The sequence below is a fragment of the Dreissena polymorpha genome, chromosome 6 (genome assembly GCF_020536995.1).
Source record: "Dreissena polymorpha isolate Duluth1 chromosome 6, UMN_Dpol_1.0, whole genome shotgun sequence".
Taxonomy (NCBI): domain Eukaryota; kingdom Metazoa; phylum Mollusca; class Bivalvia; order Myida; family Dreissenidae; genus Dreissena; species Dreissena polymorpha.
Window position 1 is genome coordinate 78,862,127 of NC_068360.1, and position 60,948 is coordinate 78,923,074.

Sequence of the window (60,948 nt, forward strand, 5' to 3'; positions counted from 1 at the left end):
TAGAGATAACTTTTGATCGTTCATAAACATCGACCACAATCAACGCCGTATATCTTTTTTAAAGATATTTCTTGTTACAATTATTAGTTTATATTGATTAAAATATCACGACTGGTATTTTACATTACTTGAAAAAGTTCATATTTTAGTTTATTCGGTAAAATAATTTGCGTAGTTAAATCGAAATTCCATCGCAAAAATGGGTGACATAACGACATACACTATAAATAAGCAAGAAGATTGATCATTTTATATATAAAATATTTACAATTCGCTACGCATGCACAATTTTACGGCGGCATAAAGGTGACATAGGAAATAATTTGGTAAACTATTTCTATGACGTGCGCACGTCATAGTTTTGACGTGCGCACGTCAAGGCTATGACGTGCGCACGTCGTAACTATGACGTGCGCACGTCGTAGCTATGACGTGCGCACGTTGTAGCTATGACGTGCGCCGCACGCGATATATATGACGTGCCCACGTCTTAGCTTTGACGTGCGCACGTCATAGTTATGACGTGCGCACGCCATAGTTATGACGTGCGCACGTCATAACTATAACGTGCGCACGTCATAGAAATTGTTATAAAAAATATTTCCGATGTTATATTATTTAACTATTTCTATGACGTGCGCACGTCATAGTTATGACGTGCGCACGTCAAGGCTATGACGTGCGCACGTCATAACTATGGCGTGCGCACGTCATAGCTATCGCGTGCGCACGTCATAGCCTTGACGTGCGCACGCCATAAACTATGACGTGCGCACGTCATATCTATCGCATGCGCACGTCATAGCTATGACGTGGGCACGTCATAGCTACGACGTGCGCACGTCATAGAGACTGTCAAATAAAATATTGCCTATGCTCTCTGTATGCAACTCTATGACGTGCGCACGTCATAGCTATGACGTGCGCACGTCATAGAGACTGTTAAATAAAATATTGCCTATGTCCCCTTTATGCCACCGTACAATTTGCATTCCTGGGTTTAGCAAGTGAAGATGATGATAAATGTACTTGCGTTATTTATAGTTAACTGGTTCACATACCCAGTAAAATTTTATTACTGAATATTACCAGTCGTGATATTTTAATCAATATTAACTAATAATTGTAAAAAAAAATACGGTACTTCACAACTTTTCATTTTTTTCGTAAATCTGGTTGACGGCCCCTTTAAATCTTAAGATATCCGCACAAACTGCAAGAAAAACTGGTCTCTTATGCGCTTAAGATTTTTGCAAATGTATTTCAATAACTTGAGGTATTTGCAAAAATAAAGTTCTTAACGGTTTGTTTACATTCTGTCCAGCCCGTGTGTTAACCCCTGTCAACCACGTTGATCATGCACTTGTGTAAAGAGAATCTGCAAATAAACTTCCGCGTTTTGCGTATGCGTTACCGCATTGGTTTCAGTCTGATTATTTTGAATAATGCCTTTGTACACTTTTCATGAACATTTTAAACCGCACCGAGTTACAAATATCACTAAATCAGTAGCGGTTTAAACACTTAATAGCAGAGTCCTAGAGTTGATTTTGTAGACAGCTTGCAAATTTACCGCTTTTGGATTTCTGGTGATTAGGTAAGATACTGCATTTTATTTTGTTATCATTTAATTAATAATGACAATTTAAAAGACACCCCACGGTGTAATTCTCATAACGTGCATATTGTATTCGATATTGTTTTACTGCCAATATACATTCACTCGTGTTTCTGATTTCGAAAAAAAGACGTATTGTTTCATTAAGTTGCCCATTGTCGTTTACATGTCAAATTATATGTTTTTCTTTTAAAGTAGTTATACGCATTTCGTAGTTTCTTTTCTTTTGTTTGTTGTTGCTGTTTATTTTTTACTGTCGAACGATAGTGCTTTGCAACTTCTTAACAATCGAAATACTGTTATTGGCCATTCTTCCTTAAAGGGATCTTTTCACGCTTTGGTAAATTGACAAAATTGAAAAAAGTTGTTTCAGATTCGCAAATTTTCGTTTTAGTTTTGATATTTGTGAGGAAACAGTAATACTGAACATTTACCATGGTCTAATATAGCCATTATATGCATCTTTTGACGATTTTAAAACCTAAAAATTATAAAGCGTTGCAACGCGAAACGATTGAATAATTTGGAGAGTTCTGTTTTTGTCGTTAAATTTTGTGAAACTACGAAGATTGCTTATATAAGGTATAAAATACTGATAGTATATGTACTCGGCGGAATAGCTCAGTAGGCTAGAGCGTTTTTACTTCAGGACTCTGGCAGGACTCCAGGGGTCACTGGTCCGAAACCTGGTCCGGGCAATGTTCTTTTCCTTTTTTTAATTTTATTCTTGATTTTTTACTGGAGCTTTTACGATCCAATGTTTACATTTATCGATATAAAGCATTTAATGAATAAGTTAAAAAATGCCAAAATCTGTGAAAAGGCCCCTTTAAAAGATGTTTCAAGTAAGGCAATTGTCAATAACTGGCATCAGTATGTACAACAGTCAAAGAACTGATTAATTTACTGCTGTGATAAGCCATGCTTTCTCAGGAAGAGAATGAGGTTATTAACTGATTTCCTTTATATAACTAAAAAAACGTAAAGCACAAAATAAACATAACCAAGGAAACAGGATTTTATAATTGAGTCGTGTTCTAAGAAAACAGGGCATAATGCGTGTGCGTAAAGCGTCGTCCCAGATTAGCCTGTGCAATCCGCACAGGCTAATCAGGGACGACACTTTCCGCTTTTATGACATTTTTTGTTTAAATGAATTCTCTCTTTAGAAAAAAATCAAATTTAGGCGGAAAGAGTCGTCCCTGATTAGCCTGTGTGGACTGCACAGGCTAATCTGGGACGACACTTTACGCACATGCATTATGCCCAGTTTTCTCAGCACGCGACTCAATTAATATGTAAACAATTCCCTTTTCTGTATGCTTTGCATGCTTTTTTTAATGCATGTTGGCTAGCGAATTGATATTATAAGGCAATAACTTTATTGTGAAATAACTTGCCGTTTTTCTTTCAGACACCTGTTCCCCTTGTTAGATACGGTCGAATACTGCTGCATTTTTCAACAATGGATAAAACGCAATGGACTATCGTGTAGGTATATCTGACAGAAATGATAAAACGTATCGAGACGGTGTATCATGCGAATTAAATGTCCAATAATCAAGGTCAATTTTACAGCCCGAGCTTAAAGGTCAAATAAAAACTTATTTTTAATGTGTTATTAAATTTATAATGAATGCGGTTTCAAAACCTTGTGAGACGGTCTGCCTTACGCAATAACAATGACTCAGCTCACAGCTTTGGTAGGCCTCGCGCAAATACCAGGTCAAAGGTCACAGTGCAATTACCAGGTCAAAGGTCACAGCGCAACTACCATGTCAAAAGTCACAGATCAAGGTTTGGTTCAAAGTAAGGAAATGGGCAGTTAAATAGTATAACTTCTGTTCATTATAAATAGATTTCAAATATCTTGGTAAAACATGTTTGCAATCAGGGACGAAATGATGTGTGCAATATTCACTTCACTAGGTCACAACTGATCAAAGACCGAATGATAAAAAAATGAGCACTTTAACTGCAGCTTATTTTGTAATGCATGTGCAAAAATAAACTCCCTAAGCTAAAGATCGAAATAAGCAAGGTTAATATTTAAAAATTCCATGCTTGAGACATCGCGTATTATGGTTGCCTGGCATAATGGATTGCTATAAAACTTGACCAAAGTGGTAAGCATAGTATAAATAATAATTATAATAATAGTAATAAAAATAGTAATAGTTTTATAATAATAATTTAATAAATCACAAAAAGAAACTAATAATAATAATAATAATTGATATTATTACATGTATAACATTTTTTATTATTGTCATACATGTATTATACTATATTATAAAATATTGTATTATATTACATTACATGTGCATTATTTTTACTTTACTATTTTCCGATCATTTGCAGCATTCTCTTTCTCGCTGGTGTGAAGATAATCTTCTGGATAATCGTCTGCTATTGGCGCGCGAAGCGGCGAATAGCGTTCATATTGGCTCAGTCAAACGCCAGTCACCATCGCAATGTAATCGTGGTCCCGGAAACGACCCGGGTATGTCTGGCATTGAAACTAATAAAATTACACTTATACATATACCGGGTAATACATCTCTTTATTTGTTGGACACATTTCGTTTCGCTATTGAGAATACGTAAAAGACTGAATACTACCTAATAACGCGTGACGCTCCTTTTGTTCTAAACAGTGACCCTCAACTGTGTGCCTAAAGCGCGAATTAATATCATTGGTTATATATTACGTTACCTTATTTCAGGATACGGCTCGTATTCTACATCACGAGTATCGTGATGATGAGGACAATATGGGAATGACATGGAACCAAAATCCGCTTGAGTTTACTCCTCCAAGTTACGCAGAGGCGTGCACGACAAAGTCGCCTGGATATCCAACGGACCGGCAACGCGCGTCGGGAAACCTAACAGGTCAATCGCGCACGTCCGGCTATCCCACAGGTCAACCAAACACGACCGGATACCCATCGTTCGACGCCAAGAAGGAGCCTCTTCTCGAATAATAACGTAAAGATAACGCAATTTGTAAGGCGGACATGAATGTTTACATGCGAGACTTCAGTGGATTGTGTCTTAACAATTGTGATGCAAACATAATTAACATACATTTTCAAATAGAAACTCACTTAAGCTACAAGTACTGACGTGCATTTCTGTTTTAATATTTTTTATTGTTTGTATGTTTTATGTTTCAGATGCTGTATTTTTTTTTCATAAAGCAGACGATAACCTACATGCATTTTGTAATATGCTCTAGTCTACTAACTGCACAATTAACTCAATTAACGCGTATATTGTAAATCCGTTTTATTCGTTGGCTTTCGTGCTTTTTCAACAACAACAACTTTTTCGTCTACAAGTAAATTCGTGGATTTCTGCTTCTGACAAATTTGTATCGGTCGTTTTCCGATGAGTTGGTGTTGAATTCGTTGATCGGTCAACCCGCAAAATCAACACAAATTACCGGTAAGGCCTCACGAAAATAGAGAATACTGTGTTAGAGGTACTGTGTACTTGAATTTATCCGACGACTGGAATAAAGGTTTACATGGCGAGGCTTCTGAGACGAGTCGGATGAATTCAAGTTCACAATCTGTAATAGCCGCGGCGGCGAGGGGCGACGGGGCTGTTGTCGTTATAATCATCATCATAGTCGTTTGTTGTTGTAGATCCAGATGTAAAAGGTAAATAAAGTCGACTTTAGGTTTGATCTAAGTTTTGAAAATGATTAACCCGAACCGCTGCAATAAAAACAGCAATAACTACTACCACAACACCATTAGCTTCTACTTTTAATAACATAATAATACCTCACACATTTAATAACGTAAATGAATAAATTTTATAAAATTAAAATTAATTAAACAAAGAGCGAAATACGGTCAAATATGAAATGGAAATCTTAATAAGCAGGGTAACTATGTAGTCAATTCAGTCAATGTTCCTCTTTGCAGGATACTGTAGCAGTAACATTATTGACTGTTATTGTACTCTTCTGTGACAATCGTGTAAATGCGGAGGGTTTATTGTCAGAAAAATGGACTAACTGATCATCATCAACATCATCATTACATCATCATCATCATCATCATCGTCGTCGTCGTCATCATCAGAAGCAGCAGTAGCAGCAGCGGCAGCAGAAGTAGTAGTAGTAGCAGTAATAGAAGTAGTAGTGTTTGAAAGGGTTGTGATTTCGTATTTTGTTAAGGAACTTGATCAGTTTCCGGATACGTGCTGTATAATACAGCATGTTAAGCATGTGTGTGAGTTACGGCGGTGCGTAGTCCATCTAATAATATTTAGTCGTAGTGCGCCACTCGTATCTCGCGTTAGTAGATATCCGATTAAACGTTTGCATGCTGGGAAATTTGTCGTCTGCTAAAATGTCGTATGCTCAATTTCTAAAATTAGCATTTTCTTCGATTTTTTTCAAAGAATATTATCAGAATAGCAAACAGTTTGGATCCTGACGAGACGCCACGTTCTGTGGCGTCTCATCTGGATCCAAACTGTTTGCAAAGACCTTCAAAATTCGGTTCCCGCACTGAACGAGTTAAACGTTTGCTCGGGTCCGGCTGCCGGACGGATCAACAATTCGCTTTTGACTACCAGACTTGACATCAACGCTCGGCTAAATTTAAATCAACTCAGCAACCACCGAACTGGAAGACAGAATCTCGCGCGATCAACCGGAAGAACCTCCTGTTATATGACATATCCCTTTAATGAATGAGGATTGAAATATATTTCATAAGATTTGTTTGAAACTGTTGATAACAATCTTCACAGGTCATACGGTTTATGACTGATATCGTCTTACAGACTGCATAAGTTGTTCGAAACCAGTCCGTCATTTTGTAATAAGACACTTTTATTCAAAAGCACAATAGCCTTAACAATTCAAAGCCGATTTTACAAATCAATAGAAAAGCCGTACACAGGTACACATATTAAAAAGATTTAAAGCGCTTTCTTAAGTAGCATATCTAAATTTTGTAACGTTGTTGGTGAGTTTGGTTTAATTTTATTTCTCGGATGTGATAGCATATGTCTAAGGTATTTTAATGTTTATACATCTACACCAATATCGATAATAATTAAATACAACTAGTTTAACATTTTACATTAACTCTGTTTATCCATAATGTACATCGATACATGCTAACATGGGACGACACATTCCGCACATGCATTAAGGTCCGTTTTCCAAGAACGAGGATCCAATTATATTCTTCGTTTGTTTTAATTGCAGACATGGGTTTCGACACCGATCGTTTTCTGACTGCCGTCAATGACGACCTGACGTGCTGTATTTGTCGTGACGTTCTCGAGGATCCCGTGCAGTCACCATGTGAGCACGCCTTCTGTCGCTCCTGCATCATGGCGTGGCTTGTCCACGAAACCATCTGTCCGGAAGATAGACTGCCACTCTCACGTGCATCGCTGCGGTCGCTTTCGCGCTACATGCAGAACGACTTAAATCGTCTGCAGATTCGGTGCTGTAATCAGCCGTATGGGTGCGACCACGTGACCGATCTGGAGTTCATAAGTAGTCACGAGCGTTCGTGTGAGTTCCAGTGCCTTAAATGTCCCAATGAACAGTGCGCTTATTTTGCGTCAAGAGCCGACGTTGAGCGGCATAAGCGTTCATGCGAAAAGGGCAAAAAGCAATGCGAACAAGGTTGTGGATTTCTAATAAATACGTCTTATGACCCAGAGCACAACTGCGTACAAGAACTGCGAATAGCGTTAGAAATTCTTCGTTCAGAAATCACATTTAAGTATGAAGAGCAGAAGAAAGATTTTGACCTTCGATTGGATTTGCAAAGGAATCACATGATCCAGAAACTTGACGCACTACAAATTCAGGTCGACGATTTAACCGCGGAAAACTCTCGTATGTCATCGAGAATTATGGACATGGAGTTGCAACACCGCCAAAACATTGAACGCTTAGAACACGAACACCGGAAAGTAACAGCGCATACGACTGGTTCAGCGAGATATCGATCGATGTTTTCTTTCAAAGATAAATGGAAAGAATCAACCGTCTGAATAATTTTGTTGAAGCAGCCTGTGATTAAAACGAAAACGTATTATCCTGACATATAAGATGCCAGTCACCCAAACCAATTTCTTGTAAATGTAATCTGACAGTAGTTATGGCACCATGCAAAATGCGTTATCTAAGACGTTTAACCGATTCCATCAAGGCAATAATTCAAAATAAAGCAAAATAAAAACAATCATGGGCACCCTACTGCGCAAAGTTAAGAAACAAATAGTGTTTACGAAAATAACTGCGATTGATTATACAAACTTATACCAAAAAAATCATGTTTTCACTAAGTGCCGTGATACAGAAATGTGAAAAGTAAATGTAAGTGGAAGGCATTCAAACATAAGTTTGAAATGTGCGTTGTTTTCTTTTTGTTGATATCGATTTATGTTTTTTGTTGATGATGATAGTTTTGTTACAGAAACATTTGCTATTTCGGAAATTTTCATGTTTAATTATTAGATCATGCTATTGTGGTAAATCAGAAGCTATACATTTTAGACGTCCGCATTTTTTAATTCAATGTTAAGTCTCGTTGATTATTGAACGAAAATTTAAAGTAGAAGTGTGTAGAGATTCATGCTAGAAAATTAAGTAAGGGAATAAAAGCAATTTTGAAACTTTGACACTCGTTTTAAAAACTATTTACAAGAGATTGTATGAGATATTTTAATTGAATTTATTTAAGCTTTTAATAAAAAGTGTAATTAAATATCTATAAAAATTGTTGATGTTAGTTGTTTTTGTTGTTAACATTTGTTACTGTGATGCTTTTGAAAGTGAAGCATGATAATCGAAACATGTGTAAATATCTAAAATCTGGTACGGAATGAATGCAAACTTAAAATTAGTTGTCAAAAAAGATTGTGAACTGTCACCGACTAGACTTATTAAAAATAAAATTTATTACGTAATTAAAAATACGTTTATATAATTTAACAAGGATTTTGTCAACAAGAAACTTGTTAACACATTTATGTCTAGCGTCTAGAAAAAAAGGCCATGGCAAACAGCGTAGACCCAGATGAGACGCAGCATGATGCGGCGTCTCATCAGGGTCTGCGCTGTTTGTTCAAAGGAATTTCTGTAAGAAATATTCTAAATATAGAAATAAATATACTAGACATCCCTAATTTTGGAAATAAATGTATCAAATGTAGAAGGACGGAAGAGTCCACTAGGCATAAATGGGTTAAAACACTATTTTTTTATTGACGACATGTACACAGCCATTTTGGAAATGGGCAAACGCACACAGCTTATTTATCTATACATTATGTTAAAAGAAAGTCTCTGGTAATGGGATGACAATTTATTCATATACATTAAGCCCTGTTTTCCAAAAATGAAGTTTAAATCATATTTTTTATTAATGATCTAAAAAACACACTCGTTATAAATTTGAATGGGTTGTGTTCATTTAAAACTGGCAATATAAAAAGCTATAACATATTTATTTATTTTTTGAGCGTTAGCTCACAAATAATGTAGAGGCAATTTTGCAAATCAGTATGGGCTTTACTACGCTAAGAACCGTAACCCGTGACTGCCTGTGCGGATAACTGCAATTAAATTAAGCAGACGACGAATGCTAGGCTATGAACGTCTGCTCTAACCAGCGCATCTGCCTGTTTATAGTTCCCACTGGTACGCTACATAGTGTGTATGTATTCAAAAGTATTTAACAGCTTGTAAGACAACGTTGGCAAGTCTAGTGTTTATCATTGAAATCTGTACATATTGACTGCTTTAATGGAAACGGGGCTTAATGCATGTCAAATCAGAATAGCCTGTGCACACTGATTAGCTGTATCAATGATTTGGAAAAAAACACATCTCGACGTGTGCTTTAATACACACTCTTTATAAATTTTCATTGGCTGTGGTCATTTCAAATTTGCGATATAAAAAGCTATCACATAATTTTGAAAACTGAGTTGCGTCTAAGATTATACAACAGCGAATAAATTCAGTGCCTTCAGCGCTTTGATATATACATTTTACGCGTGCGAATTAAATTATATTCATGCACTAGTTTTTGTGTACAGCAAAACTTCAATAGCTGAATGTGGTTGCGATTGAGTGTGGATTATTATCTTATATGCCTTATATCGCTCAGCACGACTGTAATCAGCTGATGAATGATCTGCCTGCACAGTCTATTAGTGAATCTAGTCAATCTAAACATCAGTCGGCGGGAAATTCTCCTCCACGTGACAAACAAGCGTGTGAAGAAAGGGCGCCGGGCAAGTGTTCGAGCCAACAGAATGCGACAGGCTATTCTACGAGTCAACAGAGCGCGACCGGCTTTCCATCAAGTCAAAAGAACGCGTCTGATTTTCTTTCCATCTCCATCTAGTCATTTTAAAAAGAAATTCAGTAAATATGTTAATGGTGAAATGTATAAAAGAAACTTGACATGTTAAAGGGATCTTTTCACGGTTTGGTAAATTGACAAAATTGAAAAAAGTTGTTTCAGATTCGCAAATTTTCGTTTTAGTTATGATATTTGTGAGGAAACAGTATTACTGAACATTTACCATAGTCCAAAATAGCCATTATATGTATCTTTTGACGATTTGAAAACCTAAAAATTATAAAGCGTTGCAACGCGAAACGATTGAATCATTTGGAGAGTTCTGTTGTTGTCGTTTAAATTTACGAAACTTCGAAGATTGCTTATATAAGGTATAAAATACTTAAACTGTGTATACCCGGCGGAATAGCCGAAAGGGCTTATGCGTTTTTACTTCAGACTAACTCCAGGACTCCGGGGGTCACTGGTTCGAGCCCTGTTACCGGCTGCTTTTTTTCCTTTTTTCAAATTTTATTCTTGATTTTTTACTGGAGCTTTTAAGATCCAATGTTTACATTTATCAATATAAAGCATTTAATGACAAACTTCAAAATATGCCAAAATCTGTGAAAAGGCCCCTTTAACATCGTCAGAATGAATTTTGTTGTGTAATGTAGAGAGGCAGTTTTGCAAGTCAGTCTGCTGTTAGGTCACATAACTCCAAACCGGAACTCCTGTTTGCAATGTTACATGCAGTTCTAAGGTGAATATTTTGAGTTACAACGTATAGAATTTAATGACATCCATTTGTTAAAAAGATTATGCATTTATCGTTCCAATGATGTATGATGATATAGTGGCTCATTGCGTGATCATGGTAAAAATTGATATCGAACTTGAACTATTTTAAATGTAATATAGAAGGAAATTAATTGCGCATGCGTAACCTTTAAGCACATCCGACCAAGTTAGTCGTCTGCCAGAATTTTGACAATTGACCATCAAAAACTCTCTGTATTGCAAAACGTAACTGCCAGATGTCATTTTGACCCAAATAAGGGCTGTTTGCAATTGGGCTGTTGCACTTGGGTTCATAACGGGGGTAAATGCTGGAAAATCACAACGAAACCTGTTCCGGAGACATATTCTAAAACTACTAAAACACTCGGTATTGTTTTTCAGTGACATTTTGACATTAATTTGCATCAATCTCAATAATGAACCTAATGCATGTCATTATTTCATCTGTATTTATTATTATTGTTTACTTTTTTAGCCTTCTACTGTTAAAAATGCCCGCCAATTTTGGACCCACACTGCTATATGCCTTCGCCTTCAACCCCGTCAGGCAGATCTACTCAGAAGAACACTACTTTGCCTTATTTTTCCTGTTTGGATATCTTGCTGAGTTCAAGTACAATTAAGTATTCAGCTGAAAACAAAAAAATGATAATAATAGTATGCTTTTTTTCTGGAAGAATGTTGTTGTGATAGACCCTGCGTGAAAAACACCAGGGAATCTGTATTTAAGTGACCAGAATATTATGCGTAGTGTGCATTTGTAGGCGGTGTCGTAATGGGTCTATAGCTCTGCCTGAACTGTCGTCCAATTGGTTTACAAGTCCGGCTGAAGTGACAGGCCATCAAAAACTGTACAGCATGTCTGATTCGGCCCTCAACACTCGCCCAGTCGTTTCGAGAGGATCGGTGTCTTTGCAGGTTAGTACGCCGTTATTTTCAATTAAATCTATTGTAAAATGATTTCTTTGATATCCTGGCACACTTTTGTCACCAAAATTAGGAAAATTGGATGTTTTACATTTACTGCACCTCTGAGACCACATTTTGTGGCTATAACTTTGCCAGTGTGCCCGACAATTTGATGCCGGCGTGGTGAATTAACCATTTGCAGCAAATAAAGCAACAAAGACTATTGAAAGCTTACTCTTATTGTATCTAACTTACATGAGTTGGCACCGTTATGGGTAAATGTGCACACAAAACCTTTTTGGTTTCTCAGATTACACGGAATTGAGCACCCGGGCCAGACTGACACTTTCCGGATCCTGTCCGAGACGGAACTCGAGCCGAGGAATCATAGGTCCAGGTGTGACAAAATACTTTAAGCTCATGTCTGACGATGACTTTTTTTAGTCAAGAAGTCAAGTGTGTTGTTTTTCCATGTAAGCAAGCCCTTTTGTTGGGTCAAATGACATCAGAAATGCTGCTTCTACATGGATTTTACCTAAAATGTGCCAAAAAAAATCACAAAAGTTTGTTCGATTCCGGTTCAAAACCTGCTTTGATGCACAAATATTGGCATTGGTGATTTTTTCACTTATTAAGTCATATGTTGTATCAGCTTTGCCTATTAGAATCGAAAGTGATACCTTGTATGGAGTCTAAGTGCTGCATGTATGATGTAACCAAGTTTGGCTTTTCTACCTTAATTCTTGACGCGAAACGCTGTTACGCATGGCGCTTTCAATGGGGACTTTAATGAATAAATCTGTGTGTCATTGTACCGGAACTTTGTGATCTTTCTCAAAACAGATTATACCTGTGGGAAAAGTGCCTTTAATTCAAATTTGAAGGGGTTGGGTTCTCTTAAAGGTCACATAACCCCAAACCGGAACTCCTGTTTGCAGGGTTACGTGCAGTCAGTTTGATACTTGGCACACATTGTTCAGTGCATGCTGCATAGGATTTGTAAAATACATTGCAAATGGAATGTTTTTGTATCAATTTGAAGGTATATTTGTAAGCAATAAGAAAAAAAGCCATTTTGTGCTCTACTTTTTCTGATGATGGTTCCCGGCTATGAAAGTAGGTAATACTATTTGAGCCTAAAATGGTCGCCTGCACAGCTGTCAAAACCGGTGTGCCTATTCTAAGGTGAATATTTTGAGTTACAACGTATAGAATTTAATGACATCCATTTGTTAAAAAGATTATGCATTTATCGTTCCAATGATGTATGATGATATAGTGGCTCATTGCGTGATCATGGTAAAAATTGATATCGAACTTGAACTATTTTAAATGTAATATAGAAGGAAATTAATTGCGCATGCGTAACCTTTAAGTTAGGTACGCTAGGAACGATAACTGCAAGTCAGTCTGCTTTAGCTACGCTGGGAACGATATCCACTGCCTGTTTTTACTCAACCACTGGTACACAGCAGCAGACAGCCTGTATGTAAACAATAGGTCTAAGAGCTTGTGCAACGATAATGGCCAGTCTAGTGTTTATAAAAGCTTGTGCGACGACATTGGCCAGTTTGTCATTGAAATCTGTACATATTGGCTGCTTTCAGGTAAAACGGGGCTTAATTCTGCATTAAAAGTCTGTCATGTGGGAAAAATTGTTGCTCAATAATTTAAAGAAAATAGATAAAGTATTAGATACACATGACAACATGCACATGATTATAGGCTTGTTATTCTTTAGCAAGGCAACCAAAATTCTAAAGATGGTTGCCAGTGCAGCAACCAATTGTGAAAAAAGAGACATATTGTTGTTATTTTGTCTAAGTTATCTCTATAACATAAATATGATGATAAACAGTGCACTCACATCTTGACCAGTGCTTTAAGACACACTCTTTATAAATTTGAATGGATGTGCTCATTTAAAACTTGCGATATAAAAAGCTATAACATAATTTTGAAAACTGAGTTGCGCCTAAGATTATGCAATAGCGGACAATTTCAGTTCCTTCAGCGCTTTGATGTGTTTCACTTGTTAGTCCGGTATACTCTTTATGGCATTTATGTTATGTTCAGTCGGTTCGTTATTATACATAGTCACTAGACCGCCGAAGTTAATCGTTCACATGTTATTGGTCTGTGCAATCGGTTCTTTGCATTTCACTATTCTAGCATTGTTGTATAATTTGGTTCATGCTTATAATTTGTCTAATAATTATGAACCATTACTATGTATATCATGAACCATTAATATGTATATCACACATAGCAGGAGGTAATTTTGTTTGTGTGACATTTAACGCAAATTATGCAGTGCCCTTTAAATAAGTTGGCAGCATTTCCTACAGTATGGTGCCTTATTTCTGCGTCTTGATATTTTGAATGGCGCTAATACGAGACCACGAAAGGACGAGAAATACCTGATTTTGCATTATCGCCTTGAAAATTTACCGCCATGGGGAGACGGCGTGGTTGCGGCTTTCTAACGGGAGACGGCGTGGTTGCGGCTTTCTAACGAACATGTTATTATAACATGTGGTTCTTTTATAATATCATTTAAGCATGGCGAGGAACCAATTGCTAAACGCTGAAACAAATGAGTCGCGTTCTGAGAAAAATGGGCATAATGAATGTGCGTAAAGTGTCGTCCCAGATTAGACGGTGCAGTCCGCACAGGCTAATAAGGGGCGACACTTCCCGCCTATTTTGAATTTTTGCTAAGAAGAGACTTCATTTAAACGAAAAATGTCATAAAAGCGGAAAGTGTCGTCGTTCATTTATATATACCCATATCATGTCGCGTGTACTTATATTGTCGTATGAGTTTACAAAAAATCCAAATAAGTCAATATCAAATTATTATCGTCTATTTTGTTCATTTTATGTATACGTATCCCTCGCAGTAAAAGAGTTTTCATAAGAAATGGTGATATGTGAAGAAAGCTATTATCAAGTTCGAATTGACCTCTAAACTGACGTCCTCGTCCCTGGACTCGCGCTTTTCTTACTTTATATATATTTATATACATGTTTTACTTCAGTCAGCCTGAAAAGGCCCATCATAATTGTTGGAAAACATTGTATTGTATTCTATTGACGGGCATTATATATGACACTAAACGTGCACGAATTTATTTGAAATATCCTCAATTAAGATTTGATATTGTTCTAAAGTGGGGTTAGGTGGAATACCCGGAGGAAAATCCACCTGTCCATGTACGGTGACCACAAACCAAACTCACTTGCAACCAAGTTCGGTCACCATATAGCCCATCCTACACGCAGGCAAGGCATAAGGACTGTCCAGTTGGTACACGCAATTCTCACCTTCGTGACACGGATTCAAACCCCGGTCAAGGGCAAAAGTTGAGTGCATTTCTTTAACGAATAAGTAGCTAGAAATCGTAGTGTATTATTCAAAATTCGTACAGACTTTCGTGAGTCTAGTAAGTTTATAAGTTTATGCTGGGAAACACTACGGTATGTATAAGGCATAACTATTAATTATAGGTGCCCGTGTATTTTACACAAGAAACGGAACAATCACAGGCACTCGGCATTAGCAACTTCCCCCCATGACAAAAAAAAGCTCGTCGATTTTTTTTTTTACTTATATATATATAACAAGGTATGTGACTTAGACCCTTGAATTGCTGATTTCGGCATACCAGCCAATTTCCGAAGCTCACTACTACATCAATTTTCAACCGATTCGCACAATTCTAGTATCAAACAACACAGAAGGCTTAGTACTGAATGAATAAATCGATGCATGTTCGCATAAGTTAGTAAGTAATATGTTTGTTTAATTTTGATTGTATTTGTTTGTATAATATGTATAAGTACAATGCGAATGACTGTCCAACCGAAGTGTGTTCGTTTGTAATGTATTTTCGTGGTAATCAGTTCGATTCTAGGAAATGTTGTTGCAAGTTTGTTTTTAGATGACCGCTTTACGGTAGACTTATGTGAACATGCATCGATTTACTCATTTAGTATGAAGCCTTCTGTGTTGTTTGATATAAATTGTGCGAATCGGTTGAAAATTGATGTAGTAGTGAGCTTCGGAAATTGGCTGGTATGCCGAAATCAGCAATTCAAGGGTCTAAGTCACATACCTTGTTATATATATATAAGTAAAAAATAATAATTTTCGACGAGCTTTTTTTGTCATGGGGGGTAGTTGCTAATGCCGAGTGCCTGTGCTTTTCACACAGCACGGCTCATTTAAATGCGGCACAAAGTTTTTAACCTCTAAATGCATGCTCTTATTTCTATTTCTGGTTCTAAACTCACTGAAGGCAGCTTATTTTAAAACGGACAATGAATGACTCTGATATCGAGTTTGCAAAAATTGCTGTCACTATTTTGTCACTATTTAAACCCGATTTTTTCATGTTGTCGACTCTTTCCCTAACCTCACGGCGATGTGTTTTAAAGTTTATCATTCATGGTGAATCCGGGGAGCTCCGGTTTTTGCATATGTGTACAAATATATGTTTGTAGTGTTTACAGGTCGTTGATTATAGTAGTTACAGATGGATGAGTGCATAAACATTCAGTGTTTCTTGAAATCATACTAAACCATTGATCAACCGTGGCATTTAAGAGGAAATTGTATGATTGGCAAGCCGCTCATAAGGTAAGAAGTTTTTCTATGAAATTATTTTTAAAATATAATCAGTAATTGTCCGGAAAATACGTAATTTCCTAACAAAGAATTTTCTCCTCACGCTTGATTTGAGCGAACTTCGGCAATGTTCATAATACGCCACTCAACTAAATACTCGTAATTTGCACCTCGTGTAAGTTATCGGAGAAAAGTTTATTTGCAACTATATGTGTACAGTTTGCCAAACAAAAGCGGTAAATCTGTGCAACTTAATAAATCGGAAGAGTTTTATTCAGAACCAACCAGGTTTTCTATCATGTGTATGCCTCACTTAATGCCGCCTATCGCTTTTCAAGGTCGACACATTTACTTTTACAGGTGGTGGGCGTGTGGATATGATATTAATTAATTAATGATTTATGTTTTGACAAGACATATGCCATCGGAAAGTCAATGCAAATTGATCGTTTGCGACTGTCCGATTTAATCGCTTAAGCATTACACACGACATTCAAGGCGCTACACGACAACGGCCCGCGACGCCGAACGACACTCGACATATTTATCGAAATATCGCGGAACTGTGGAGATATTAATTCGTGAAAACGACAAAAACAAAAAATGCGCGTGTCACACCAATTCCATTCTATCTATATCACGGCACGAAACTGATTTAAATAATCCGAGTTGTTTTTTGTGTGTTTATGCCCCCTTTCGAAGAAAAAGGGGTATATAGTTTTCGCACTGTTCGTCAGTCTGTCTGTCAGTCTGTCACACTGTTCGTGTCCGCTCTCTAATTCAAATAGTTTTCATCCGATCTTTACCAAACTTGGTCAGAAGTTGTATCTAGACAATATCTAGGTCAAGTTCGAATATGGGTGGGTCATGCCGGGTCAAACACTAGGTCACGGGGTCACTTAGTGCATTTCAAGGATATAGCATGGTGTCCGCTCTCTAATTGAAGTAGTTTTCATTTGATCTTTACCAAACTTGGTCAGAAGTTGTATCATGACAACATCTAGGTCAAGTTCGAATATGGGTTATGCCGGGTCAAAAACTAGGTCACGGGGTCACTTAGTGCATTTCAAGGATTTAGCATGGTGTCCGCTCTCTAGTTTATGTGGCTTTCTGATTTATTTTGATATTCTAAGACATTTTTATGCCCTCAAAGGAGGGCATATAGTGATCGGACTGTCCGTCCGTCTGTCCGTCACACTTTGCGTTTAGATTTCAAAAAATGCTCATAACTTCTATGTCGCTTCAGATAGAAATATCATATTTGGCATGCATGTGTATATGGACAAGGCCTTTTCATACGCACACAAATTTTGACCCCTGTGACCTTGACCTTGAATTTAGGGTCCGCGTTTAGGTTTTTGAAATCTGCGTTTATGTTTCGAAAAAAGTTCATAACTTCTATTAAGCGTTTATAGGTGGCATAAGTCATCCTATGGTGACAGCTCTTGTTTTCGTTAAATAAAATGTAGTTTGGTATCCTAGTTTTCCGTTACCTTTACCTACTGAACTCGTTCTCAAGACTTGATACGAAATTAGTATCTACTTTCAACGAAATATTTTGATATTACTACGATTTACTATCGCGTTAACACGAGTATAACTAAGTTGTTACCACAGATAATATACCTCGTTCTCATATGATAACTTGTGGTAACGACGTGAATAAAAACAGACAAATGTCACATCACATATGTACGTCTGGTCTGTCCATGCTTTATATATATATATATATATATATATATATATATATATATATATATATATATATATATATATATATATATATATATATATATGTGTGTGTGTGTGTGTGTGTGTATATTTAGATTTCATTTTCTTATTAGAAAACATTTACAATATACACCTGTAGTTAGTAATTATATAATAGAGGTAACATATTAAATACAAATATAAGCAAAAAAAATACGTATATGTAGTATTGTATTTCAATAATATTACACCAATATATTTTTTACCATAATAAGATTGATTTTAAACTTCTATATTGTGGTTTTGATGAGTCTTAAAATTATTTTTATGTATTATACCACCCCCTTTTAAAGAATGTGTGGGTATTGCTTTGCTATTCGTCGGTCGGTCATGATATCGAAAACGAAGAATCCCAATGGTTCGTTGAGGTTCATAAGGAAGAGGTCAGGCGGCGGGAGCTTTTAACATGAAACACTTTTTCCGCACTAATCAAGATAGCGCTTTCACGTATAATCGTACTAATTATTATGAGGAATTGTGTTGAGGATAAACAACCTTTGATTTTGAGATCTAAAGAAGAACGTCACATGGGCGTGCAATTTTAAAACTTTTTATCTTAACAATTGCACACATGAACGACCAGGCTTTAAGTCGTGGGAGGGCGCATGCATGTTTTCCAAACATCTCTTGTCATTTACTTAATACTTATTCTTATACCTGTCTGTCAGTAGCTCTATCTGCCATTATGACTGGACTATATTCGTCTTATTATTATTGTTCTTCGTTTTTCCATTAATCGATGCCATTTGACTATTCAATGAGTCTTGGGCCTGGGTAGAACCAGGACTTGGTGTCTTTGGGGAGATCTAAAGAACGCTCCCACAGTCGGGATCGAACCCGTGACCTCTCGATCGCTAGGCGGACACCAAATCCACTACACCACGGCGATCTCATTATCATAAATCCCAAGTTTTAGCTCGTATAATTATGCTTACATATGTAATGCATAAATATATACACTTTAGTTTTCAAGTCAAAACAGATTACTTCATATACTTAAACTAATCGATATAGTTCATTTCTTTTTTTTTATTTTGTAGATTTTTTTCACAACTGTTTTGGCGCCGTTCAAGAATGGACAGCTGGTGGTATTTGTAAGTATCGATGTAAATTTGTAACTTTGGACCATACACGTTGTTTTATTCATACTTTTTTGATCTTATACTTCACATTTTCTTCACTCATTACTGTTGTATGTTTTATTATTTTTTTGTAAATTGGGTGTTCGGGAGCATTTTATTTCTAGAACATGTTATAATAGTAGACTTTTGTGAACACACCGTATACCCCGTTTCGGCCATGGTTCATATTTAACATGTCAAACGTAATACTATATTTTTGCATGTGAATGAAAATTTGATATTTTAACGATATTCGGCAATAATAACTTTCTTTTTTTTAAGTGCGATAGTGACCTATGGATTATAATCATGACGTCTTTTTTGCATCCAAAGGACAACTAAACACGTTGTCCCTTTGAGTTTAAACCCAATAAATTTGACCTCTAATCAACAGACAGCCTATGGCTTATCAAGACATTATCGAGTCAGATTCCTGGAACAGAACCAGTAGTTGGTGCCTTCGTGGGACATTCTAAAATCTTGATATTGCTTCTGGACTGAGGATCGATCCCTTGACTTGCTGATCGCTAGAGGGACACACTTTCTACGCCACCACTCTCCTTCCCTTGACTAGCTGATCGCTAGAGGGACACACTTTCTACGCCACCACTCTCCTTCCCTTGACTTGCTGATCGCTAGAGGGACACACTTTCTACGCCACCACTCTCCTTCCCTTGACTTGCTGATCGCTAGAGGGACACACTTTCACGCCACCACTCTCCTTTTTCAGCGTGATTGGTGCAGGATTAGTTATCATGATGACATTCAGTTGCTGCGTCTGGTGCCACTGCCACGAGAGACAAAACGAGATTCTCGTCCGTCGTCGTTCTTGCGTAATGGTCTACCCAGAAACCTCTTGGGTAAGGTTTACCTTTAATAAAAGTCAGCTTAAACGACCAAATAAAATTGAGGTAGGTAGGTACTGATTTAATATGTTTATGTTCCCATTAACGGTGAAGCATGTTTTTATAATGCATGAACGTGAATGTCTCCGTCCGAATTCGTCAATAACTTAATCATGTTAACGTCCATTTTAAATCTTTACAGTGGCGATCCTTGTGTAAAGACATCGTGTCGGGCGCAGCAAATTGTTCCAAAACTCAAGATTATAGTTATAGGTCATATGAGCATTCTGAATTTGCTCGGACTTAACTTCATCGTATATAGGACAATTATTTACCACAGACGAGTCTCGTGAGGCGACCAACACGTGTGTTTCTAGCTGAAAGGTCAATGTCACACATTACATGTAGGACTTAAACAGCTGCCTGTGTCCTTTAAAATTGTTGTTGAAGCGTTGTCTGTCTCACATTTGCTTTCATTCTCCATATTTTTTGGCAATTTATCTTCGGTCAACTGAAATTAGATTTAATGCACATATATCCTTATCAGATGCTCAATCGGTTTTCAACATAACACACTGTCTTATTCAAAATGCTCAGCATACTCACGACGTATATTTCTTCTTAAACTGGGTCGGTTTTCAAAAAGCCCCCAGTGAAAATATTCATTTAAACAAAACTAAAGTGAACATTTCAGGTCAATTTTCTGTACGAAATCCATTGTTTTCTGCTCGCAAAATGATAAATATTTACAAGTTTAGAAATGGTACCTTGTAAAACGCATTTGTTTTGTTAGCTCATCTATTTTTTGAAAAAAAATTATGAGCTATTGTCATCACCTTGGCGTCGGCGTCGGCGTCGGCGTCGGCGTCCGGTTAAGTTTTGCGTTTAGGTCCACTTTTCTCAGAAAGTATCAATGCTATTGCATTCAAACTTGGTACACTTACTTACTATCATGAGGGGACTGGGCAGGCAAAGTTAGATAACTCTGGCGTGCATTTTGACTGAATTATGTGCCCTTTTTATACTTAGAAAATTGAAAATTTTGGTTAAGTTTTGCGTTTAGGTCCACTTTTTTCCGAAAGTATCAATGCTATTGCATTCAAACTTGGTACACTCACTTACAATCATGAGGGGACTGGGCAGGCAAAGTAAGATAACTCTGGCATGCATTTTGACAGAATTATGTGCCCTTTTTATACTTAGAAAATTGAAAATTTTGGTTAAGTTTTGTGTTTAGGTCCATTTTATTCCTTAAGTATCAAAGCTATTGCTTTCATACTTGCAACACTTACTAACTATCATAAGGGGACTGTGCAGGCAAAGTAATGTAACTCTGACTGGCATTTTGACAGAATTATGTGCCCTTTTTATACTTAGAAAATTGAAAATTTGGTTAAGTTTTGTGTTTAGGTCCACTTTATTCCTACAGTATTAAGGCTATTGCTTTCAAACTTCAAATACTTTCATGCTATCATGAGGTTACTGTACCTGGCAAGTTGAATTTTACCTTGACCTTTGAATGACCTTGACTCTCAAGGTCAAATTATTAAATTTTGCTTAAATTGCCATAACTTCTTTATTTATGATTAGATTTGATTGATACTTTGACAAAACTACTCTTACCTGACATACCACAATAGACTCCACCCAAACCATCCCCCGTGCCCCCCCCCCCCGAATCCCCCTCTATTTTTTTTTTTTTTTTTTTTTTAAGATCATCTCACAAATGACCACCACACCCTCACACTATACCCCCCCCCCCCGACCCCCAATTTTATTTTTTTCGCATTTTTGGAAGATAATGTAATAAATGTCCACGCCCCCACACTATACACCCCTCTTCACTCCACCCCTCCCTCCTTTGTGATTGAAAATGAGAGTCCGTTCACCTTTAAAAAGAAAATAGATGAGCGGTCTGCACCCGCAAGGCGGTGCTCTTGTTCAAAATACATTCACATGAAAAAGCAAAAGGCTTAAGGAATTTTATGAATGAAATAAAGTTTTCCTTTATGAATGAAATAAAGTTTTCCATTAGAAGCTGTGTGAGTACGGGACCAGATATTGAAGTATTTGATTTCAGGACACAGATCGTATCGTAGATCATGACTTTCTGGATGGGGTGGATAATCCAGAAGGGTCGCCGTATGATAGATCATATCCGGTCGGGACGGGGAATCCGCCGGGACCGCTGCATGACGAGTCCTATCCCTACGGAAGGGATATTCCGGGTGGGTCACTTTACGACCCACAGCGGACACTTCAAAATCACGCTACCGCGATTTCAGAACGTGTCCAACAGCACCACGACGGGAGGGAAGACATCTTTGACGGCGCATGTTCTCACCCACCGTATTACCCACCAGAAAAGCTTGAAGGCGCGACGTGCTCGCAGTATTACCAACCGACCGAAAGTCAGCGGGGATTGCGTCAAAGTCGTCGGGGTTCCCCAAGATCGAACTTTCACCGACGTGGATCAAGGGGTCAACGCAGGAAGCCGCAAGGTCAATGTGACACTTCTGCCAATTCAGGGTCGCAAAGTGACCGACCGCCACAGGGTCAGCAGGGACAACTTCCGGTTCCGGCGGGGCACTACGCGATGACCATAGAAGAGGACGTGCAACGCGAAAAGTACTAGCTCGGAATTACACAAAGCGTGTTTGTTTTCCTTTCTTAAGATTCAACCATATACTCTGTAAGTTTTCGACATGGGGTACGCGATGTTCTGTCCACTTGGTTATGTAATATGTTGTACGAGCTCTTTCATCGAATTGCGAAAAGATTCATATTAACGTTACTTTGTACGAACGCCATAGACGATACCACACGTTCGGTGAATAAAAGGGATGATGCACAATTGATGTAAAACAACCTTTGTATTTCAGAAAATAAATTAATTCTAGACTTAGTGAATTTGTTCGAGCTTTCAACTTTTTCAGTTTATGTCATGTTAAACGAGAATTAGACTGCTTTAAAAATCATACATTTCTTGATGAAATTTATGCATACATTAATGGTTTAGAAGTAAAAAAGTTAACTACATATTTTCTTTGTTCTGTGATAAAACGGTGTTTGTGTACAGAATGTATTAAAGTTAGTTTAACAATTCATTTTGTTGAACAAATATATTTTTTTTTAAACTGTGCCTTTCAAATGTGGTTTGCACATTAAGCAGTTTGATACGGATTTTAAACAAAAAAAAAACATGCTTTTCATATGATTTTATATACCAAAATAATTTCAACTGTTTCCGCGCAAAATGAGTTTTGTTTTGATATAATTCACTTCAAAACATGAATGTATCGATATGTTTGAATCTGCAGAAAGTTGTAAAACCTTGAATTTGAAGTTTTACAAAATTCATAGATAAATACCTACATACAATTTTTTAACAATGGTACCCGAAACAAGAAAATTTAACGCCTTAAAAAGGAAAATAATAGCCATTTTTCCTTTTTAGACCAATTATTTTATATGAATGTGAGCGTTAGTGTGAGCGTTGGAATGTTACAGTTTGCTTACCACCGCAATATTGCTTTTATATTTTGCATACTTCTTTACCAACATGACCCCAATCTATAAACAAGAGCAGACAACTGTATCAAGCATTTTGTAAGAATTATGGCCCTTGTTTTACATGGAATATGCATATTATTGATAAATCTATGTTAAAGTTTGAGTACCACCTCACATATCTCTATGTCTCTTGACATATTGCTTTCATATTTTACTTCATGATTTATACTTGCCTGACTGAAATAAACATAAGGATATTATTTCCGTATTAATATCAACAATCCGCTAAAAATAGAACCCACGTGATCTAAACCATTATCACGTGGTTAAAAAACCTCCTTTATATACCATGTGTAAACCCCATTCGTCAGTTTTATTTCCGGCGACAAACAAATCACATGTATCAACTTTCTGCATCGTTTTGGATATTTTTGTCCAGTTTATTGAGTTTATTGTGTTTAAGAATATTTTATTTGGATTTTTATCGGATTTTGGTGAGTGTTTGCGTGATTATGGCTAATGCAGCACTTTCTTTAAACAATGATTCACTTTCGGGTGAGGAAAATGACGACGTCATTTCGGTCAAGAGTGGCCGGTCAAATTCGACGTCTTCAAAATCAAAAAGACGTACACCACGGGCGAGTCAAGCAGATTTTGACAATTTACGACGTAATGTAAGTGAACTTGGCAAACGGTTTTCGAATGTTGATTCGAAATTAGACCGTTTGATGAATCTTATGGACTTTGCTTGCTTGGCTAGGCAGAGACCACAGTCGACCGGCATGGACACGGCCGTATTTCACACAGTGACCGGGACGATGGTGACACTGTTGGAAATAGCAAGTCTCTCGAGTGGGATGAGGATGACACGCTATCCATACAACCAGGTCAGCGAGAGAAGTCTCAGCTTTTGGGTGATAATGAATCTGACCATAGCAATTCACATTCATTGATTGGTGACCATTGTCAGGACAGTGACTCTGATGACCGGTTCATGAAATATTCTAGTAAAACACGAGATCTTTTGCGTGACATGTTTGGTCAAGATGCCGTCACTAGACCGGACAAGGGTGATACAGGCATAATTGTAGACAAAGCTCAGCGTGATGTACTCAGTGAGACATGGATAGCTGAAAAGCCTACAAAGGTTTCTGCATTCAAGGACTGTTATCGATCTGTGTTTCCAGTGTAAGCAGAAGCAGAAGAATTTCTGTGTGTACCTAGTTTGGACAATATTATCTTGAACCTGTTGATAAAACGTTTCGGTTCAAAAGCTTCTGTTAAGTCGCAACAACTATACTCTCAGCCTTAACGGGACTTGGAGAAACTAGCATTTCAAGGACAACATGCGGCAAGGATGGGAATTGTCAATGTATACATGCAACAAGCATTGGGTAATTTGCTGAAAGTGTTGACTGACAAAGACGTAAAATTTGACAATGCAATACAATGTGTAAGAGACATATTTGCAATGAATACCAAGTCGCTCGAACAGTTAGGAAGAACAGGAGCAATACACCACTTGGTAAGAAGGAAAGCTGCAATGGCTGACTGTGGTTTGAATGATTCCAGAGAGGTGCGCAATCAAATATGGAATCTACCCTTGACTCATGAGGGTATTTGTGGTTCAGGACTCGAACAAAAACTGAAAGAACGGGTTGAAATGAATAAACAAATATCGGATCTCTTGCCAGTGGTAGACAGGAAACCTAAACGCAAAAACAGTTCTCCAGTCGATCAACCTCGGAAGCGTCCAAGGTTTACAGAGACTAGACAACAACCATACAGACCATATCATCAGGCATACAATGTGGGGACGGTGAGACCGCAGTTTCACGCGTCAGCTTCTGCAAAGTTCCCCAGGTTTCCGAAGAGCAGCACTGCTAAGTCTGCCACGGTAAGTGATTCTTTTCGAAACAAATAAAAAAATTGACTGCCTAATGAAAAATCCGGAGATACCTGTTTGGGGTCGACTCAGATTTTTCATTCAAAATTGGACCAAAATAACACAAGATCAGTGGGTGTTATCTCTGATTCGAGAAGTTTACAAGTTAGAGTTCGAGACCATTCCTCTTTTCAACGGCATAAAAGAAACAAAATTGTCACAAGAAAATATGTCAATTCTGTTACAAGAGGTAGACGCCTTATTACAAAAATAAGCTATAGAAAAGGTAAATCAGAATTGCAATCAAGGTTTCTACAGCACATTTTTCTTGGTCCCAAAGAAAACTGGCGGAATGAGACCAGTTATAAATCTGAAACCCCTAAACATGTATCTTCGGACTCAACATTTCAAAATGGATTCAATGAAAACGGTTCTCAGTCTGGTACAAATAGGGGATTATGCTTTTTCTCTCGATCTGGCAGACGCTTACCTTCACCTACCAATTTTTCCAAAACATCGAAAGTTTCTGAGATTTTGTATAAACAAACAAGTATACCAATTTCGAGTAATGGCTTTTGGCCCCAAAGTTGCTCCTCGGACATTCACAAAATGAACGGCAGTGGTGGCAGCATACTTAAGACAACAAAGTCTGATTTTGTCGGTTTATCTAGACGATTGGTTGGGTTTGAATGCGACCAGAGAAGGTCTTCTTCAAGATCGAGAGAAACTGTTACATCTATTGATAGACCTAGGCTTCATTATCAATCTAGACAAGTCTCAATTAATATCTACTCAGATAAGAACCTACATTGGGGGTCAGTTCCATTTAAGAGACGGGTTTGTGCGACCAAATCAGGAGCGAATAGACAAAATTGCCTTAGCAGTAAAGAAAATTATGCTTCAGAAATGGGCAATGGCCAGAGAGTTTTTACATCTTTTAGGACTTCTAGCATCCTGCTCGATTACACATGAGACCTATCCAATTATATCTGTTACATTTTTGGAAACCAAGTTCCAGGGATATGTCATACAAGATACCAATACATTCACATTTGCTCATACATCTAAAATGGTGGTTAGTTACAGCAAACATTTCACATGGCAAACATTTTCAACAGCCATTAACCAATGTAACACTACAGACAGATGCAAGCATTGTTGCATGGGGGGCATGTCTTAGGGACAAAATAGTTCAGAGAACCTGGTCTCTGCAAGACAGAAAATAACATATAAATTGTCTGAAAATGGAAGCAGTTTACAGAGCACTACTTCATTTTCTTCCTTTAATAAAGAATCAATCTGTTTTAGTCCGGTCCGACAATACAACTGTTGTCCAGTACCTGAACAAACAAGGGGGGACACGCTCATCATACCTTTGCGTGCAGACATGGAAAATTTGGCAATTGGCAATCAAAGAGAAAATTTGGTAAAAAGCTGCACATATTGCAGGTCGACTCAATGTTCTTCCAGATCAGTTGTCAAGGATTCGTATTCGTCCAACAGAGTGGACACTGAACAGGTCAATAGTGGAAAGTATATTTCACAAGTGGGGATTTCCAATGATAGGTTTATTTGCATCGTATCTGAACAAACAAGCTCTAATTTTTTTGCACGTGGATTCCACACCCTGCAGCTCTAGCATTAGATGCATTGACAATTTCATGGGACAGAATGTTTGCATATGCATTTCCTCCGATTTGCCTGGTTTCCCGAGTCTTGCAGTAAATGAAACAATTTCAATGCACAATCATACTGATTGCCCCAATTTGGCCCAAACGCCATTGGTACCCGGAACTATTACAGTTGTCAGTAGCAAATCCGATTGTATTACCAGTAGTAGACAATCTGTTGAGCCAACCTCAATCTCAGATTCTACACCCAAACCCAAAAGTGTTCCAATTAGCGGCATGGTTGCTATCGACAAACACTTATCAACAGAAGGCTTTTCAAAGAGAGCTAGATTTTTACTCAAATCAAGCTGGCGTTCAGGCACACAGCAAGACTATAATTCAAAATTCAAAAAGTTCCGTAGCTGGTGTGTTACACGGGAAATTGATGTATTTTCAGCAACTATAGCTGAATGTGCTGATTCTTTAGCTGATTTATTCCATGAAGGTTTGCAATATCGAACTATTTCTGGTTATAGATCTATGTTGTCAGCAATCTTGCCGCCAATTAGTGACAAACCAGTAGGTGAACATCCACATATTGTAAGGATTCTGAAAGGGGTTTTTAATAAGAGACCACCAGTGACTAGACTGGTTCCAGAATGGGATTTAAGGGTTGTACTTACTGCTTTACAGAAATACCCTTTTGAACCGTTATCTAAAACATCATTAAAATATGTTACTCTCAAAACGGTTTTTCTTACAGCCATCACGACGTTCAGGAGAGATGGAGACATACAAGCATTGAAGCTGGGGGAAAAATACGTATCAGTTCAGAGCCAAGGGGTCACCTTTTTGAGACAAGGTCTAAGTAAGACTGACCGGCCTAACCACATATCAGCGAAGATTTTTGTTCCATGTTATAAGGAGAACAAGTTACTAGATCCCAAACGAGCTATTACTTGGTATTTAAAAAAGACTGAACCTTTTAGAATTAAAGGAGATGTTGATGAAAATGCTCTTTTCACAAGTTATATTAAACCACATAACAAAGTCTCAAAATAAACTATTACTTCTTGGCTGGTAAAGGTGATTCAAACAGCTTATGATGATAAGACCAAGAAAGTGAAAGCACTCTCTACTAGGTCGATTGGTCCATCATGGGCTTTATTTAATGGTGCATCTATGGAGTCCATTTTGCAGGCAGCAGATTGGTCGCGCGAGAGCACATTTACAAAATTTTATTACAGAGATGTTGAAACTGTTGTATTGAAATGAGGTTGACTTTTTGTGAGATATCATTGATAATAATTATAAAAAAAAGTTTATTTCCGACGGATTGAATTTGATATCAAATGTTCGGATATTGACTTTATAAGATAATATGTCATGTGTTAAGGAAAATGATATAGGTAATATCATTGGACATTGTATATAGATGTAATTATATAAGAAAGGATCAATTACTGTGGGACAGATTCACAGATGTATTACATAGATGAGGAAATCTATAAAAGGAAATATCACAAGAAGTGAAGAATTCCGAAAAATACATCCTCAACCAAAGGGTATGTACTGCTTTGAAATCGATCCTTATGTATATTTCAGTCAGGCAAGTATAAATCATGACGTAAAATTATTTAATTTTGATAAGAATTAGAATTTTAAGAATGGATTTATACTTGCCTGACTGAGGACCTCCCTCCTCCCCATGTATTTTCGGTGACGTTTTGATGTCGCCGTAATAAAACTGACGAATGGGGTTTACACGTGGTATATAAAGGAGGTTTTTAACCACGTGATAATGGTTTAGATCACGTGGGTTTATATTTTTAGCGGATTGTTGATATAAATACGGGAATAATATCCTTATGTATATTTCAGTCAGGCAAGTATAAATCCATTCTTAAAATTCTAATTCTTATCAAAATTGAATAATTTTGCATACTTCTTTACCAACATGACCCCAATTTATAAACAATAGCAGACAACTGTATCAAGCATTTTGTAAGAATTATGTTCCCTTTTTATACTTAGAAAATTCAAAATTTGGTCACGTTTTGTGTTTAGGTCCACTTTATTCATAAAGTATCAAAGCTATTGCTTTCATACTTGCAACACTTACTAACTATAATAAGGGGACTGTGCAGGCAAAGTTATGTAACTCTGACTGGCAATTTGACAGAGTAATGGCCCCTTTTATATTTACATAATTGAAAATTTGGTTAAGTTTTGTGTTTTGGTCCACTTTACTCCTAAAGTATCATAGCTATTGCTTTCAGAATTGGAACACTCGCTACATATCATAAGAGGACTGTACAGAAAAAGTTGCATAACTCTGGTTGGCATTTTGACGGAATTATGGACATTTTTTATGCCCCCGGATCGATAGATCGGGTTACATTGTTTTTGTCCTGTCCTGTCTGTCTGTATGTCTGTCCAAAACTTTAACCTTGGTTAAAGATTGATAACTTTTGCAATATTGAACATACCAACTTGATATTTACCATGCATGTGTACTTTATATAGCTGCTCATTTTGAGTGATGAAAGGTCAAGGTCATCATTCAAGGTCAAAGTTCAAATATCATTGTGTTTTTCTTTCCTAAAACTATAACCTTCGTTAAAGTTTTATCATAACTTGTTTTAATATTGAACACAGAAACTTCATATTTGGCATGCATGTGTATCTCGTGGAGCTGCACATTTTGAGTGGTGAAAGGTCAAGCTCAAGGTCATCCTTCAAGGTCAAAAATAAAAATAAATCATTTCTCCATTCAATCTCTTACTTACTTCTCGTGGAGCTGCACATTTTGATTGGTGAAAGGTCAAGGTCAACCTTCAAGGTCAAAGGTCAAAATATAAAAAACATAAATTTTCATAACTTTTTAAATATAGAACACATCAACTTAATATTTGGCATGCATGTGTATCTCGTGGAGCTGCACATTTTGAGTGGTGGAATCATTTCTCCATTCAATCTCTCACTAACTTCTCGTGGAGCTGCACATTTTGAGTGGTGAAAAATCAAGGTCAACCTTCAAGGTCAAAAATTAAAATAAAAACATACATTTTCATAACTTTTAATGCCCCCTGATCGAATGATCGGGGGCATATTGTTTTTGGCCTGTCTTTTTGTCATTCCGTCATTCTGTCATTCTGTCCCAAAACTTTAACCTTACAGTAAAGTTTTTGCAATAACTTTTGAAACATTGAACATAACAACTTAATATTTGGCATGCATGTTTATCTCATGGAGCTGCACATTTTGAGTAGCGAAAGGTCAAGGTCATCCTTCAAGGTCACAAGTAAAAAAAACGGCGCATAAAGGGGCATTGTGTTTCTGACAAACACATCTCTTGTTGACTAAGTAACTTTGAATATAATTGTTATCCCCCGCCATCGGCGGAGGGATATTGTTTTGGCGTTGTCCGTCCTTCTGTCCGTCCGGAGCCATATCTTGGAAGTGCTTTGGCGGATTTCATTGAAACTTGGTATGAGTATATATATGGATAAGTGGATGATGCACGCCTAATGGCATTGTACACCATCTGTTAATAAGGGAGTAATGGCCCTTTGTATCTTGAAAAAAAATTGAGTGTCAAATATAACACTTTTGTGTCCAGAAGCATATTGGCGGTGGATATCAATTCAACGAATTTGCTTGTTAAATTTTGTGTTTAGATCAACTTTACTTATCATAGCTATTCGCTAACCATCGTAAGGGGACTGTACAGGGCAAGTTGAATAACTCTTGTTGGCATTTTTACGGAATTATGGTCCTTTTTATTTAAGTAACTTTGAACATTTTTTTTAATGGTGTGTTTATATCCACTTAATTTCTAAAGTATCAATGCTATTGCTATCAAACTTCAAATACTTTCTTACTATCATGAGGGTACTGTACCTGACACGTTTAATTTGACATTGACCTTTGAATGACATTGACTCTCAAGGTCAAATTAATAAATTTTGCTTAAATTGCCATAACTTCTTTATTTATTATCAGATTTGGTTCATACTTTGACAAAACAGCACTTACCTGACATACCACAGTGGACTCAACCCAAACCATCCCCTAGCTCCACCCCAGAATCCCCCCCCCCAAAAAAAAAAAATCATCTAATAAATGACCACACCCCCACATTATACCCCCTCTTCATCCCCACCCAACACCCCCACACAAAAAGAAATTATTGTACATGGTAAATAACACACACATATTCATTTATTTTATTTTGAAGGACCGTCCAACCATCCAACCCAAGCTATTGCTATCAAACTTGAAATAAAATCTTATTAGTTTGTTTTTTGTCTTTACAAATGTTCAATTGATTGTGGAAAATATACCTGAACTCAGAATCGTCTATAAAGTACAACTTCTTTACAACATAAGTGATCAATATATTTCAATTATGGTCCTCTTCCAGTTAGATTATGACGATATTACCTTTACCTAATTGAATATGAACAATTTCCCCGCGCTGGCTTACGTTATAATGTCCAGCTCTCGAATAGTCGAGCGCGATGTCTTCTGACAGCTCTTGTTATATATGCATTACTTTTATATTCTTTTGTGAACAATGTTCTTGGAGAGAGATAGAGTCAGAAGTATTCCAGCTAGGCCTAAATGAAAGGACGCCGCGCCCTGCCCCCCCCCCCCGCCCGAGGCCCCGCCCTGCCCTTTCGATGCCCCGAACTGCCCTTTTAATTCAATAAAAAAAATCAGACATATTTATTTTTAATCTTTTATTACAATGATATTTATTTACGAGTCATTGTAGACATTTTATTTACATGGTTTAAAATATATGGAAATAATTTATTCGAACAATTATTTATAATAGACAAATGAATATCCAACAGGGAGCATTCCGGATACGACCGCGCGTTAGAAAGTGCCCTTTTTGACAAAATACTCGGCGCTTGAAAAAAGGTATATTAGTTAAAACTGAGTACATGATGGAAATTTAAAATGCATGCTGGTTTATTGTGTCAAAAACAATTAACATTTCACAGATAGAAACAAAATAAATATTCAAATTCCCGAATACTGTACAAAATTCATTTACCACCGCTCACACTAGTTGTTTATACCATGTTATCAAGTTTCGAGCTCCACCGAGATATCATACGGACATATGTTCTGATTAAGATTCTTGAAGATCGGCATCACATTGGATCTCTTTTCTATAGGTTCACATGGTCAATGTGAGTGACGCCGCACAAAGCACGACAAACAAGGTGATGAAAAAGGCTCACCATCAGCATGTCATGCTCCTGCATTTTTACTGAATGCAGTAAATGTATCAATCTACAAGCATATAGCATGTTTCAAACGGAATTAAAAAAATCGATGAACGAAACTGTAAAAATAAAAAAATTAGTAGGCCTACACAATCACGTAAAATCATGTTGTCAATACTCGATACGGGCCTTGCACGATGTGTTGGTGGGGTGGGGATAGTGGTGTTAGCAACTTGAAGCGTCCCGGGAAGAGAAACACACTTCTAAAATGTGCTTACTCGGTTAAATATTTACTAAACAACGTCACAGAAAAGTACATGACCATAGCTATATTACAATACAATGTAAATGGTAATAATAAATTGAACCGATACAGTTTATCATTAAAATATACATAGCAATACATGTCAAGCCAGTACTTGGAGTAAGATGTGCTGGTGATACATTTTGTACATTTATGTTTATGTCTAGGTAATTGTATACACATATATAATAATAAGTGTACTTTAAAGATAAAAAAATTACAATATACCACAATAGCTGTGGAAGGTTGAGACAAGCGCATTTTCATTGCCCACATCAGTCAAACGTCTGTTTCTTTGCGGTGATTTATCCTATTCGATGTTGTTAGCATGGCTACATGTTCCAAAAACTACTTCACTGAATAAACCATTTTAATAAATCGTATGCATTTTTTTGTATTTCAATTTTCAGCACTTTCCGTTTATATACACGGATACCATCACCAGTAAAACCTACTTGATATTAAAAGCCAAGTTAATGTTTTCGTGTTTTTTTCAGATTTCGTTTTACGTCAATGAACTGTACTTTTTGATTTGCGAACAGGACTTTCGTAGGCGCTCTCATCCATAGCAACGTAAGCAACCAATCACAAGGGCCGGATAGATGAGACAGCTTTCGGCTCATATTGAGCAAAAGAGGCAGTTAACACCGGTGAATGTACCATTATACCGTTAATAAATAATATGTTCTTTTTTTAATTTAACAAGGTATCAACATACTGATCACAAATTCATCGTTTTAATTATTTAAACACACTTTATACAACCCGATCTATGTCATTAGAGGGCGTGTTGTGACGGATGAACATGCTTTATATCTATACTGTAACGAAGAAGACGGATTTTCATTAGAAAATTACGGTAGTTAACAATACGGCCCTAATTCACGTAACAGGTTTGTTTTAAATTGTCTTTGCAATATCACGTATACTTTTTGCTAATTGTTTTGTTACAAATTTGTTTTAATCGCCAAACAACCTCTCGTTCTTTCATTAATATCTTTCAGAACTAGTTTTGTACGCTGATCCGCCGTCGGAAGAGAGGGACAAATACGCGTTGCCTGATTGCAACCCGCTGTTGTTCGCAAGAGGTGGGTAGCCGCGGGCGTTGTAACTGACGGCCCCCTGGCTGTAACGGCCCATATCGACCCGGGGATTATCGGCACCTGAGTGCGAATTAAAATCTCTGAGCCTCGACTCGGCCAGGGACCCGCCGCTGACCGAACTGGACGCTAGATAGCCGTCAGCGTCCTCCAACGGTAAGGGCGACTGTCCGCTACTTGTAAACGGATAGTCAGGAGGTGGAACGTCCACAGCTACGGCTGTGAGATACGAAGAATACTTATCATCTGGCATGGGGAACTTGCTGTACTTGTTGGCCCGCCTCGACCAATGATTGTCGCCTTGCTTTTCCGGTTTAGGCGGGAGTTCTACCCGCAGGGCTGTCTCATCAATTTCATGATAAACCCCGCCATCCGCCTGCTCCTCTTTAGTCAACGACCTGAACCAACAAAACAGACGGGTGATACTGACATTGAAATTGCATGTCATTCACTAGACAATTCGAACAATCGATATTTAACTAGCGAATAAATAAAAAAGAATTATAGACCGGTCTCTGGGAATACAGAATTTATCGTACAGGCGGTTAAATGTGTGAATCATTATAACATTTATATTTGATTACTGCAGTAGTTGGAATAGCGAACGGAATAAAGAGCCAACATATTCAGCAGTAAATGTGTCTCATTAGTCTAAACAGGCGTGCCCTAATTCCACCGGGTTACACGGTAATTAACAACCAATTTACTTTCATACACCGATTTTTATTTCATATGTGACCTTTAAAAGTAAATTAATTCACATTGATACATACATAGGCGGATCAGCACTGGCGGCCCCTAAGGTGGAATACCCATGTCCCCTGTCGTTGTCGACCACTGTATCAGGGTTGTCGTGACCCGCAAGTCCGTTTGCAGACGATGTATGTTGGGGCGCCAAATCCTTGCGACTGCGGGATATACGTCAGATTATAAATATAAATTTTATTGTTGTTGTAGTAGTTGTTGTTGATGATGATGGTGATGATGATGATATTGATGATGATGACGACGACGATGATATTTATGATGATAATGATGATGATTGAACATTGACTGAATTGACTACATAGTAACCCGGCTTATTAAGATTTCCATTTTATATTCGACCGTATTTTGCGATTTGTTTTATTAATTTTAATTTGATGAAATTTATTTAGTTACGATATTAAATGTGTGAGATATTATTATGTTATTATAAAAGTAGCAGCAAATGGTATTTTGGTAGTAGTTATTGTTGTTCTTATTGCAACGGTTCGGGTTTTTGTATTAGTTTCATTACGTAGATCATACCTAAAGTCGATTGTATTTACCTTTTATTTCTGGATCTACAACAACAGACGACTATGATGGTGATTATAACAACAACAGCCCCGCCGCCTCCCGCCGCCGCGGCTATTATAGTTACACTTGCGGGCGGACTTCGGTCTTCTGAAGGACACAAGTATGTACAATTTGCAGCATTTATTTGGTAAAAGGAGGATGGCGTTCTGACATCTAAATGGTAATATGTATTAATTAAGTTTTAGGTAGTTTTATTGCCGTAAATAGTGTACCTATGCTACCCAGGCAAACATTTAACGGTCTGACATGCCAATACAGTCAGGGGTAGCTGGTACGATCCACAGCTCTAACAGAACCTATTCTCTCGCCTATTCGCACCAGATGTTGAGCCAAAGCGCAGTGTACAATATTCTTCACAGCGGCTCATATACTAGTATACCGCGCATCGTCTGTGAAACAGGGCGTCTTCTGAATCTTTGGCTATATTTCGTACCTCTAATAATACAAGTTTGTATTCATGTGGTTGGCAATACTCCCCAATAGCCATATGATATAATAAAATAACTGTTGGCTGGGTAAAAAAATCATTACATATTCTAACCTGAACAAACTGTTTCCAAGGAAACGTTCCATTCACCATTCACTCTGCATTCTATTCGGTACGGAGTTGCTTTAGTAAACCCGATCGAACAATTGACCGCACACACAGCGCCTGGCCGATCCGGACAACAATGTTGGAGACCCATGATGCTTCTATGAGTTGTTACTTGGCAACGGATAGCTATGACAATTAAAAGTGCATCAAACAATACGGCATAGTGTAATGCTAATATTACGTATGTTATTTATCGTAAGGGAAAGGGAATTTACTCCACTAAACAAGAAAATGGTAAAAAAAAGTTCCAAGTTACCGCTATTGACATAAAATCGCAGACTCTGACACCATTATTCTATTTTTCAACAATAGTTAAGAAAAAAAACAACAGGTAAACAGTTCGTAAATTGAATATTGGTAATCAACTGATCATTACATATCTACGGCGGGTGGTCTAACGGACAAGCGTTGTGATATGAATTGTTTCGTATGCATAGGCCTATTTCAGAATCATAAATGCATGTACCAGCAGATGGACATGTTTTGCGGTCTACTGCCAGTGCCTTTCCGTCCGGACATGCGCACTTTACGGTATCCCCATCCGGCAAACACACGTGACTGCACTGGCCGTTACAGTTGCTGCATACAGGATGTACAGGAACTGTACCTAGTAGGCGACAAACAATAACAGCCATGACTTATTGCAATGGCGTGCACATGTTCATGGAATACAATAGACCTTCGTAAAGGAACGGGTGAGGTAATTTTCTTGGATAAAGTGCCATCGTTATGTCATAGACGCCTCGTCACATGATAAACACTACCGTTCCGTTATGTATGCATCGCCCTGCTGTGCGTGTGAAGTTACTATATATACTATCATACTACATGTATCATCACCATGAGCATGCTAAAAACATTCTACGTCACGTACAGCTACATCATGTACGTCAGATAACGTACCGGTCTGTTTTACGTAAAAATTGATCAGAGAGCCGAGAAGAGGGGATTCGAAAACGACCTTCCTGCCAGAGCCGTCATTGCTTGACATCCGCAGAAGCTTTCTGAAGCAAAACATATCAATATTAAATGGCGCAGCAACAGGTTTTCAAGACTGGGCGAGAGAGGGTCATTCCAAATGAGTCAACATTTTAATAATATTTTAACAATTTAATGTATTGACATTACATGATTTACATAGATTACAGGAGTATTTTAAACTTTTTCGCTAAAAAAATATCTGATGTATATCATGACAAATTAGAAAAACGTCCAACGAGTATTCTGGGGACACACAACTTGTAACTTCAGTATTTTTTAAATACATGTTTCAATGAATGAATGATTAAATGTTCAAAACATGGGTTATTGCACTCGTACTTATCAAAATTTACTTAAATCACTGTTTAAAACATAAACTACATCCTACCGCTCGTCACGTGGTACTAAATACAGGTACGGTCCTGCTACGTCTATGGCCACCGGATGGAGCTGTAACCCTTTGTACACATCTGTTGCGCGGGTTATTAAGCTTACGTCCATACGTTTGACCTCGTCATTCACGCTGTTGCACCAGAACAACACATCCCCTGACGTGAGAACCGTACAATAGGCGCTTGCTCATTCAACAAATCAATACGATCACATACGAAAACAGTCAACAATGTAGTCACTTTGATACAGTCAAATTAAAAGAAAAAACAATTCACGTTCGTGCTTCTAGAAATCAACGCATTCGGGTCGGGTATTACTAAATGCAATGCAAACATTTTTGCCTTAAAAACGTTTACAAATTTTCGTAAATGCACAAATTATACCTGCAAGCACAGTCTATGCAAAATAAAGGTACCCGCAGTAAATAATTTACGCAAACAAGCGTAAATATACATGTATACATGTTTACTTATATATAGGCCACAAGGTATAGAATGATGCCTTTAGTTTAGGCACACCTGTATAAAGCTGCTGTGTTTTCGTCTACCTTTACCTTAAAGTGTACGGTAAGAAAACGGCGCGCGTGTAAGCTTTGTATACATTTATAATTAATCAGAATATTTGAAGTTCTATTCAATAAAAAAACAGCTTTCAGCCTATCTCTTGCTATAAAACAATTCGAATGTGATTCCATGTCCAGGAAGTTTGTTTTTTTTAAATTCTGAACCTACCAAACGGGGTAAACCAAAACAAGCCGAAAAAACACAGCCTACTGATAACAGTGGTATCATCCAAGAAGCTGTTATAGAACATGTATATGGGTCAAACCAGCGATATATCAAGAAGCTGTTATAGTACGAGTATCTGGGTCAAACGCGAGATCGTTCAAGACGTTGTCAAAGAACAACTGTACATGTATTTCGATCGAACGCGCGATCGTCCAAGAAGCTGTTATAAACATGTGTCTGAATCGAACGCGAGATCTTCCAAAATGATATTTTAGTACAAGTATCTGAATCAAACGCGAGATCGTCCAAGAAGCCGTTTTTAAACCGGTATATAAACCGATCGTGAGATCGTCCAAAGAGTCGTTCTCGTACCTGTATCTGGGTCAAACGCGAGATCGTCCACGGTTCCATCCGTCTCTGCAATGTCTCTTTCATTGCTTCCGTCCATGTCGGCCCGAACGATGGTCAACTTTATTGCAGGGGTGGTCACCTCACGGGTCCAAGCCATCCTTCTGTATACAAGAGAGGACAACCGTTTGAGTAAAAAACTAAAATTTATTAGCAAACAAATAGACGTTTATGACAAGCCCTTATAAAATAAACTAAGCAGATGAATAAACTTGCGGCAAGCAACATAATGAAATCAAACAGGGTGTGTTTAACCCATGCATGTCTAGCGTCCTGAAAAAAGGACATTGCAAACAGCGTAAACCCAGATGAGACGCCGCATGATGCGGCGTCTCATCTGGGTCTACGCTGTTTGCTTAAAGGAATTTATGTAAGAATTGTTCAAAATATAGAAATAAACATACTAGACATCCCTTATTTTGGAAATAAATTGATCCAACTTAGAAGGATGGGAGAGTCCACTAGGCATAAATGGGTTAATTCGCTGTTTACACTGTTTAAAAAAAGGGTGGCTGCTGGTTCCTAACACTAATTAACGTAATTGATACGCAGTTATGTTCAAATGTTAACATCAGTTATCTACCCTTTCTGTGGGGCCAAAGCCAGGCGCTTCATTCGGCCAGCGCTAAATGGCGCATCCACCGTGTACACGTGTCTTCCTTCCGCCACCCGGATGCTGTTGTCAGCCAGCACGTACACGTTTCCGGTTGACCCGTCTATGGCCAGGTAGGTGTCGACACCGGTGACTGAAGTTTAAGACATAGGCGGATTTAAAAGGACCGGACACGGTGATTACATTCACTCTTAAAGTGTCCCTATTTGTATTTCAATACTAAACAATTATTGACTAGAATGCAATTGCATACGATCTTATATTTAATGGTAGGGAAGCTTCTCCTCGATCAATATATTTTTCTGTCATTGAATATCAAATCATATAATACGCACCAATCTTTGTTATGTGTAATTGACGCCAATTTTACTCTATAATAGTAATAATTAGACAGTGTTTGTAATTAGACAAGTTCATTGACTCGTTATTTTGACGACATGTAACCTAAAATTTCGGTGTACACATGTTCATGAATATCCATAAATGTTGGTTACTGGTATCGATAGTGTTATCAAATGTGGTTAAAAATAACGATCAAGTTAACATTGGTCACTTGACTTCCAGATGCATATTGATTTAATTCGTATTTAATTGGTGCATGCCAATGCAGTTGCATATTAATTGATAACTCAAAGCCATGCAAAAAGTGCTTGTGGACATAAAGAAGAAACTGACCTGGAACTGACCAATAACTGACCAGGAACTCACCGATATCCAGTGTGCTGATCACCTCGGAGCCTATCGTCTTCTTCCGGACAGTCCGTACGCTTCTATCATTCCACACAACGGTGCCCAAATTACTGTCGAACGCCAAGGCGGAAATATTGTCTGACTTTCCGGTCTCTAGCGCATGCACCTTAGTGCTACTGTCGCCATTTGATACTTGATAAATCTTATTGTGAATCTCGTCAAAAATAACGATATATTCTGACGACATAAACCCGGCGGAACATGTGCGGCCGTCAGTCGCATTCAAAGTGTATCCTAGTGCGCAAGCGCATCTCTCGGCATTTGCATCCGGGAGGCATATTTGTTGACAGTGTCCGTTATTGACGTCACAAAATCCTGAAAATCCACATAAGCTTTAATATTTAAAGCATAAAAAACGAATAAACCAAAAAAAACAACAGTGGTTCGTAAAACAATGTGATTTTTTAAATTATTATTTGAAAAATACATTTGTAATGCAGTTGGATTGTCAAACTTAATTTGTGTTCCATTGCCATATCACTAAGATTGAGCTCCATTTACATTAACAATTACTCGGACGTCGTTACAACCTAACTATACACAGCCCTATACTCAAGACGATTGACAGCGGATCACCATACCCAAGTCCTGCGGTTGCAGAGCGGAATCCCAGACATGAAGATCCAAGACGGCGGACGTGGTCACGTTCGCCATGGTGATAACTTCCACGCGCGCGTCCGGGTTTTTCATGTACAGCACGCGAAAATGACTTCCGCCAGCGGAGGAGGACACGATGAAATTCTACATCGTTAAAACATTATGTGACAGAAACAATCAATGAAAATCATACGGAATAATTAAGGTAGGCTTTAAGGAATTGTTTTCTTATACATTTTAGTACACAAGTCAAGTAAAAATAAACACTTACATTTATAATTTGTATACATATACTTATGACCGAATTTAGCTTTTAACGGAATAGGTGAACACTTTTCGCAGGAGTCGTATGCTACTGAAGGGTGGCACTTTGCCTACAACGGTTCAAACATAATGCACCGCATTTCGTTGTTCCATCGTCAATACAAAACTATTAACATGATTGTGTTAATGACAAATGTTGGGTTTACCTTAAAGTAGGTTTCTTAGGTAACGCACTTAAATTTTCAGAACCATACACACGTTATGTGTTGTTGGAAGTGTTGGGTTGACACTAATACCAAAATGTATAAGAATAAACCTTGTAAATGACCAAGGCATTGCGTTTCGAGTTTGAATTGAACGTTGCTCTCGTTTGGCGGTTATCTGTCAGGGACAGAAATCCAACAAAACCTCCATCGTCGATCCAGACCAGCCTGAAAGTAGCAGAGGCGTAGAGACTAGTACGGTGAAGGATGCAAACAGAACTGCAAATTTATCGACCAATAGATTGAGATCAGTCCGATTCGACCGATGGTCAACACTAAACAAGTGATTTTATTCTAGACAATCTTACACTAAATTATTTGTCATAAAACGGTCGCCTCTTCTCCGACTGTTCTTATTGTTATTTTATACTTTAATGGTACGTACGTTGCAAATAACTATCTCAATTATTAAGCACTGATTTATGCACGCTACAAAAAAAAACGCTTATTCCAAAAAAAGGGATCGATCCATATATTAACAGTTGTTCATTGTGCTACGCGATGTACAGAAGCACAATCGAATCAAGTCGTAGCTATTGTTGCAAATACAGATTCACTGTGGTGTAACACACATTTATTTTTGACTCCGGAATATATAATCTGAAACTATACAAACAATTGCTTAACCCTGAGCAATAAGAAAACATCATATATATCGACGTTCTTTATATGAAAAACAAATGCTCTACAGTAACTAAACAGTAAACAGTTATTTTTATTTCAACTTTTTGCTGACTTTGTATTTATAAATTGCGTATAATTCATATCTCATGTAATTTATTAATACATATTACCAAAATTGTATGTACTGACGTCTTAAACGTTATCACTATATTACTTTTTTTGTATCCCAGCATACATCTTTAAAGTAACTATAATACGAAGAACGCGTGACCTTGTATGTCATGGAATGTGATGTACGTCCATATGATTTGTCATAGTGTTAGAAGAATATCATAAGTATTTATACTACGTATTATATACTCAAACCGCTAACGGAACAACACTACGTAAATGGTGGCTAGCTTAGTGTGATGTGATTTAGTTGACCTTCACCTGTTTCCTATGCGGTCATATTCAAGGTCGGTCGGTGCAGCTAGTTCAGTGCCCGGAACTGGCGTCTGCGTGTCATTCTGTCTCGCCCATGCCTGCATCCGGTATGTGGAATCGTTTTGTATGATGAAATAAACGATACTGAAAATAAGATCAGATCTCTTTTTTTGAAAAACTGTGAACACCATACATCGCTTGGCTTGTAAGTCTTTTTCATGCATCTAAATAAAGCAACCATTGTGTAAATATTTTACCACTGTGGTCAATAAATAAAATGAGCACACACCCGTTAAACCTATGGCTACACAAACACAGACATGTTATGGTGGACAACTGTTAAACAATGTTTGATAACTTCGATTGGGTTCTACCAATCAGAACAAAAACCAATTATGGAAATTACATGTGGGCACTTGTGTCAGTAACTGACAACTGCCAAACTTGCCTCAGAGTAATGGCGAACGGCTCTAGCCAAGATTGCTAATGTGGCCGTGCCGGGGATCGAACCCGAGATCCTCGAATTTGTAGTCCAGCGCTCGAACACTGAACAAGATGGACAATCAACGGGTTTATGAGTATACTAGAAGGCAAGTTTTAGCTTCCAAAACACTAACCTATTATGTGGGTCAACGGCTAAACTGATAATGGTACCACCGCCGTTCACTGTCTTCTTTTTTATTTCGAATGCAGTTCCGTTAACATATGTGTAAAACAGCGTCGCCGTTCCATTCTCAATCCACAAGAGTTGGCGCGATTTCCAGTCGAAATCCATATCTAAAATTCAACGAGATATGTCTTATACCTACAAAGCGGAAATTTTGTATAGCGACCTACAAGATTGCTTTTAAGAAAATGCCTAATCATACTGAAAACTTGGCTATTCCGGAAAGTTCTAAACTCGGCATGCATAACGTGTGATCTGCGGTACATTTTGTAACACATTTTATTGGCAAGTTTGCAAGAAAACCTCATTGTAAAAAGTACAAAGATATACTGGCGTGTTAAAATTGCTCGTGTCAATACTTATTGATGACGACGAATCGCACCAATATATCAAATGATAAAACTGCGTGCAGACTATAATATAAGGCGTAAATAAAATTCAATTTGCATTAAAACATATATATATATATGCATATAAATTTAATATGTTTGTATTCAACTTAACGTATACGTGCTAATTTAACCCATGTATGCCTAGCGTCTAGAAAAAAGGCCTTGGCAAACAGCGTAGACCCAGATGGGAGGCCGCATGATGCGGCGTCTTATAAGGGTTTGCGCTGTTTGCTTAAAGGAATTTCTGTAAAAAATATTCTCAATAAAATGAAAATATACTAGACATCCCTAATTTTTGAAATAAATTGATCCAATTTAGAAGAATGAAAGAGTCCACTAGGCATAAATGGGTTAAACAATGCGTACCGACGATGGCTACACCGGTCGTGTTTACTGTGTACAACATCTGCAACTGTGATTTGAAAACAGGCTGTACAGCGATATGTGTACCGTTGGTAAAGTAAACGTTGGACGACTTGATGTCCAAGGCAAACCTGAAAACGTGCAAATAAATTGAGACGCGTTCTGAGAAAATGGGGCTTAATGCATATGCGTAGTGTCGTCCCAGATTAGCCTGTGCAGTCCGCACTGGCTCATCAGGGACGACACTTTACGCTTTTGTGACATTTTTCGTTTAAATCAAGTCTCTTCTTAGCAAAAATTCAATTTAGGCAGGAAGCTTCGTCCCTGATTAGCCTGTGCGGACTGCACAGGATAATCTGGGATGACACTTTACGCACATGCATTATGCCCAGTTTTCTCAGAACGCGGCTAAATTAGTGTCAGTCTTCTTTTGAGACGAATAACCGTTCTTTAATCGCATCTTGAAATCGATATTATGATATCAGACCTAATTGGACATATTGTGAAAGCAATGCTTTTAATCAATTGTTTATTAATTGTTTTAGCCACTACAGAACATTCTATCTGTAGTTTTTATTTCTAATTTGTGTTTCATCCTTCAATTGTTGAAATTAGCAAACATGATGTCTTTGAAATATCGTTTATATGCAAATACAATAATGTATCGTTTAATTGCTCTATAATTGTAAATATGTATATGCATGTATTTGACGTACCTAGTTATAGTTCCGAGTTGTGACGTCACCACGTGACAATGGACTGTCAGGGGGATGGATCCCTCGCCATATTTCAGCGTGAGGATGTTCACGCTGATAGCGCAGATCCGGTCTCCATTGGTGAACATTATGCTCCTCTCAACGTTTACCACGTCCACTGAAATCATGGCGCAAAAGTCAATGAATCCGCGGATAAGATGTGCTAAGGCGGTAAACTATCTTTGTCCATCCTGCACACGTATGTTGAAAAAACAACAACTGAATACTCACTTGTCGTTGTGACGTTGTGCACGTGAAATATTGAAATAGATGTGCATTTTTTCCAGCCTGTTGTTAGACAATGTGCACTTGCCCCAATGAAAAGGAAATATTGCAACACATTAAAAACATACTAGTTTAACATCATGCGTTTTCTGTTAAAGTCATTAACACATAAGATAAAACCTATGTCGGTGTTGCTGTCTTACCGAGATTTTCACCTTAAATGACCTTACTCATCAGCTTATGAAATGCTGGAGGAATTTCTAATCATTACACTCGAATGAACAAATTCGAATATTTCATTGGCTGACTTAAAAGAAATTCCCCAGAACATTGGACTGCGTGCTTTTTAATATGAATGAGTACGTTGCACAATATTTAAAAATGTTTAGCTTATGGAAATCGAGACTATTATCAGAATGTTCATACTTAAATACAGACACACATTTTTGCCTTATGATGATAATCCAGTATTGATTCCAATATATAAAATAGAAGTTCTAGGCAAAGACATAAATAAAAACCTATCGGTAAATGAAACGTATTTGCATTATAAGAAACACCTACCTATATACTATAGTGTAATGATAAGAGGAAAATAGTCTAATAATCTAGCCAAACATTTGTGAAGTTAATTTCCGATTTCACTAGTGCGTGACGAATATTTTTTAAATTTAATAAATAGACACATGGGCGGTATACATAAATTATATATTCCAATATATACGTGAAAACATCGCGAGATGTTCAAAAAATAAATTGTATTAACTTTATAAACTGTGTATGAAAGAACTTTTTTTAAGAAAAGTAAAAAGTGCTTGATGTACGCCGGAAAAAAAAGATATAAGACTGTTGGCACGTTTAGCATAATTTACATTTTAATTGAACTAAATGCAACTATATAAAATGTATATTTCGAACTATCATGCTTGCAATTAACGCCGCATATCTTTTTAAATATATTTCTTGTTCACAAATGTCAGTTGAGCGTCCATGCCTACCAAATATTATTGATCGTATTGAAACCGTATAGTTACTTATAGATGTCACATTTGCTTCCACCTGCAAGCTTCCATAATACCAACATTCACGGACCTTCACACGTCATCCGGAGACCATTCGGCGTTACCGCATAGCCATCGTGGCAGTAGCATTCGGTGTGTCCGCTGTTACTCTCTACAACACAAATCTGGTCACATGACCGCAAAGCACTCTCGCAGCGATTGCTGTCCGAATCACGTGGCTGCGAGTCGCGTGAGTAGAGCGCCAAGTGCCCGAAACGTACTGGTAAATTCGCGCGCTTGAAGGCGGTTGTCTGGTTGACGGGAATAGCCACAGTGAAATTCTCGGTGCCAAACGCGCCAGTGCAAAGGATGCTTCCCTACATTCAAAATGATTATTCCATTAATTTAAATTAGCCCTATGAACAGTATATCTTATGCCAATTTTATACAAGTGATTTACGTGGATATCATGTGTTAACATAAACTATTTTCCAACTAACAAAACTAAACGCCACAACCGCAACAATGATTAAGCTCAGCTTGAAAACATTTGAAGCGACGTCATGAAATGTAAAGAGTAAAAACAAAAAGAAAAAACTGCGACGCGCGAAGAGTAAATACAAAAAAAAACTGCGACGCGTGAAGAGTAAATACAACAAGAAAAAAATGCGACGCGTAGGGCCCTTTATCGTGCAACATGTAATTCCTAGTATGCCCTTTAATAGCAACTCGTTGCCAAATCAGGTTTACAATTGTTCGTTTAATCCACATTGAAAAAAAATACTGCAATTCTTGTTTACATATGGGCAATATATTAAATCGACCGTCAATGCAACTACGCGTTCAATGTTCTGTGTCTTAACTTTGAAGGAACAATGCATGGTGTTGTGGGAACACACTGGAGCCGGAACTCGGCGGGGGCGGGGGAGCTAGGTTGGATCCAGCTCTCTACCATTAAATACTAACATGTCTTTCGCATGAGATGTTAAACCGAGATGCAGTATACGAGGCACTTAAATACCTAACTAAGTATTCCCTGAATCTTGAGCTTTCTCCCATAACCCGACTAACAAGTATTTGGCGTCGATTGCCAAAATCCCGTACACTTGATAAAAATCAACTACACACTAAAGAGCGGAATGATCTAACCGACCTGATACACTGCAATCCCGTACATGGCCCAGCCGGGCTTCGACAGCAGCACCGAGCGGCCGCTCCCCTCCATGTCACAACTTTCCACCGTCCCCCGGGCCTCGTCTGTCCAGTAGAGGCGCTCATAGGCGTGGTCGATCGCCAACGCCCGAGGCGTTAGGAGGCTCTGGTACACGATGACCTTCCGCTGTAGGCCCATCAGGTTTGACCTTTCAATTTTGGGAGATGAGCCCGCGTCAGCCCAGAAGAGAAAACTGCAAAAGTGTGGTTTTATAATTTGTCAATATAGTTTCATAGGCTTTCAGAATCCCATATTCAATACATTTACATTTGTTTCACCCTTTTTCTTAGGGAATATACAGATGTATGCATAATCTTTAATTTATCGAAAGAAAGCATCATATATAACATCTTACATACTTAAAAAAACGCACAAGGAATTATTTGGCAAAATTTATAGCTTCGAACGGCCACTTAAAACCATGAACAAGGCACGTTTGATAGAGCATAGTAAAAAAGGAAATCGTGAGTCACATCAGTAGCACCAGTATAATTTACGAAAAACAATTGCATGTACGAAAAACAATTGCATGTAACACACGTAATTAAAACACCTTATTAAGTTATTCACAGATAAAATAAAAACGAGCATATACCAAAAATTCTGGGCATCATAACGTAATGATTGAACTAGAGATAAACACGTCTAACTATTTCTCAGGAAACACCGCCAGTCCGGTGGGCATGTCCAGTCGCCTGTCAACCAACACCCGGAAGTGCGGGTCTAGCGAGTTATGCGTCGTAACGTCATCGGGCAGCTCCTTCATGGCGATCCAGCCGTACCCGGCGTCCGCCCAATAGACGTTTCCGGCGCGCCAATCTATCGTCACTTGGCCGACATCTGAAAGGAATGGAGAACATAATTATATTGATGTTGGTAAAATCTGCATTGGCAGGTTTCTTACAACTTGGTATGAGTGTTCACAAAAACTAGAAGATGATGCATGTCAAACTGCGACGCAAACCATTTGCCAATAACAGAGTAATTGTCTTTTTTGCTTGAAAATACCCTTTTTTTTATAAAGGATGTGTCCTGTCTTGAGCTAAATCTCTATTCACATCTTAGTCACAGCAATGAAATTTTCCATCGTTGTTCTAAATCGCATGCAAGACCCATAATCCTAGAAGCGAGGGCAAGGTCATACAAAAGGTCAAAGATCACAAGTTTGGTGAATTATTCATAATTTAGCCTTAACTCAACAATGTATCAATGGATTCTGTACTTTCTTTCTACACGTGTTTTTCTTTATCTGGCTGTGTGTTACAGGTAAGATTCAGGTCTCTAGGGACAACGTCAAGGTCACAATCACAAGATCAAATGTTTAAAAATTGATTACATATGCATTTTATTGTTAGGTTTCTTCCATACATAAAGGGATTTTCAAATCCCCCGATGACATTGTTCAGCATTATCACGCAATGAGGCACATGCAAGACAAGCGTCACTATGACCAAAGTCAAGTTCATACACATGTGTTGCAAAAAGCCTTTAAAAGCAGAGTTCTCACCATTTCTTCATGTATATGAGCTGTGCTATGTGAAAAGAAGATTCAAAGCATGTGCGTAAAGTGATGGCACAGATTAGCATATGCAATCCCCACAGGCAAATCAGGGACGACACTTCCCGCCTTAACTGGATGTTTGCTAAAAAGAGACTTTCTTGAAAAAATATCATAAAAGGGGAAAGTGTCGTCCCTGATTAGCCTGTGCGGACTGCACAGGCTTATCTTGGAGGACACTTTAAGCACATGCATTAAACCCACTTTTTACAGAGCACAGCTCATATACTAGTATATTTTTGTAATGTTTCTGGTAGATTAAAATATAACTTGGTGGAGACTATATACAAGGATAGATTAACCAGGCACCAGAAGTTGTCCGAACACATAATTTTTAATAACACCATCTCTCAATAGCATCCCTTTTTACTTAAAACAAATCCACTTTATTTCGGATTTGTTAATACCGATCTTTAATTTAAGAACTGATTTTATATATGACATTTAACCTTTATTTAAGTTTATCAATAAATGATTATATAAGTAGCTGTTTACAGAGTTTTGCTTTGCAAGCATTTGACGAGAGTAATATATTATATAATCGAATATACAGTCGAAACTGACCTAACGGCCACCTGAAATTACCGGTCACCTGCAGACAACGGTCAGTCTGAAATCCCCCCGACGAAAAACACTCTATATACACTTGAAGTTAACGATCACCTGTCCATAACGGCCAACGGCCACTATATTCCACTCCGAAATTCATTTTTTGACCTGAAATCAACGGTCACGCGTCAATCGTCTCGAGTCGCGAAAATTAAAAACACAGCACATCATTTCTCCGTCTATTTTGCGGTTAAAGCGTCTGATAGCGGTAATTGTACATAGTACATTGGTTTCTAAAAGCTAAGAATCTCTGTCGTCCTTGCCGCACCGCTGAAGCTTTATCAGAGTAAGGAGAATTAGTTAGAACTTCAACACGGAGCTGTGTACTTTGTGTTTCAAACAGGCAGTAAAACACATAGCAACTATTAACTTAAGTTTCAAAATAAATGGGGTCGCATTACGGGACGCTTAAGTGATGTGGACACTATCCCCTATCTGGACGAACAATATTCCTTTGAGATAAATTGTATTATGGTAAGGAATCCTGATGAACTTTGTAACAATTACACTGGCGCGTTTTGCGTAGATGTATCTGAATTAAGGCTAATAATAATTAATAAGGATATATTGATCCTATAGTTCAAACTTACCTTTAGATGTCCCGATGTAAAACGCCACATTGCGGTCGGAAATGACGTCATATACGAGAAGAGTCGACCTCTGCGGGTTACTAATGACAACTTGGCCTTTGTGTGAATCACATGCCAAACTGTACCCACTTTCAGTGTTGAATGTACTTACATTCTACAAAAGAAACACGTACAAAGCTGTATTACGATGGCTCATGTGTGCATGTTTTACCACGACTTACAGGTAGTTACTCGTTTCCACGCCTTATTAACCAGTGGAAACGACTTAATAAGTCGTGGGAACTCGTGTTAACGACTTGGTTGAAACGCGGCACTGGATTTCTAAAAGTTACTCAAAGAGCTTCCTGAAAAAATCTGCGGTACGACATGCACCGTCTGCGTGTTTTTCTTGTACCTACTTACAAAATCAATTCCTCGTGTGATCCAGTCGCCAATATTGTCGGAGAAATAGACGGAAGATTCCATGCCAGTGAAAATCACCGTCCCATTTTGTATAAGGCCACCTAAAATACGGAGAATTCTATGTTAACATCTTAACAATGTAACCTAATACTGATAATATAAGGCTAGGAATACGATCTTGAGCTATCTGGTAAACAGCACTTTTTCTATAAAGCACATATATTGAAAGAACAACTACTCATCATAATCTGAACATTTACTAGATCATTACTTAAATTGCAATTTTCCCGGAGCAATTGTATTATACTATCAACCGCAAAGCGCCACGTGTGAATATCCGCACCCATTTTGAAAGTAATACATACAATTAGCATCCATAAAATCTTCAGTTAGAGACGTTCATGCTCAGATCACGTTCGCACGTGTTTCGGGTACATGTATATTATTTATTTGCGAAAAAGGGAAACCTTATGATCAACACGATGTGACATGCTTTATAACAGAATAAGACAATAGCTTGTGTAATGAACGGGGAAAAACCTAACGTGTTTGAACAAACAGTGACATAAGCTCAATCCTCATACTGACCTGAAACCCACGTCATGAAAACAAATAATACGATCAGGTCACGTGCTGTTGACGTCATCCCCGGGTTTCTGGCACGAGTTAGCTGGTAACGGAGTTAAGATAAAAGGTAGTTTATTGGTTGACACCAGTTTTGAACTGCATGCAATCTGGTAACGAAACTAAAATGCGGGAAACTATAGCTTAGTGCGTTATCGGTCCTAACTGGAAATATAATTTTAACCCATTTATGCCTAGTGGGCTCTCCCATCTTTCCAAATTGGATCAATTTATTTCCAAAATTAGGGATGTCTAGTATATTTATTTCTATATTCAGGGTCTACGCTGTTTGCAAATGCATTTTTTTCTAGACGCTAGGCATAAATGGGGTTTAAAAAAGTGTTAACTCAGTATACTAAGTTAAAAAACTAGTGCTATCTAGTCTATAAAATGCTTCTGATAGGATCATCTGTATTATCTTTGTAGGTAATTACTTATTTGTGTGTGTATTTATTTGTGTTTTACTATTTTCGTGTACGAAATGTACTTTTGCCCCCCCCCCCAAACCCCCACCCCTCTTGCATCCTCAATCGTGATGTCCAATAAACATTTAGCGTTCTTATTTACGTAATATGCTCATTACACCACTTTGAATGGCTATTTATTTACTTGAAATTATATACCAAATATCTAAATCTAGTCAATGAATCGAACACGTAATTTAGATTAAGCCTATACGTTCAAACTCACTAGTGAACACGTGATTCGTAATAACCTTTATTTTCAACGAGAAAGCCATGGTCGCGATAAACAGTTTTTAACAAAATGCAGCTATAATCAATCAATTTTTACGAGTACAAATAGTAATTTTCGGATTTAAGGTAAACTCTCTTTGCTACAAGGCCATGTATTACGATAATCACGAAATCCATGTGTTTTCCGAAGTAGTTCACAGATCAAGCCCTAGATTGCTCACTCAACAGGTCATGCACGAGATTCATAGTAATCTGTATTTACAACGCAAACACCGTGACTGTCATGAACAGATCTTACGAAAAGGCATCTACCATCACTTTTATTGATGACGAATAGTTATTTTCAGATCTTCTTGAAATTATTATGTCACGTTACATTAAGTAATGACACAGGTCTCTGGGTTTTTATAGTAGTATTGCTATTCCTTTTAGGCAATCAAAATCCTCTTCATCCCTGTGTATCCCGACAATAAAGGGTCGTGAGTTCATGTAACAGATAACAACCGTGTTAAATGGGATAAGATAAGCTATGACTGAACTCAACGATTTTAAAATATTTGAGATCTTCTGACACCAAATTATTGTAGCTAATTACTGTAGCTATTGACACTGTGTATGCTGTTACATGTTATGCTGTTGTTTATGTTAAAACTTCTTGTGTACATATTTGAACTAATTGTGACATTTGCGCTTATTAAATAATCTCATTTGACCGTCCATTGTTTCGTGTCGAATAGATAGCAAAACAGGAGTATTTCATTTTGTACTACGTGATACTGATGCCGATATTTTTAATAAACTTCGATAGATGTAATGTCAATTAAAACTTTATACTGATAACTAAATTTAAATAAAAGTGTTTATCATTCTTGACTATGCTTTTTGACTTGCCTAGATTGTCACTCGTAAGGACTTTGGTTTTGAATCAAGGCAAATGTTTGGTCATATTATTACAATCTTTAATACTGTTGATTTGTTTGTAAATATGTCCACTGTTATCTTTTCATTCATGCAAATAGTTGTTTGTTGTTGCTGTTGTTTGTTCTTTTAAAACGTAACCTTAGACATAATATGTGTAAGTCATGCGTTTTTTATGCATATTTATACTTTTCATACGACTCGCCTTGAGTTGTTGTATATAAAGGCTGTTTTTCTGGATCAATAATCCTGTTTACTTGTTGTTTCGTTGATTGGAAATCAATCTATAGCTCGTTGCTAATGCTATCTTACATATTACAACATGCCGTAAAATATTATTTTATACGTCTTGTGTAGAACGTAAATTTGTATTATTGTTTTTCCCTCTTTCTCGGCCCCTCGCGTGCTGTATTTTCAGGCTGCATTATTCGACCATTTGGCTATAAAATAAGTAAACACATCTTATCACAATTTCGAAATCTAGTCAATGTATAGAACATGTTAATAGGATTAAGCCTATGTTTCATACTCTCATTGTCAGTACACACGTGATTTGTAGTTGTTTTTATTAAAATGCATCTAATGTAAATGAACTGTACTGATTAACAATAGTAATTTTCGGATTTCAGTGAATACATTTTTTGCTAAGTAGCTTAACCTAAGTCATTGGTTGTGAAGTAAAATTATGTAGTATAAGAGAAACCTGTCACCTACTAGGGATTAACCAGGTGATTTCTAATTATATGTATTCACCATGTGAACTACGTGTCGCATTTATCAGTTTTAACAAATTGAAATGCATCCAATCACTTATACTGAGTACGAATAGTGATTCTCGGACTCTCGGATTATAGTGAATACGTTGTTGTTGTCCTTTTTTCACGTAATAATCCATGTCCTCGGGTTCTTTGCATTATTATTGTTATTCACACATAGTAATCATGATCGTCTGTCAATGTTCCGATATTTATTTCACGTAAGTGTAAGTAACAGATATTAGCCTTTGTAACTGGGGATTAGTCTAGCTATGGTTTAAGTCTTATACTGTAAACGCAAATGAGATATTCTGGCCACTATTTACTGCAGATATTGATGTTATGCTTGTGCTACTGTTTTTTTTTCTGTCTTTATGTCAAACGACATTTCTCAGGGTTCATAATTGACTTTATTGTTTATATATTCGCTTTAAAAATACTCTCTTCCATTATTTTGTTTCAAATATCATGCCAATTGTAGTATTGTAAACTAGGATTACAAAGCCATAGATCGTTGTTTATGCTAGTTTTCAGCAAGTAACGTAATAACATATTTTTACTAAACCTATATTATCCAACTGTCTTATTCCCATTATGTTACATTTTCTTTTTCTTATCCTTTTTGTTTTTTGTGCATTATTAGTCCTGTCCAGCATATGCCAAGAAGTCGCAAGAAATGTAATTTATTTTTGTAAAACCTCACGGCCATTCAGTTATTTATGTGTTTGTGTAAAACTTTTACCTAATTGGTAACGATATTGATGCATTTCGAATGACTGTGGGGTTATTTAATTCAAGTAAATATTGTTGTCGTAAAAAAGTTGTTTACATGTGGAGTGCATCAAACGAATTTGTATTATTTCTTCTCACCCTTTTCGGGCTATCGCGCGCTTTACTCTCAGGTTGCATTACTCAGGCTCAAACGATAATATAATTTATGAATACTTTAAAGAAACAGTGCAAATTACAGTCAAACCATTAGAAATACTTTTTAACTACATCTTAGATACGAAACAATTTCCAAAGAGCTGGTCAACGGGAGTTATTATTCCAGTATATAAACGGGGCGATAGTTCCGATCCAAACAATTTTAGAGGCATCACGTTGATAAGCTGTTTTGCGAAACTGTTTACAGGTGTGATAAACGAACGCTTAAAATCGTGGGCAGAAACATATGACATTCTTACAGATGCTCAGTTCGGGTTCAAACCCAACTGCAGTACTGCTGATGCGATTTTCATTCTTAATCATTTAATAGAAAAGCAACTGCATAGTAAAAAGAAACTTTTCTGCTGTTACGTCGATTACCGGAAGGCATATGACCTTATAAATCGCGGACAGCTATGGCATAAAATGATTTTATCGGGAATCGACGGCAAGCTTATATCACTAATCCGCTCTATGTATAGCGAGGTCAAACTTCAAGTTAAACACATGGGCTCACTTTCGGACCTTTTCAGTAGCAAAGTCGGCTTATTACAAGGAGAAATAACATCGCCGATCATGTTTTCATTATTTATTAATGATATAGAATTTAATTTACAAAACGGACTAAACGCCGGCATAACTTTAGATCAATTGTCTATTTACCTCCTTCTATTTGCGGATGACGCTGTCATTTTTTCAGAAACTATAGAAGGACTCCAGGAATCATTGAATAATTTAGAATCATATTGCGATAAATGGAATCTTACTGTTAATATTGACAAAACAAAAATAATGGTTTTCCGAAAAGAGGGCGCGCTTAGCAAAAAATGCAAATGGACCTACAAAGAAAAGGAAATTGAAATAGTTAGCAATTTTAACTACCTTGGTATTGTTATGTCAAGTGGGGGCTCATTTATACCTGCCACGAATACATTATATGGCAAAGCTACAAGGGCGATGAATTCCCTGTTTTGCATTACAAAAGTTATGGACGTGCCAATTAATGTTATGTTCAAGTTGTTTGATGCATATGTCTTGTCAATCCTTAATTATAATTGCGAAGTATGGGGATTTATTACGGCAACTAATATTGAACGTATTCACAGAAAGTTCTGTAAAAGACTGTTAAATGTAAAACTGTCAACAAATTCGATGTCACTGTATGCTGAAGTTGGCCGATTCCCTTTATACATTGGTAGATACCTAAGAATTATAAAATATTTTTTAAAACTGCATCAAAAGAAACAAGGAAATTGTATTATTACTACTGTCATCAATATGCAAAGATTAGAAATTGAAACACAAAATAACACTGTTAATTGGTCCTCCAAAGTTCGCAAGATATTGAACCAAACAGGATTTACAGATGTATGGTTGTTTCCTGGGTCAGTTATTATTGAAAGCTTTATTCCTTTGTTAAAGACTAGACTCAGAGACCAGTATGTATCTGAGTGGAGAGTTAATGTTGATTCATCAACTTCATTAATACTGTATAAAGAACTTAAACCTGTATTTGAAAGGTCTTTGTATTTAGATGTGATTGACAATAAAAAACATAGAAATATCATTGCTAAAATACGCCTATCATCGCATAATTTGTTAATTGAAACAGGAAGACATTATAGCATTAGCAGAAACGAGAGAAAGTGCGCTTTATGCAATCTAAACGATTTAGAAGATGAATATCATTTTATACTTAAATGTCCGTTTTATTTAGAGGAAAGAACCAAATATATATCATCATACTTCTCAGTTAGACCAAGTATGCACAAATTTTTGACACTCCTGAATAGTAATAATAAAGGAACGCTTAGGAAGTTAGCTATTTACTGTTTAATATGCTTTAAAAAAAGAGATAATTTTATTTTTACCTGACTCAACGTCTATTTTCTCATTTGAGTATATTTTATAATGAACTGAATGCATATATTGTGTTGCCTGTTACCACTGTTTTCGGTTCACATGTTGTTTATATGTCACAATAAGAGCAGTGTTTATATTAACACAAAACACTCTCACACATACTTGTTTTCACCTATCGGATAATTAGTTAACATTTTGGTAAACTTGTATTGTATAATACAAATCTGTTATTAGTTATTTGTGCTTTGATTATTTATATATTGATTTCGAACAATTTTCACGCATGTATGTATTATTCTGAATCATCACGATGAGCTGTTATATGCTTAAGTGAAATAAAATATTTGTTCTGTTCTGTTCTGTTCATTATTCGACCGTTTGTCTTTGAAATGAATCTGTTATTAATTGACGCTTTACGCTTTCTTTTACTTTTATCAGGGGATATCGAGTTAAATCCAGGACCGGATTACAAGGCACTCAGCGTATTGCATTTGAATGTGCGGTCAATACGTAACAAACTTGATTATGTAGCTAGTAATCTGTGTAATTTTGACATTTTATGCTTCACGGAAACTCATCTAACGGATGTTGTTCCCGATAATGCTTTAACAATTGAAGGTTTTAACACATGTTTTCACCGTAAAGATTTTACACCGCACTCCAGCGGCTTATTAATTTATGTAAATGAGTCTTTACTGTCGCGGCGTGTTATTGAGTTAGAATGCCCCAGTGTGCATTCATTATGGATTGAACTTAATACTGGCTACTTCTCCGCTTTACTCTGCTGCTTTTATCGTCCCCCTAACTCAAACGTATCATTTTGGAATGACCTCGAAACTAATATTGACAAAGCCTTGGATATGAACCAAAATGTTATCATGCTTGGCGATATAAACGAAGACCAACTCAAAAACTATACACGTCTTAAACAGTCATTGGCAATATTTAATTTAAGGAACGTTATAACTGAAGCAACAAGAGTCACTTCCAATACTTCTACATCAATTGACCCCATACTTGTCTCAGACAATTTAATTGTATTGAACAGTGAGGTTATACCAATTGATAGTTCTGTAAGTGATCACCATGCCACGGCTGCGCACATTAAAGTCCCATCAGTCATAAGTAAACCAATGCAGAGGCATGTTTGGTTGTACAAACGAGCTGATTTTCAACGTCTCAACAATTTAATTAACACCGAAAATTGCAATTTTATAACAATGATGAGTGTAGAAGATGCTACCACTCTATTTACTGCCAAACTTTTAGAACTAATGAAATTATGTATTCCATTTAAATTAGTTACAGTCCGTCCTTATGATAAACCTTGGTACGACTCTATGATACGTACATTTGCCCGTAAACGCGACCGACTTAAAGTTACCGCGATAAAACAACCTTCTGAAAACAACTGGGCTAAATTTAAACGCGCTCGTAACAAAGTCAATAATATGATTAAACATGCAAAGGAACAATTTTACTCCAATATTGAAACTACACTTACTGATTTAAAATCAAGCAATTCCAGGCAATACTGGAAGATGTTAAAACATCTCATTAACTTACATTCACATTCTGATGTGATACCACCCCTAAAATCGGTCGATATACATGGCCATGTAACTATATATACTTCTGAAGAAGAAAAGGCAACGTGCTTAAACAATTATTTTGTTTCCATTTCAACTTTAGATTCATCTTTGGGAGTTCTTCCCGTCCCTACTCAGTTTCCATTTGCCAGTTTGCAAAATGTGTCCATAACAGAAACTGAAATTATCGATTTAATCAAAATTTTACTAACTAACAAAGCTGTTGGGGAAGATTTAATAAGTCATCTTGTTCTTAAGCGTACTAGCGAGTCAATTTCAAAACCGCTATGCCTTTTGTTTAATAAATCACTACAAGAATGCACATTTCCTTCATCATGGAAAAATGCAATTGTGATGCCCTTATTCAAAAAGGGTGACTCGAACATACCTTCAAACTATCGCCCAATCTCTCTTTTAAGCTGCATAGGAAAACTTATGGAGCGTGCAGTTTATAAACACTTATATAACCATTTTATTGCACACAATTTAATTTACTGCAAACAATCAGGATTTCTTAGAGGACACTCAACAGTTTATCAACTCATTGATATATTTGATCAAATAGCTCGATCTATTGACGACAAGAAACTTAATTGCATGATATTCTGTGATATATCCAAGGCGTTCGACCGTGTTTGGCACCGAGGTCTTTTATTTAAACTTAAACAAAATGGCATAAGTGGAAATATATTACAATGGATAGAGAGTTACTTGTCTAACCGTACCCAAAAAGTTTTTGTCGGCTCAGCAAAGTCGCAGTCATTAGAAGTAAATGCCGGTGTCCCCCAGGGCTCAGTATTAGGGCCGTTGTTTTTCCTGATTTACGTTAATGATATTGTAGAAAACCTTTTAAGTATTACCCGACTGTTTGCTGATGATACTTCATTATCATGCACCACATCTGTATTAGCCGATCTCGAGGGTATTTTAAACCATGACCTATGCCTAATTAACGTATGGGCAAAGCGTTGGCTTGTTGATTTTAATCCCCAAAAAACTGAAGCTATTCTATTCACAACACAAAAGAATATTCCTTTTCCCAAGTTAATGTTTGGTAATGTACCCGTAACATTTGTTGATGAACACAAACATCTCGGTCTTACGCTTAGCAGCGATGGTAAATGGAACAACCACATCAATAATATTATGACTTCCGCGTCGAAAATCCTTGGCGTTATGCGAAAAGTTAAGTACAAACTATCAAGAAAATGTCTAAACCAAATATATTTCACACATTTGCGACCAATATTAGAATACGCGTGTGTTGTATGGGACGGTTGTACATTGTACGACAAAGAATTACTTGAAAAAATCCAAAATGAAGCCGCGCGTATTGTCTCAGGCCTAACCAGATCCGTCTCACTTAGAAACCTTTACACTGAAGTTAAATGGCCAAGTCTAGAAAAACGACGAAGTTATCTAAAACTAATTAATATCTACAAAATGCATAACGGTCAGTGCCCCAATTACCTTAATAATCTTCTCCCACCAACAGTTCATGAACAATCTTCTCGTAATCTTAGAAACGCGGAAGACTATACTATTTTATCAAGACGAACTTTACTTTATTCACGCTCGTTTTTACCATCTGCCATTAATCTATGGAATTCGTTACCTATTGAAATAAGAAACATTGACACTATTTCGAAATTTAAAACTTCATTGAAACAATTATATAATTTATGCGAAGATAATCCCCCATACTTTTACATTGGGGATAGACACTCATCAATTCTACACGCGCGCTTAAGAAATAATTGCAGCAACCTAAACTCAGACTTATTCATTAATCATTTAAAAAACACTCCCCTATGTGCGTGCGGAAATGATGCTGAAAATGCGGAGCATTACTTCTTTCATTGCCATACATACCATTTGCAGCGAATAGCTCTATTCACTGCGCTAAGATCGTTTCATCCGCTTAATTGTGAGGTGCTCCTCTATGGTAAGCCTTCACTAAATAATGAAAACAACACCATCATTTTTAACGAAGTTAAAAAATATATTATTACGACAAAGCGATTCATTGCTTAGCTCCTTTTTTCCATTTTGCTGGACAGGACTTATTACTATCTTTATTAATATCTTTATTACTATATGTATTATTATCATTATTAATATCCTTTTTTGTATAAGTTATATGTATATTTTCTTAACACTCATTATTATATTTTTGATTAATTATTATTATTACTATTTGTATTACTATTTTTGGTAACAACTGTTATTATTAGTAGTACTGATGTCATCATATAATAAATATAATTATTGAGTTTTATGTTCCCAAGTGTATATACTGTGTAAATGACATGATTAATATTTTATGTAAATCTGTCACCATTTCAACATGTTAAAACTATCGCAAGGGAAGGACCCCCGATAATGTTGAAGAACTTCAGGTCTAACCCTTTTTCCATTTTGTATGTATGGACCAATGTATATATTTGTATAATGTCATTATCTGGAAATAAAATATGTTTAAAGTTTAAAGTTAAAAAGTGTTATGACACGCTCCGGCTTATATTATAATGCAGCCTCAGGCGCAGACGAACCTAAAGCTTCGAAATACGTACGTCTAATGACTTCGAGCAAACCATTAAGTATTTACCGTACCAGTAAGCGTCTGAATTAAGAAAACAAATCAATAATCAATGTTAAACTTCCTAAATTAACAACGCAACAGTAATTCCTATCATCAATTGAGCAAAGTTTAATGTTGGCGGTAGCAGCTATTTTATACTCCAGTTTATTTAAAGTAGAACTGTATAGGTGGAATATTTTCGGTAAAACTAGGTCAGAACAAATATAAATAGCATTCTCCTAATTTTAAATACAAATAAGCCTTGTTCTGAGAAAACTGGGCTTAATGCACGTGCGTAAAGTGTCATCCCAGATTAGCCTGTGCAGTCCGCACATTCTGATCAGGGACGACGCTTTCCGCCTAAACTTGATTTTCGGTAAGGAGGGACTTCCTTGAAACTAAAAATACCATAAAAGCGGAAAGTGTCATCCCTAATTAGCCTGTGCGGAGTGCACATGCTAATCTGGGACGACACTTTACGCACATGCATTAAGCACAGTTTCCTCAGAACGCGGCTCAAATCAAGACATAAAGTGGTCACTTATGGTAATGTACCATTACCCAAAAATTGCAGTAATCGTTTTGTCACTGTACCGAAAATAGTTGTATAAAGTATACAGAAGTGACCAAGCTAGCAATAATGTGTACTAATAAAACTACCTTGGTTACGTTTCCTAACTTTAAATTAATTTCTAAATGAAAGTTAATGAAGTTAATCAACGCTGAATCCACGCTTTTCTCGGACATGATATTGGACTCATTTTTTTTATTTTACTAAAAAGTTGTATGCAATCCGTAAACTGTACTTATTCAGGGACCTATACAAACAAATAGGTCCCTGACCTATTACACTGCATTATTTATTTTCATAATATGATGGAGTTAAGACAAATGTCGCATTATTTGTATTGATAGGCAAACAATTAAATGATTGTTTTTGCTATCAAACATACTCATCATAATTTGAAGTCTTTGTTTATTAGGCGTTAATCAATTATTATCGGAAATATACGTTATGCAACTTATGAAAAGAATACATACAACATCTATCATCATTTTGCAAAAAGTCTAAATTGTTCATACCTTAAGAAAACACCTTTTTCACACCAAGTTTACTCCATAAATATTATATATTCTTTCCATAACTAAATTTGCGCTGAAGCATAGCCAATTATCTATACTCCAACTCGGTCTGTTTACTACGGAAGTCGGGAAGTGCCTCATGGAGTAAGGTGACATACCAGAGTCCACCCGACAATTAAACGTCACGACGCACAACATTTTACGACATCGTAGCCTGTCGATTTAAATCGCTGTTTAAGCGTGCTTTTATAGCATACCGACAACTTCGATCATGTATTTTCATCAGTTATTTTCGGAAACTAATAATAAGTCTATAATATAGCACCGTTTCATACGTGCTCCATTGAATGACGTTTGTGGAACACGTTGGCGTGTGTCGCGTTTAATGACGTTAATCGTGATTAGCAAAGTCGAAGTTGACTGTCGATAATTAAGCAAAATGTTTACGTACTATGGCGAGTACCATT

At 37.1% G+C, this 60,948-nt stretch overlaps 4 protein-coding genes across 6 annotated transcripts; 3 read left to right on the plus strand and 1 right to left on the minus strand.

Annotated features, from left to right (window-relative positions):
* Positions 1-1,399: 1,399 nt before the first annotated feature.
* LOC127834627 (uncharacterized) lies at positions 1,400-4,835 on the plus strand. Its single transcript, XM_052360631.1, has 4 exons — positions 1,400-1,597; positions 3,033-3,109; positions 3,980-4,121; positions 4,345-4,835. Exons 2-4 carry the CDS (start codon positions 3,084-3,086, stop codon positions 4,603-4,605), a joined length of 429 nt encoding a protein of 142 aa, XP_052216591.1. The 5' UTR covers positions 1,400-1,597; positions 3,033-3,083; the 3' UTR covers positions 4,606-4,835.
* A 1,315-nt stretch (positions 4,836-6,150) lies between these two features.
* Positions 6,151-8,301, plus strand: LOC127836252 (RING finger protein 151-like). Its single transcript, XM_052362739.1, has one exon. The coding sequence runs from the start codon at positions 6,761-6,763 to the stop codon at positions 7,655-7,657; it is 897 nt and encodes a 298-aa protein (XP_052218699.1). The 5' UTR covers positions 6,151-6,760; the 3' UTR covers positions 7,658-8,301.
* A 7,840-nt stretch (positions 8,302-16,141) lies between these two features.
* On the plus strand, positions 16,142-22,938 carry LOC127834581 (uncharacterized). The gene is made up of 4 exons (XM_052360571.1): positions 16,142-16,309; positions 19,108-19,161; positions 19,919-20,048; positions 22,114-22,938. Exons 1-4 carry the CDS (start codon positions 16,287-16,289, stop codon positions 22,666-22,668), a joined length of 762 nt encoding a protein of 253 aa, XP_052216531.1. The 5' UTR covers positions 16,142-16,286; the 3' UTR covers positions 22,669-22,938.
* Positions 22,939-32,593: 9,655 nt separating this feature from the next.
* Positions 32,594-60,589, minus strand: LOC127835018 (low-density lipoprotein receptor-related protein 4-like). Of its 3 annotated transcripts, XM_052361188.1 has the most exons (24): positions 60,482-60,589; positions 58,690-58,773; positions 50,035-50,116; positions 49,447-49,547; positions 49,045-49,198; positions 46,938-47,127; positions 46,228-46,480; positions 45,166-45,451; positions 43,810-43,966; positions 43,097-43,224; positions 42,289-42,448; positions 41,678-41,815; positions 40,675-40,789; positions 40,079-40,238; positions 39,456-39,812; positions 38,718-38,880; positions 38,099-38,238; positions 36,994-37,153; positions 36,528-36,628; positions 36,091-36,231; positions 35,571-35,750; positions 34,999-35,116; positions 34,462-34,596; positions 32,594-34,086 (listed from the first exon to the last, which is right to left on the minus strand). In XM_052361188.1, exons 2-24 carry the CDS (start codon positions 58,690-58,692, stop codon positions 33,579-33,581), a joined length of 3,930 nt encoding a protein of 1,309 aa, XP_052217148.1. In that variant the 5' UTR covers positions 58,693-58,773; positions 60,482-60,589; the 3' UTR covers positions 32,594-33,578. The 3 variants fall into 3 exon arrangements, with proteins under 3 accessions (XP_052217148.1, XP_052217150.1, XP_052217149.1); XM_052361190.1 differs by lacking the exon at positions 58,690-58,773 and having other exon boundaries at positions 60,482-60,572; XM_052361189.1 differs by lacking the exon at positions 60,482-60,589 and having other exon boundaries at positions 58,690-58,819.
* Between the last annotated feature and the right edge of the window lie 359 nt (positions 60,590-60,948).

Coding starts and splice junctions, on each gene's coding strand:
- LOC127836252 (XM_052362739.1), top strand. CDS start 6,761: ATGCTAACATGGGACGACACATTCCGCACATGCATTAAGGTCCGTTTT.
- LOC127834627 (XM_052360631.1), top strand. CDS start 3,084: ATGGATAAAACGCAATGGACTATCGT. Junction 3,110..3,979: donor AAAACGCAATGGACTATCGT/GTAGGTATATCT, acceptor GATCATTTGCAG/CATTCTCTTTCTCGCTGGTG. Junction 4,122..4,344: donor TGGTCCCGGAAACGACCCGG/GTATGTCTGGCA, acceptor ACCTTATTTCAG/GATACGGCTCGTATTCTACA.
- LOC127835018 (XM_052361188.1), bottom strand. Junction 42,449..43,096: donor GACCGGTGTAGCCATCGTCG/GTACGCATTGTT, acceptor GTTGAATTTTAG/ATATGGATTTCGACTGGAAA. Junction 36,629..36,993: donor TTAGTACCACGTGACGAGCG/GTAGGATGTAGT, acceptor GTTTTGCTTCAG/AAAGCTTCTGCGGATGTCAA.
- LOC127834581 (XM_052360571.1), top strand. CDS start 16,287: ATGATTGGCAAGCCGCTCATAAG. Junction 16,310..19,107: donor ATTGGCAAGCCGCTCATAAG/GTAAGAAGTTTT, acceptor TTTATTTTGTAG/ATTTTTTTCACAACTGTTTT. Junction 19,162..19,918: donor ATGGACAGCTGGTGGTATTT/GTAAGTATCGAT, acceptor CTCCTTTTTCAG/CGTGATTGGTGCAGGATTAG.